This window comes from Gossypium hirsutum, chromosome A10 (genome assembly GCF_007990345.1).
Source record: "Gossypium hirsutum isolate 1008001.06 chromosome A10, Gossypium_hirsutum_v2.1, whole genome shotgun sequence".
NCBI classification, from domain to species: domain Eukaryota; kingdom Viridiplantae; phylum Streptophyta; class Magnoliopsida; order Malvales; family Malvaceae; genus Gossypium; species Gossypium hirsutum.
This window is the reverse complement of record NC_053433.1, coordinates 103,969,891-104,041,979: the sequence shown is the minus strand read 5'-3', so window position 1 is coordinate 104,041,979 and position 72,089 is coordinate 103,969,891. Positions and strand designations below refer to the sequence as shown.

Genomic DNA, 72,089 nt, shown 5'->3' with positions numbered 1-72,089 from the left:
GGAATTAAAGCTTTAATTTTGTTATATGATGATTTTATTAAGTAATTTTGATAGAAATTGATTTTAGGGACTTAATTGTGAAAAAGTTGAGAATTAAGGTTTGGTGTTGCGGTTTTATGTATGAAAGGCTATGTAGTAGTTTAAAATAGTTGGAAAAGGTGTTAATTGAGAAAAATTAGATCAATTGAGGGGTTAATTGAGTAGGGACCAAATTGTAAAAACTGTAAAGTTTGGGGTAAAAGTGTAATTTCGAAAACTTAAGGGCATAAATTGTGAAATGGATTAGAATAGAATTATATGCTGATGAATGAATAAATTTGTATTTTAGATCGAGAACCCGAAGCAAGTCGAGGAAAAGAAAAAGTAGTTGATTAGTCCCTGAACTTTTGCAAATTCTGCAAATCGACCCAGGTAAGTTCATATGGCTGAAATTTAATGATTAAATGTTAATTTCATGAATTATACAATGTATGATGAAATGCATTTATTGTTGAAGTAAGAATAAAATAAAAATGTGAAAATCGAATAAATGATCAAATTAAGTGGAACGCCGGATTTGAGTACTTCTGATCAAGTGACAAAGTGATAAGTGGTAGTTTTAGCTACACTTATCTGATCAAGTGACAAAGTGATAAGTGGTTACACTTATCTGATCAAGAAACAAAGTGATAAGTGGTTACACTTATCTGATCAAGAGACAAAGTGATAAGTGGCTACACTTATCTGATCAAGTGATAAAGTGATAAGTGGTAGCTTTAGCTACACTTATCTGATCAAGTGGCAAAGTGATAAGTGGTAGCCTAGCTACACTTATCTAATCAAGGACAAGTGATAAGAGGTCATATGTCAAAGTGAAAGTGAAGTACTCAATTTTCCGTAACCGTTCCTTAATTTTGATCAAGGATAGTAAGTGATAAATGGGCCCAAAGGAATTATGGTAAAAGAATAAGTAGTAGTGAGTTTATACCAAGGAACTCACCAAAGATTGTGGTTGACAGGTAAATTTAGTAATGGTGTATATTGTATAAGTGTACAAGTGTTTGGTAAGATTTATGTTTTATTCCTATGAACTTACTAAGCTTTTCTATAAGCTTACATGTGTGTGTTTATTGTTTTTGTAGATTAACGTATTTATACATTCGGAGGATCGGATCTACATCAAGAATCACACTATCCAGATATACTCCGGTAGATTATGTTAAGCAACTTTTTGGATTTATATGGCATGTATAGGGAATTGAAGTAAAAAGTAAATTTGAATGTTATGGTTACGTTAGATATCGAAATATATACATGTTTTTAGTTTGAAATGGTTGATTGGTTGAACTTCATTAGTATTTAAATGAAGTAGATGAAATACTGGAATTGGTTGTGATTTGAAAATTGCAAGGAAGGTTAGACAATTATAAAGGGGTTATATTGAATTTTTTTTTAAAAAATTGCAATGGAGCAGTTCTTGGACAGCAGCATTGATGTAAATTTTAAAAATCACCAAAAATAGTGGAAATAGAATTAGAAGTTGAGTGAGATATGAAATTAGAGCTTAAAGAGTCTACTTTCATATGAAAGAAGTGGAGTAAGCAAAAGAATTATATACTTTTAGATATTTGAATTTTAGTGAAACAGGGCAAGAATGTTTCTGAAGTCCCCTGTTCTGAATTTAGAAATTCATTAAAAATTGTACAGAAGGAATTATGAGTTATAATTTATATGTATAGATTCCTTAATGAGTCTATTTTCAGTAGAAATAAGTTTAATCACCATATGAAGTCTGTAATAAGAGATAATTAAATTTTAGTGATGAGTGGTCAGGATAGTCGATTAGTGAAACAGGGGAGACTTAAACTAATAAACTGTACTAATTGGCTAAAGAAAAAATTCTGAAAATTTTATGGTGAATATATATATGAGTCTAGTTTCAGGGAAAATTTACGGATCTAAATTTCGAGTTTCGTAGCTTGAATTATAATTATTTTAGTGACCGCTGTACAGGTGGACAGCTTTCTTATGAATGATGAAATTAAATTTGAAAGTAAATTTTTATGCCCGAACTTTTAAGTTAAGTCAAGTAACGCCTCATGCTCGACTCCGGCAACGGTATTGGGTAAGGGGTGTTACAAGAAGGGATCGTGAGACACTTGATAGTTCGTTATACTCCACAAAAAATGGTGTTGCAGAATGAATGAATAGAACAATCATGGATAAAGTTCGATGTATGTTGTCAAATGCTAACTTACCGAAATCGTTTTGGGCCGAAGTAGTCTCTGCTGATGTTTTTTTATCAACCGATCTCTATCCATTGCCATTGAGAAAAAGACTCCACAAGAGGTATGGTCTAGAAATCATGCTAATTATTCTAATTTAAAGATCTTTGGGTGTCATATGCTTATGTTGATAATGAAAAATTGGAACCGAGATCTATTAAATGTGTTTTTCTTAGTTATAAAGCTGGTCTAAAAGGGTATAAGTTATGGTGTCTTGAAAATAGAAAAGTTGTGATTAGTAGAGATATTTTTTTACGAAACTGCTATGCTAACTAACTTATCTATTAAATACTCTTCAAATAAAGAACATCAAAAGTAGGTAGAGCATCAAATTAATCCAGAATCTATAATAGAGTTGGCTCCTCAAGCCAGAATAGAAATTCAGAATAGAGTTGCTTCTTCACCAAAATACTCTATTGCCAAAAACAGAATTAGAAGAGAGATTAAACCTCCAAAGAAGTATGTCGAGGCTAATCTAGTTGTTTATACTTTAAATGTGGCTGAAGATATAGATGCAAACCAAGAGCTATCTAATTATTCTAATGTGGTTAGCTGTGGAGACTTAGAAAAGTGGATCTTTGCTATAAAAGAGGAGATGAAATCACTTTATAAAAACAGAACATGGGATCTTGTGAAACTTCCTAAAGGTAAAAAAGTTATTCGTTGTAAATAGGTGTTTAAAAAGAAAGAAGGGACTCTAAGAGTTGAAGAACTCAAATATAAAGTAAGGCTTATTGTAAAGGGTCACGTCAAATTCCAGTAGTGTACTTCACAGATGTGTTCTCCCCAGTTGTAAATCATAGTTCGATTAGAGTTTTGCTTAGTATTATGGCCATGCATGATTTGGAGCTTGAGCAGTTAGATGTAAAAACTGTATTTTTGCATAGAGAACTTAAGGATGATATTTATATGAAATAACCACAGGGTTTTACAGTCTCAGAAAAAGAGGACTATGTTTGTTTGCTAAAAAAGTTTTTTTACGATTTGAAACAATCACTAAGACAGTGGTACAAGAGGTTTGATTCCTTTATGACTTCTCATGATTTCAAAAGAAGTAGCTTTGACAATTGTGTTTACTTTAAGAAAAACAGTGATGGTTTTTTGTGTATCTACTCCTTTATGTTGATGACATGTTGATAGCAGCGAAAGATAAATGAGAGATAATAAATGTCAAAGCCCAACTAAGTGAAGAATTTGAGATGAAAGATTTAGGACCAGCAAAGAAGATACTTGGTATGGAGATTCTCAAAGATAGAAAAATAAGTAAGTTGTACCTAAGTTAGAAGGGGTACATTGAGAAAGTTCTTTGCAAGTTCGATATGTAGGTGTTAAACCTGTTAATACTCATTTAACAACCTATTTAAGACTTTCATTGGTTTTGTCTTCACAATTAGACAATGAGATCGAGTACATGTCACATGTTCCATATTATAGTGCAATGGGATCTTTCATGTATGCTATGGTTTGTTTACGTCCAGATTTATCATATGCAGTCAGTGCAGTTAGCAGATACATGGAAAATCTCGGTAAAGAACACTGAAAAATAGTTTTGTGGATTTTAAAAAACTTACGAGGTATTACTGATGTTTGCTTACAGTTTGGAAGAATTAGAGATGGACTCATTGGGTATGTTGATGCTGATTTTACTGGAGACCTTGATAGAAGAAGATCTCTCACAGGTTATGTCTTTACAATCGGAGGTCGTGCAATTAGTTAGAAAGCCACTTTACAAACTACATTGGCTTTGTCTACCACTGAAGCTGAGTACATGGCGATTACTGAGGCTTGTAAAGAAGCCATTTAGTTGAAGGACTCTTCAGTGAACTCAATGAAGACCTTCAAACCAGTACAATATTTTGTGACAGTTAAAGTGCTATCTTCCTTTTAAAAGATCAAATGTTTCATGAGAGAACAAATCACATTGATATTCAGTATCATTTTGTTTATTATATTATTGCTCGTGGTGATATTGTTGTGAGCAAAATTAGTACTCATGAAAATCCTGCAGATATGATGACTAAGTCACTTCCCATAACCAAGTTTGAGCATTGCTTAGACTTAGTTAGTGTTCATTGTTGAAGTTAAACCCTTAAGGGGTTTTATGGAAGAGGTGGAGAACTTGTTCATTGAGAGTTTGCGATGAAGAACTTGTTCATTGAAAATTAGTGACAATGCGGAGATTGTTAGAATTGAGTGACCCGAATCCTTATTAAAATAAAATACAGTGATAAAATAAAATAAAAATAAAATCCATATAGAACTACACTTCTTTTATTTTATTTTAGAATAAAGTTTTTAAATATTATTAAACTTCATCTATTTGATATGGATTAGAATAAGGTGTTTCAATCTTACTACACTCTTTCTATTAGAATATGGTTTTACAAGCCTATAAATAGACATAGTCTACTTCTCTTGTAATTGTTCGAATTCAACATAGTGAGTTATCTTCTCCTCTGCCCGTGGTTTTTTTTCCCGAAAGGGTTTCCATGTAAAAATATGTGTGTTCTTTATTTTTCTTTCTCTTTTCTTTGTGATATATTATCATTATCGACGTTCTATTTTTTCACAAGGGTAAAAGTATCATGGAAGCCTTTGAACTAGGGGTTAGATTACAATTTGCCTATTCTATTTAAAAAATGCGCAAATTAAACCCTATCATTAGATCAAAGAGCAAAATAATTCTTCTGTTAAAAATTTCTTCCATTTTTATTGTTAAAAATTAATTCTTGTATGTCAACATGATGTACACATGGCATACCATGTGTTCTGGTTATTCTATTAGCCACGTCAATTTTTAACATTAGAATTAGATGAAATTTTTAACAGAAAAAACCAATTTGGTCTTTGATCTAACGTACAAGGACTAATTTGCTTATTTTTTAATAAAGAGGCAAAATGCAATCTAACTCCTAGTACAAGAGCCTCCATGATACTTTTACTGAATTCACTGAAATTTAAAAGGTAGAAATGTTCCACGCTCACCGAACCAGCATGCTAAGATAAGGCATATAAGGCCTTGGTTGATGATTTGAGCCTAGCCAAGTGGTACCAAGTATGCTAAGGTAAGGCATATAAAGTTTTGGTTATTGGTTTGATTCCCTGCAAGTACAAATGAATAATTAATATTTCTAACAATATTCGTATCTACGTTAATTGACACACTCCCTAAGGGAAACAAAACCCCTTAAATGGGACAATACCTTTCGTTGAGGGTTCGAGACCCAACTCCCATCAATAGGTTTACTATAATATTTGGTTCTTAAATTTGACACTTTTTTTTCTATTTTGGTACCTTTTTTTTTTGTCCATGGCACCTAAACTTTATACTTTTTACTAATTTTGTATTTAAGCATTTTTTTTGTCCAATTTAATACATAAAATCATCAAATGTTATACAAATTACCTGAAAACACTAATGATGTTAGTTTTTTTACGAGGGGCCAAAAATAGATAATGTATGACCAAAATCTAACAAATGGCATAAAATTTAGTGGAAGAAATGATTACATTTATTTGGAGTTTCCTCTATTTCACTTAACAATATGCTTAAATTTCACTTTTTTTTGAGGGGGCTAAGATTAATTTAATTGTTAATAGAATGAATGATTCAAAAGGGATTGAATGCTTAAAGCATTGACTCATATTTACAAAGCCCTCAATTCCAAAAAAAGAAGAGAAAAAATATTGTTCGTAGCACCAGGGAGAATTTGTGTTAAAAAATTGTGCTTTAAGTTATATTTAATGAAAACTGAATAAGAAAACAAGAGTTTTAAAAAATTAAAATAATGGAAATTCATTATGTTAAAATAAAATAACACAAATAAAGTAAACTAAAAATAGTTGCACATGTAAAATAAAAAAAAAAATTATGCCATCTACTACATGTCAGTTAGACATCAATTTTTTTTACAATTTTAAAAAGTAATATTATTTATATATTAAGATAATTTATATAATATGTGACAAATTTAAGTACCAAATTAGATAAAAAGTAAGTTTAATTACAAAATTAAAAGAAAAAAAAGTCAAATTTTATACCAATTTCAATACAAAACTTAAGTATCATATCAATAAAAATGTTCAACTTAAATACTAAATATTACATTAAACCTAAAAAAACAAAATGTGATGTGATGTGATTAGATATTATTACTGACTAAAGGAAGAGCTTTTTAAGGAGAGCATGATTATTGTATCAAAACTTGGATTTAAATATTACTTTTCACAAGAATAATTAAATATTTAAGTAAAAAAAAACCATTTGAAGTTTATTATTTTATTTAAGCCTAATTTTGAATTTTTAATAAAAAAATTATAAATTTTGATTATATTTTCATATTTTCTTACATTAACAACAATACTTATACTAATTAAATTAAAATTTAATCCACAAGTCTAATCTAAAATTAAATATATATAACTAAACTAATCACTTTTATAACAACGAGGTTAATTTACTCCAAAATTATATTTGTTTAGTTTATATTCCTGACATTTTCTTTTTATAGCTTTAAATTGAATTCTGTAAAAATAAATGATTACTCTTCTGAGAGATACTTCTAGACCTAGTTTTAGTGTTTCAAAAAGACCAACAAATAATACTATTTTAATTTAACACATAAAACAACAGAAAAGAAGTTTCCTAAATCAATGACAACACCAATTGGGATCAACCTGCATTTAATGAGACCCACAGTAACATAAAAATTTAATTATATCTCAATTAAAAAAGCATACACAATTCATGCATTATAAATTATTAATTTATAAAAACATCATGTGATAATCTACAGTTAAAAATATTTATTGTCTCAAATGTGATTTAAGTTTGAGTTACGATAATTATATTTGTTATTTAGAATTTATTATATTATTGTAATTCACAAAGATATTAAATTGTAAAAATTTATTATATTATTGTAATTCACAAAGATATTAAATTGTAAAAAAAAAAAACTTTTTGGGGTGATGACTGTTGAGAAATTAAGGAAAGGCATAAATAAAAGCAAAAGGAGAGGAGTCCCTCTCAAAACAGAGGAGGGTGCAGCAGAAGCAGTGGTGTGTTCACAGTTTTCACTTTAATTGCACACTTTCCTGTACTCATCAATGCCACCTACTTGCTTTTATTGTCTATTGCTTTCCCTTTCCCTTCCCTTCCCTTCCCTTGCCGCCCTTTTCTTTTCATTTTATTTACCTCATTTGCCATCACCCCTTTCTTTAACCACATCTAACAGGATAGTATTAACTAGAGTAAAATTTTGTTTATTTTTAATTTAAAAAATATCTCTATATATCAATATAAGATTTAAATAGTATATAATATGTAACTCTCAATTTATTTTATCTATCATATCAGTTTTTAATAATAAAAATATATAAATGTTTAACAAAAAGATTAATTGACTGATAAAATACAACCAATTGACTCTTACTATAGAAATCTTTATTGTACTTTTATTTAAATTTATGTAAAAATAAATTTATAAAAAATTATATAAAATACAAATGAAATTTTGATTGAAATAAAGAAAATTTGAGAATAATATATATATAAATTAAAAAGATAAAAATATATTTATAATAATATTTGTTGTTGTATGTGTATAGACTTGATCATTGGTCGGGAAAGTGAGAGAGTTTGGGCAAAAATATAAGTTCAAAAAATAGATTTGGACAAAAAAACAAGGCTCGTTTTCTAAATGGGTTGAGCCTTGAATATGTTTTTTTTTTGCTTGGGCTTAGTCTGACCAGAAAGTTGCAAAAATAAAAATATTGCTTTTTGCTGTTGTTTTTGTGTCATTTCACTATTATATTGCTATTATTTTTTTGTTAGTGTTTGGATATTGTATAACTCTTGTTTTATTGTTAATTTTACTATTATTTTAGAGGTATTTGCTTACTAAGTTTCACTTATCTTAGTGTTATATAAGTATAAATAAATTTTAAAATTTATTTTCAATTTGTTGAAAACATTTATTTTAACGTTTTTAGTATAATTGATGTATTATATTTTTAAAATTTATTTTTATAAAAAATAATAATATAAAAAAATTTAATACGACCGGATCAAGTCGGGATTGAGTAAAATTTTAGACTCATTTTTCGAATCAAGTCTGAGTGTAGAAAATAGGCATAAAATTCTATTGAAGTCCACCCAAATTCAATCCGACTTACGATTACCTCTAATTGTGCAAAACATATTAAATTAATAAAAGAAGAAAGAACAATATTATTAATTTGGATTGTATGTGATGTGGTGGCATTCAGATTACCGAAAAAGTTCAACATAAATTTCATAGCTGTGATTTATGTTATTGAATTTGGAATAAACGTTTGATAAAATATTCATATAATGAAAAATGTGCTCAACTCATTTACTACTCCTAATTAATGGAAAGATAAAAAAGAAAAATTAAAATTAAAGATGGTCGTACATTTGCAATTATGCATGTTTGAGTAAAAAATATGTCACGCCAATAGATTGGATTGGAAATCGATTAAGATATCAGTTTTAAAAATAATTTTGAATTAATTATATTATTGATTAAAAATTAATTGAATAAATTTTTTTAATATTTTTTAATCGAATCAATTAGATTAATTGAACTGATAATCTAATCGATTACATTATTACTCCTGTTTGAAAATTATTTTATTTTTTAGTTTAATCAGTAAAAAATTCCATGTTGATTAAATTTGTGAATGTAAATTTTATAGGTAGAGAAAATAGTATTTCGAACATTTTACATTTTATTTTGATATTCTTGAAAAAGGAAAAAGTTTGTTGGCTCATTATTATGTTTCATGTGATATAGCAAAAGTTCATTAATTTTGTACTTATAAATCATAATGTTTTGGTAAAAGAATGAAAGGGCGAAATGGAGTTGCGTGATTATAAATCATAATGTTTGCCTGAAAGTAATACTATTTATCGACAGTGAATTTATTAATTAAATTTCTAGTTTTTTTTTATAATTTAATGACTATATCGTGAAAATTTAAGATGGAACATGTTATGCTACTCGTTATTATCGACCTGTTACCTAGTTATCCGATTGGGTCTTGACCCATACTCTACGTGGTTCACGCTTTGAGTTCGCATGTCAGGTGTTCGCATACTCTATGAGACCGCACTATGTGGGTTCACACCACAATGTAGCCGAACCCACATCTAAAAGCATGTGTTAATCTTAGAGTAGGATACGTGTTGGCATACATGGGAACCTATCTACAACGTCATGTCCATAAACAATAATCATATCATATAAATACATAATTTAACCCTTTTAAAGAGGATGCAAACTTTAAAAACACCTAACAATTTGGTGCGGTGAGTGTGGACAGATTTCCGACCATAAAAAAAACCAGAAAACCAATATGACTCATCCTAATGAGATTTCCCCACTGATTTCCCATTAGGTCAGGAAAGAGGTTCTGGCACTAGCAATCAACCCAATGATGTAAACCTCTTTGTTGGTTGGTTTGCTGATCAACCAAAGAATTTAGGCAACTCAGGCTATGCAGATACCTCCAATTCTTTTGATCTCAATGCTCCCTTTGGTCAGGGATCGTAATTTCCCTTTGATTAGGGACGATTACCACAACAATTGTTCGGTTTGCAGGAACAACTAAGGTTGATGAAGGAATAAATAACTCAACAAAATTCTAGGTTCGAACAACAACAAGTTTTTCAGCAGCTGCTGCTAAGACAGATAATAGAGTTAAGGAGGAAGATGGAACTTGACAACTTTGATATTCAAGATCGTATAACGCCTCTCTAGGATGAGGCTGCGGGAGCACATGCAAAGCCATTACAGAATGGGATGGATTCTTTTCGTAGAGATGTGCGAGCATTACACCTTAATGTGCAAGACATGGATTGGTGCTTTGTTCTAACAACCCATTGTCTCCAGAAGCGGTAGCCGTGAGCCTATCTTAAAGTACCAAAAGAGATATTCAAAGGTAGAAAGGATCATCGGGCACATCTACCTCTACCACAGGGCTCAATTCAAAGCTTATCGTAGTTGGGCCAAATGTTCTTGGGAAGATTTCGAGACCATAGGACAATAATGAGCATTCCTATGGGTTTAATGTCAGTGAAACAGATGGATGGAGAATCTTTGCAGGATTATGTCAAGTGATTCCATGTTGCCATGTTAAACACAAAAAACTTGGAGCAGTAGGCCACTAATGCCTTCATCATGGGAGTTCAAAATAAGCATGTGCAGTATTCATTTACTGATAATACACCATAAAGTTTGACAAACTTGTATGAGAGGGTGCATAAGTTCATTAAGGCAAAAGAAATTAAAAGGGCAACCCACAACACTTTTTAGAGGGATGACAAACAATTTAGGGGTCACGAAGGAGTTCGCAACCACTAAGGTCCTCCTTCTCAGAGTCTGCGTGTACAAGGTGAGGAAAATGGAGGAAATATTCACAGAATGAGTCACCAAAGGCATTTCAGAGACCTCAGGGCGAGCACAAAAGAAGGTACGTTCCTCATGGAACATTTGAAGCTTATACCCCCTTAAATGCTTCACGTACCTACATTCTTAGTCAGGTCAAAAGTTTGGGTATTTTACCAAGCCCTCCACTTATGTGATGCAACCAGTTAAGAGCCAACTTGAGAGACAAATGTAATTTTCACAATGACAGGGGCACAAGATCGAAGATTGTTTCTCTTTGAAAGATGTTATAGAGAAAGCAATTAGAAATAACGAGTAGAAGGATTTTGTGGCTCAAGATGCTTCACCATTGGGTTAGAGTTTGTTGAGAATTGATAAGGGTAAGCAAAAGGTTAAAGGTACAGTACACATGATAATTGGTAGAAATGAAGAGTGGGCAACCTCTAACATGAAGAGAAAAACTCATTTTAGAAGTGTGATGTTGGTCAGTTCACTGAAGAGGCTGTGACAACAAGAGAAGTGGAAGGTAGAGTTTAATTATGAGGATGTGGATACAGTGTGTGATGAGGACGGAAATGATCCAATGGTCTGTCAGCAACTATAACAAGGTTTAAGGTAAAGATAATTTTGGTTGATAGTAGAAGTGCTGTGGAGGTGTTGACTTGGGACGCATATAAGAAGATGAGGCTGAAAGAACAAGCTTTAAAGATGACAAGCCCTTTGTATGGTTTTGTGAACCATCTGATTGAGGTGAAGGGGTGTATTATTCTGCCTGTTACTTTTGGGGATGACGAGCATGGTATTACAAGATATGTTCAATTCTTTGTGATAGATCATCCAATGGCTTACAATGCCATATTTGAGTGTCCTATTATGAGAATGACTAAAATAATAATTGTTACTTTTTGTATGAAGATTAAGTTCCTTACTAGGATAGGAATAGGTTTCATGAAGTCTAACCAGCGAACAACTAGACAATGTCATATATTGCTAGTTTAGCAAACACATGAGTAGGTACCATGGGGTCAGAGTTTACAATAGGCAGAAATACCTAGTCAGGTTTTAGATCTGGATAGTTTGGATGTTAGAAGTGAAGAGAGAATTTGCAAGCCAGAAGCAGAAGAGGTCACAGAAACTTTGCAGTTGTTTTATGATAACATGGAAAAATTGGTAAGGTGTAACACAGTTAACTCGCCTCAGTCGACAAATTAGGGTTACGGAGTATTACAACACATATATATCAAAACAATTACATCATCCAACCATCATTTATAAATTTAAAAGATAACATTAAAATATACATTTCATTCCTAGCATAACCATAATTATGGCCTTAAAATGAGTTTACGGGGCCATAAAAATAGTTTGGGAACAATCATGGACTAATTTGAAATAGATAAAAAAGTTTTAGAAAAATCTGAAAATTTTAAAAACAAGTGTCACATGGTTGTGTGGCCAGACTATGTGACAAAGCCTAGGCGTTTGGCTTAAGGACATGGCCGTTGGCTAAGCCGTGCATAACTTGAACTAGGGTCACACAGCCGTGTCATAGCTCGTGTGCCCACCCCGTTTACAATTCAAAGTAGGGTCACACGGCCGTATCCTAAACTGTGTGGGTATTCAAAATGAGGTCACATAGTCGTGTCGACAGGCCGTGTAACTCTCTGTGACTGTGTAGGATAAACCTGCACCAAAATTTAAGAAGACACACGACCATGTGAGGAAGTCGTGCGACAACCCATGTCCCAGGCTGTGTACACCTTTAAAAGCTTTCAAAACAAGACATCTTTTTAACCAAATCTTAGGTACCAAGATAACCCAAAATCAATCATTTCCATACCTCAAAAATATGTTCAAATAGTCTTAAAACATACCAAAAACAACATCTTAAGTGGCTAACCAATGTGCCCAAATTGGCACTGCATTTTAATAGTTCAAAATAACTCAAAATGGAATTAATCAAACATACTAACCTCGAGCAAATTAAATCATTTAACCATCTCATAAATGATGTTCATACCAACATTACAACTTAGGTACAAGGACTACTAAAGGTAATAAGGTAAACATGATTATAACTTGACTTCTACCAATTCCATACTAACACAACTAACCATATCATGTATGAACAAATTCTAAGCAATTATCAGGCATAAAACCATATATATAACCAACTCATTCATGACAACATTAGTCAATTAACCCAAGGTAAAAAAATTCCAAGCTATCAATAAAGTTTACCAATTCCATCACACATATACTTAATTTCACACCATTAAGAAGCATCAAGATACAAAATAACCATAAATAAAATATCATAACCTAGGTACATGCTATAACCAACAAAAAGAACCATTCACCAACATTTGAGTTCGGGATCGTCGTTGGATGTTGAGTTAGTACTAGAACTACTAAGTGCCTAACTTGCGCACGAGAAAAACAACGTACGCTACGTATAACTTAGTGGTGAATCTATAATCCAAATAATTAAACATGATATAAAACACTCAATTATGTGGCTAAAATAAAATGCAATAAATGTAATGCAAAGAGACATATAATTCTTCATTCATTTTATGTTTGTAATTTCATCACTCAATTCAAACATTAGCATTTCATGACTCATTATACTTCCATATAATACATTCATTGAGAATATATTCAAAAATTCAGAGCCATCTTTATTTTCATCCAATTCACATACCATAAATTCAACTTCCATTTCCATTTTCAGTTTCATCTCTTCCTTTTATTTTTCCCTATTAACATGACTCGGACTCGGACTTGGATACATGGATTCAACCAACACACTAAAGTTTGACACCCAATGTCTAACGGATAAATCCGTAGAAATAAATTGTGCCCTGCGCTGGCCGATAAAACCAACAAATAGATATGCACAGTACTGGTCGGTATAATCGACAAATGGAGTGCCAAACATTCCCCAACACATAGTCGTAAAACCCTGAACTCTTCCTATCATATTGCATACCAATTATACTCGATCTTGCCTGAATAGTTAATAGGGTAACATATTTCTTAGTTCATTTCATAAAACAATTTCCTCAATTTCATAATACAATTTTATCAATCCAAATAATTTACTCATATGTATATATTCACATAGCAACATATGTTATTTCCATAACGTAATCAATTTCACATTTCATTAATACTTGATACAATCCTAGCACAAATAACCAATACAACCATTTTAATATATCATATTGAATCAACTTTGTAGCTTACCTTATAATGAAATGTTCAAATGCAACAATTAAAAATAATTCGAATTATAGAAACGGAAACGTAAATCCCGAGCTATTCGTTCTCGACCTTGTCTTTTCCTTTCTTTCTCGAGAATTTCAAGAAGACGTTAGTTGCAGATCGAAACAAATAAAATAAATTAACAATACACAACCCAATTCACATTCAATTACAAAATTTATACTACTTTTACATAAAATTCAATTTAGTCCCTAAAATCGGGACTAACAAAATTTCCACATTTAACCCTCAATATTAAAGCCAAATATTCCTATAGTCCCTATAGGACTTCCCATTTCTCAATTACAACCCTAATTTCAAATTTTTGCACTAATTAGTCCTTTTTTGCATAAAATTAACAATTGACTTTACAAAATAGTCCCATTTCGCTTCCAACCTTAAAATCTATCAAAATAACATCCAAGAACTTAAATTTCTCTACAATGGCAACTTCTAGTAACTTCAAAAATTCTAAAAATTCCAACATGGGTAAGCTAGCTCATGATCTTAGGTTTCAAAAACATAAAATTTATGTAAAAATGACCAAAATATACTAACTAAATTGAGCTTCAAAGATTCAAATTACTAGCCGAAGCTTCTTCTTCCTTTCTTCTCCAATTCAGCATGCAAAATGATAAAGGAACAAAAATGTTTTTGTTTCTCTTTCTCTCCACTATACTATTTGTTTTGATTTTACTTTTATGTCATTTTTATTTTATTATAACATAATTTGTTAACTTAAATTTTATAAAATGAAACACATATATACATTATATTAAGACCGACCATCTTTATAGCCTTATATATATAGGTTTATTTACTTAATAAGTCCTTTAGCTGTTCAGTTTTAATTGAAATTTCTACCTTTATCACTTACGCGATTTAGTCTCTACACTCAATTTAAACACTAATTCAACGAAGTTACCTAACTGAAATTTATTCCACTTAAATATTCGCGAGTCAAATTTATGAAATCAGGGTTTCAAAACCATATTTTTTGACACTACCGACTTCTGAATCGTTACATAAGGATCTCATCAACGTTAGCAAAATAAGAAAAAGAGGATTTAGTTTAGTGTTTAAGTGGGAATTCAAATATCTTTGCATGATTAGCTGCAAACATGCCTCGTGTGGATCCTTAGGTGATTGTCCATTGGTTAAACATGTCCTCCAAGGTCAAGCTAGTCAAACAGAAAAGAAGAAGGTTTGCTCCACAGGTTGTGTAGACCATTAGGCAAGAGGTAGGAAAACTGCTTTTAATGGGATTTATTAGGAAGTGGCATACCTGGACTGGGTATCAAATGTTATGATAGTGAAGAAGGCCAATGGAAAATGGAGAATGTGCATTGATTTTACTAGTCTTAACAAGGCTTGTTCGAATGATAGTTTTCCTTTGCCCTTGATTGATAGACTGGTAGACGCATCCTTAGGCTATAGGTTCATAAGTTTTATGGATGTATTCTCAAGTTATAACAAAATTTCCATGGCTTCACAAGATTAGGATAAAATGGTCTTATCACAGAAGAGAACTTGTTTTGCTTTTGAGTTATGCCTTTCAGGTTAAAAAAACACAGGTGCAACCTATCAAAGGTTGATTAACAAGATTTTTAGAGAGTTGATTGGTTACAGTGTTGAGGTCTATGTTTATGACATTTTGGTGAAGAGCTCTACATTCAGAATTTACCTGAAGCTTTTGTTATTCTGCGAGCCTATAACATGAGGCTAAATACAGAGAAACGCACTTTTAGTGTGAGAGTAGGGAAATTTTTAGGCTTCCTAGTTTCAGAAAGAGGTATAGAGGCGAACCTTGAGAGGATTTGTGCCATTCTAGATATCCTCCCCTAAAGACTATTAAAGATATTCAACACCTCATGAGAGGGTGGTTGTACTCAACAGGTTTGCCTCCAAAACGATAGATAAATGATTACTTTTCTTTAAGGCCTTAAGAACCTCTTTTAGTTGGACAGAGGAATGTCAAGTTACTTTTGGAAAGCTCAAGTTGTATCTCATGTCTCTACCGTTTCTGATGTCACCTCAAGTAAAGGAGACTCTTTATCTTTATTTGGCAACCTCTGAAGAAACGGTGGCAGCAATTTTGATCAAGGCAGAAGGGCTTCACCAATTTTTAGTGTATTATGTTAGCAAGGTGTTACAGAATGGTGAAAAAAGGTAATCAATGACATAAAATCTCATTTTTTCTTTAATAGTGATAGCTCATCTTGTGATTGTCATGACAAATCAAACCATCAAGGACATTTTGTTTAAAGTGGATACTTTTGGTAGAATGACTAAATTAGGAATTGAATTGGCAAAATATGGAATAGAATATGCCCCGAGAATAGCGATCAAAGCTCAGAATTTTGAATTTGACAAATCACAAAACCCTACTGATAATTTTTAATTTCAAAACTATTACTCACATTAATAATACAATAGCATGTCACATAAATTATTGGAACTTCACTTGACTAATACTCATATTATTTCATGATATTTCAATATAAATATACATTTTGTTTTAAAAATTTTTCTGTTGATTATACAAGATGTAGTAGTTAGATCATCATAGGGACAAACTAACTTAGTTTTGAAACCAAAGTGCTAAACTGCTTATGTGGATGACTCAACAACGAAGGCAAGATCAGGGGCAGACGTTCTCCTTATAGACATTGATGAGAATGAGTGAAAATATGTATTATCTTTCAGCTTCTAAGAATCTAACAATCCAGCAGAGTATGATGCATTAATTTTAGGACTACAATTAACTCTATAGCTGGGGGTGAGGGAATTGGTAATACTTACTGATTCTCAACTAGTAGCAAAACAAATGAATGAAAAGTATGAAGTAAAAGAGCCATGCCTAAAGAAATACCATGCCATATCCACCTAACTACTCACTGTAGCACCCCAAACCCGGCCCAGTCGTTAAGGCCGAATCCGACGTGCCACTTTGAAGTCAAAAACCCTTGTTCCCTTTTTAGTGTTTTAAAAAAAAGTTGACTTTTGTCAAACTAAGCAAGTGAATGGAAGCTGGGCACCAGATAGGTATCCATAACAGAGGAGGTGAGCCATGAAGGCTACTTAAGTACCAAGCTCTCCGATTGGATCCAATCCTAGACATGCCCACATCCATTGCCACACTTGGTTATAACAAGTTGAAATTTCTTTGAGTGATTATCTTTAGTAAACCGAATATTCGTGACGTCGTGTTATTTTAAAAAAAACAAGTATCATTTTGAAATCACACCCTAAGTCTAGCCCATTTGAATTAGCATCCGTCAATTTAAAGTTGTTTTTAATAATATAATCCTAGAAAAATCAAAGAAGAAAATAAAGTTAAAATGGCCTTATTACAACCCAAAAATTAAATAGTAATTAAAAATAACTTAAGAAAACCAGTCTCTTTTTCAAACCCCAAAGTATTCACCATGGCCACTCTGAATCCCCTCCGGCTCCAAGTCACCCACATCAAGGCTCACCTGCAAGGTTAAAGAAGGGGTGAGTTTGGGGAAACTCAGTGTGTAAGGAAAACTCATTCAAAGCCCAAGTCAGCTCAAGCCTATTGGGCCTAAGCCCATTCAGGTAACAGTGGTACTGGGCCAGAGCCCTTTTCAGATTACAATAAACTGGGCCTTAGCCCCTTATTTAGATAACAGTATCGCCCATAGGCCCATTTCAAAATACATGCAACATCAGTAAACTTATGCAAGCCCATTTGGGGAGACTACTCAACCCACCAACCACTACACTCCACCCGTACCTGCCATACACTCCATATGGGGAATAGCTCAACCCGCCCAGCCCAACACTCCACAGTTGCAGCCTTGCTGCTCAGTTAACAGTAAATTGAGGCAAAGCCTCCAGTACGTGGACAAGCCACTTTCAGTACTTCCTCCGTCAATATCCCAATCCCATGCATCAGATAATAACAACATGGCATGCAGTAAATAACAACAATCAAACATGCATTTAGGTCAATTTAACCTTATGGGTATTTCGGTAATTTATCTCTTAGGGTAAAACTGTAAATTTTTCATTTTTAAAGGTATTTCAGTAATTTATCTATTTTAGGGTTTTTCATGCATATTCTTACCTTTCACGTACTAACAGAATCACTACCGAGGGTTCTTACCGAATTGGGCCCGTTGGCCCATCATTCCAATTTTGGCCCATTAAGCCCAAAAATATCGAGGGCACAGAAATCATGCACTTTGCAGTCCAAACATTGCAGCTTATCAAAAACATTAATCGATTTACCTCACGAGCATTCGCACACTCACAAATCTACAAAATACCGATTTTCGGCATTTCGGCTTTTCGACTTTTGCCGATCTAGACTAAGAAAGAGAGTGTTAGTTACACACCTGTTTGCGACGATATGATGACGAGATCCACACACGAACCGCCTACAATTGGATTACTAACACGTTAATCTAACTATTCAAATACAAACTACGTATTAACCCCTTACAATATCCGGCCAACCACACCTACAGATCATAGTAAGCTTATAAGAAATCAATAAGCAACTCATTAACAAATTTTTGTCAATGTTTACCACATAATCATAATTTCACTGCAAGCTGTCTTCCCGAGCAACAGTCACTAAATTATTTATAACTGGAGCTACGAAACTCCAAATCAAGTGTCGTTAATTTTCCCTGAAAATAGACTCATATATCTTGTATCCATAAAATTTTCAGAATTTTTGGTATGGCCAATCAATACCAGATTTTTCTTAAAGTTTCCCATGTTTCACTGTTTGACAAATCTGACCACTCTTCATTACGAATCAAATTTCTCATTGTACAGAATTCAAAATATGTTCTTGTTTATTCCATTTGAAACTAGACTCATTAAGCTTTAATTACATAATTTATGCAGCTTCTAACTCATCTCCCACAATTTATGGTGATTTTCCAAAGTCACGTTACTGATGCTGTCTCAAGCAGATTTATTACCAAATCACTCTTTCACACCTAACTTGCATGCTTGTTATTTAAACATGTATATCACCAATCAATCATCACATATCTATGATTTTACTTAAGTATAATCTCTATTTCATCATTTTAAAGCACAACATGTTAGCTGATTTTTCCCCTTAGCATCTAAGGCACATGCATGCTCATTTGTTTGGCTCAACTTCACCTATCTTCCATTTTTCATCAAAAGAACATGAAACAACAACCATTTCCTTCATTTTAATTCATGACTAAATGCTCACAACACAACTAAAAACCAAAATATGCTTCAGGAGTTAAGGTAAAATCAAGAAGAACTCATGAACATCAAGATAGAAGCAAACTACCATGAACTTACCTTCAATTTTCTTCCCCAAGTGACCAAACATTCAAGAGCTTTCTCTTCTCCTTTCTCTTCTCTAACTTTAGGCTATGATGAACAAAGATGGACAAAACTTTGTTCTTTTCACCCCTTTTTCTTTTAATAAAATTTCATATTTCATCCATTTAATTCTTTAATACAAAAGACATGAAATTCCCACAATGGAACATTTACCTAAACCATTATCATGGAACATTTACCTAACCCATTATCATTGAATATTTACCTAATCCATTATCATGGAACATTTACCTAACCCATTATCAATTTGTATCAATTTGTACCATAAATTATGGATATCAAGTGCACATTTTGTCTACAACAACATGATGGCTGGCCACTTCATGTAAAATGGGAGGTTTGTCATGCTAATCCTCCTATTTTGCACTCCTATTTATTTGGCCACTTCAATTTAGCCTATAGCATTTTCAAACATTTTCACATAGGTCCTATTTCATAATTTCACTCACAAATGACAAAATTAAAGCATGAAATTTTGCCAACATTTATAGAATTCTCGAAAATTGGGGCGTTACACTCACTCAGTTTGGCAAGGCACAAGTTAGACAATTATCTAGGACGGAGAACACCAAAGCTGACATTTTGTATAAGTTATGTCATCTATTACTATTGAGCAAAGAGGAAAAATTCTGTTAGAATTCTCAATTTGAGCCAAGAAGAAACGTGGATGACCCCTATAGTACAAGCTCTACAAGGGGAAATTCACCACCTCAACAAAAAAGAGCTCGCCAAAATACAATATAAGGCTGTAAGGTACGGTGTTATTATTTACAGTTAATATATCTTTGTATCTGCAAGTTACTCAGCTTTCAGATAATTAGAACCATTTAATCTATCACCTTTAGATATATCTTATTAAAGGATGTGCTTTATAAAAAAAGTTACTCCCAACCACTTTTTAGATGTATCACTCCTATGGAAGCTGAGTTTGTTATAAAAGAAATTCATGAAGGAATATGTGACAATCAACTAGGTGAGAGATTGTTAGCACAAAATGTTCTTAGGCAAGGATACTACTGGCCAACTATACAAAAAAATGCACATCATATGGTTCGCACTTGTGATTCTTGCCAAGAATATACTCAAGTGTAACGATCACCAGTTGAGCCTCTGCAAGTAATGTTTAGCCCTTGGACGTTTGCAACTTGAGGAATAGATGTTTTGGGTCCATTTCCAATAACCATAACTTAGAAGAAAGTCATAGTTGTAGCTGCGGACTATTTTATTAGGTGGATAAAAGTTAAAGCTCTGACTACAATCACAGAGATACAAATGAAGTCTTTTCTTTGGAAATCTATTGTTTATAGGTTCAACATTCCATATTTGATTATAACGAACAATGGAACCCAATTCCAGGGAAAATTCAAAAACTTCTGCAAGGGCCTATAGATTGGTTTCGTTCAAAGCTCTGTAAAAACTCTCCAAACAAATGTCAAGTAGAGGCAATGAACAAGAAGATTCTCATAGCTCTAAAGAAAAAGGTTGAGGAGGCTAAGGGTGCTTGGTGAGAAGAGCTACCAGAGATTGTATGGGCCCTGCAAACATCATCCCATACCGCAACTGGAGAGACAACATTTTCACTAGTATATGGGGTAGAAGTAATTCCTACTGAGATAGGCCTGCGATCTCACAGGACATCCCATTTTGATGAAAGTACCAACTAGAAGGCCATCCAACTCATTTAGATCTTATTGATAAAGTTAAAGAGATAACGAAAATCAAAAATATTGCGCGAGCTCAATAAGTCACTCGAAACTATAATTTTAGAGTAAAGAACAAACAATTTCAAGTGGGCGACTTAGTTTTGAGAAACATTAAAACTTTAGTTTTGAGAAACATTAAAGCTAGTTTCCTAGTGTCACAACAAGGAAAAATGACCCATAATTTGGAAGGACCCTATAAAGTTGTCAAAAAATAAGCTATAGAGCTTATAGAATAGCAAAAGTGGATGGCTCTGTTCTACCTCACACATGTAATGCATGCCATTTGAAAAAAAAACATTATGTATGAATGATATGTCCCATTTTTCAATAAAGATGCATTATTTGCAAATGTTGTTTAGTTTATCTATTCTGAACAATTTTTTTGAGTTAGCTAATTTACTATCGCTACTTTAAACAACTCATTGATTTAAGATCGTAGCTTAAGTTCATTTGATTTAATATCATGAACAATTTTTTCTGAGTTAGCTGGTTTACTATCACTAATCTAAACAGCTCATTGATTTAAGATTGCAATTGATATCAATAAGCTCATTGACTTAAGATCACAACCTAAGCTCATTCGATTTAACATCATGAGCAATCTTATCTAAGTTAGGTGATTTAATATCGCTGCTCCAAACTGTTCACTGATTTAAGATCGCGGCCTATGTTCATTCAATTTAACATCATGAACAAACTTATTTAAGTTAACTGATTCAACATTGCTGCTTGAAATGGCTCACTGACTTAAGATTGCAGCATAAGTTCATTTGATTTACTATCATGAAAAATCTTATCTATGTTAGTTGATTTCCTAATCACTAGTTAAATTATATTCATTAAGTAATTTGTGATGGCAACTTGGTTATGTAGTTTGCTTAAATAATTTTACAATCAAGCACCGCACTGTTTCAATGCAGAAAAAAAATCCATTTCAAAATAGAGAGAAACAAGTACAATAAAAATAATGAAATCATGAATTAGTACTAGTATCTTGAGGGTCGAAGCTCTTCATATTCTCCTTCATTTCCATCCCTTTCACGCCCAAAATGGAAGCTACACTAGTCTCAACAGGATTATCAGCAAAGTAAATCCTGCTGGAGTTGTTCCATTCCTCTACAAATTTCTCCCAAGCAGTTCTAGAAGGAAAGTGCACATTGAAGTCCAACTGGGCACCTGTGAGGTCGTTGAGAGCATCGAATTTTACCCTATGAGCATCAAAGGGACCACTAAGTACTTGAGCATGCAGCAAGAAGTTAGGTCTGGTCTTGAAAACTTTGCATAGTACCAGTCTTATACTTTTGCAAAGCATCTACATGACTGTTTGCCAGATTAGTCATCATAAACTTATGCCACTTTTCCATGCTTTTCACGATAGCATCTAAAACAATTTTATCAGCTTGCTCACTTACAATCTCCCAATACAATTTCAATATCATTTTCAGCAAGAGATAGGCTATTCTATAACCTCTTATTTTGCTACATCAATTTCTTATTCTCCTCATCCATCTTATTATATAACTTGTAAGCCCTCTCCAAAGCCCTTATGGTGGATTGGTGAATATTTGTAAATTCCACCTTTCTTACCTTCTCTCATTAATGACTTCAGTGATCCCCACACTTACCATACCAGTTTCGGCCAAAACCACTTGAAGAGATAATATTAGCTCTTTTAACGATGGTTTCTTCACAGAGTTGGATGATGCAGTAGGACAAACATATTCTTTCACTTATTGGGATATGCAATCTCTCCATCGTATGCTTCCCTCAGTAGGACAATAGGGAAATTTTCACATATAGGTGTTCGTACCATAGGAACAACGTTTATGTCTCATCACTAGTAGATATAAATCTCATTGAACCTCTAGGAGGACATGATCAACAATCGAACCAAAAGTATTTCCTATAGGTGGTCTTGGTGAAGGATGAGATTCAGGAGAACTAGAAGGAGAATGAGTCACAGCAGAAACTATAACAATGTTGACCATATCACCAGATGTTGTAGTGCAATCATTCTCTTTCTTTCGATAAAGCTTCCTTACAGGGCTATCCTTATCTTTGCTACTTAGAACAATATTAGCAGCTCCAACAATAGTTTTTTTTCTTTCTACTACTTGCACTTCCTTCCCCAGTAGAAGAACTAGAGGGACCACCTCACACATTTTGCATGAAGGATCGAACGTCCATGTATTCATCGATCTCTCTAGATAAATTTATGGATTCTTCTGAGTTTTCTTCAACAACATGAACTATGTCTGCATTACCAACAAGTGTATTATTAGCACCAGTAGGTACCATAGGGGCTTTGTACCATTTTTTGGATCCCTATAGATTTAGAGGACCACAGAAGAGGATTTAATGTACAAAAGGTATAAAAATAATTCTTAAGCTCTTCTTATTTCCTAAGAGAATAACCTTTAAATCATCTATGGCTCTATGTGGCCATGGAAATTGTGCGGGCAACACAGTCACAATGTTTGCACCATTGTTATCATCAATTGGCTGCCATCCAGTGAGACTTAGATTTAAGAGACAGTGTTGAAATACATTTTTAACAGTTAGCACTTCCTCCAAATCTAGCATTACGAAGCTTATATTACTGACTCCATTTTACTTCAGATATAATCTCTCCTTTTCGTAGGCAAATGTTCTTACTAGGTATCGACCATTTGATTGGAAAATCAAAGCCAGTTCTAAACTTGCACTTAACTCCTATGTATTTGCAGCAGTTTAGGCAAAGGTTTGAATGCCAATTGGAGATAATTGATTCCACCCCTTCACGAGCAGAATAATAAAACAGGCTCATTGAACCTCGATTTACATGCTTTCAGTTCATACAAATTCTGGAAAATAATGATGAATGACATTTCTTCTTATCGACTACATTCGATGAAATAAACCACCGTGACCTAGCATGAGAAACTAGATAACTACTCCGGGCCTATCCTATATTCATTGAGAAGATGGCTAAAGAAGGGGTGGAATGGTAGATGGAAATCTACTTTTAACACATACAAGGGAAGTACAAAACTCCCGTTGGTGGTGTTGCTTAATCGATTCGACCCTTCAACGATTGAGAAGTCATAGGCAAAATTGGGTATTTGAATTCCTCGAGTAACTAATATGTGACTCATTTCTTCCTCTGCAAACATAAGCTTTCGCTTCCAATGGAGCATGTACTTTACAACGTTGTGAAAGGACGCACTAAATAATATGACCATTTTACTTGAACAAACCTAGAAAAACCACATAAGCGATTGGGAAATTTCAAGAAATTACCTTTGGAGCGCGATTATTCTCCTCGACAGCAAATCTTTCTAAAAAATTTCAAATTCAAGCAGTTTGATTTGTAGGGTTCAAGTAACCTCTTTTAAAAATTTTTTTGCACTTTAACGATTCATGTATTCAAGAATGAAGGCATAATCATCTGTATACAACCGTACCACTCCCCAACATATGATGAAGTGTATGTGACACTCTAAAGTAAAAAATAAACGTGATAAGCTTCTCCTTTAGTAATCTCTCGCCTCGCGAAGTGAAGTTCCCCGAAGAGTCACTTTGTTACTTTCCTTTGAAATAGGTGGGGGAAAAATTGTTATGATACTCGCTATTACTGACTCGTTACCCAGTTACCTAATTGAGTATTGACCCGTACTCTATGTGGTTCGCACTTTGAGTTCGTATGTCAAGTGTTCGCATACTCTATGAGACCGCACGATGTAGGTTTGTACCACCATGTAGGCAAACCTACATCTAGAAAACACGTACTAACCCTAGATTAGGGTACGTGTTGGTATGCATTGGGAACTACCTACGAAATCACATCCATGAAATGTAACCATATCATATAAATACATAATTTAACCCTTTTCAAGAAGACACACACTTTAAAACACTCAATAAAACTAATAAATTTTAAATATAATTTTGAAGTGGATGGACTAATTGAAATGCTAATGCATTTCAGGGATCATTTATGATGATATTATCCCTTTTTTATTTGAGCATAAAAATGGAAGTCTGGGTTTAGAGGACCCGACTCCCTAAAAAATTGAATAATATCATACATGATCACTAAAAATTCATCAGCTTTTTAATTTAGTCCATCCTGTTCAAAATTATATTTAAAATTTATTAGTTTCATCTTAAAATTTTTTCCTCAAATTTCACCAAATTTTCGATATGTTCCCTTCAGTTTAGAATTATATCTAAAAAATGTTATTTTTAATTAAAAATATTAAACTATATTTTTATTTAAATTAAAAATTATTGCGACTTTAAACATTAAAGTATTGAAATACAATTATTTATAAAATATGAAAGTTTAAGATTTACTTGTTAAAGAAGTACAATTGTTAAGATGAATGTTATGATTTACTTTTGAACCTACAAATGGGTGAACTATAATGAAATTTTAATGAGCTTGCATGGACTATTTATGAAATTATATAATCTAATAGTAAAAAGAAAAAAATATTATGAGGAAGGTGAAGTTGGCATGTAGTGGTGCTGACTTCCGTATAACCATAATTGGAGTTATATTACGGGGATGTCAACTTTAAAGTTGGATCCTCCAACCCCCGATTTCAACTATTTATAAGTAATTGAATAACACATCTAGTTTAGTAAATAATTTCTTTAACTAATATATATGAAAAAAGAAGAAGTCTAAATTTATTCTAAAAACATAAAATTAAAAAATTAATTAAAAAAATGAGATATATATAAATTTTATTTGTTTTTGTAAAATTAAAAAGCCTAAAAACCATGTGTACAAAAAAAAAACCTATTTAATAATACCTGACATAAATGTTTTGGGTTATATAAATGGTAGGTTAAACACCTAAATTCAATATTATTTTAATACTCAATTTAAAAATAAGTGACAAGAATACAAACTATATAATTTAAAGCTCACTTAAGATGAAAAAAATCGAGTTAATCGAGTTTACAAGTCTTATTTTATCATCCTAATTCAATTTAAAATTTTATTGAATCGAGTCGAGTGAAATAAAATTAAAGTCGAGTTGAAAAATAAAATTAAACCCCTAAATTTTTCAGCGATAAACTGCTCTACGATTTTTTCCAGCGATGGTTACAACGAGGATCGTAGCACAAAGAAAGCCAGATTCAAAGGTGTAGGTGACGAATTAGTAGATAACATGATGGTTTATATGGCTCCGATGAGTGGAATTTCTTGGAAAGACAAATTGTTGACAGGGATAGGAGAGAGAGGCACTGAGTCCTTAGACTCTTCCATGATATCGAATGATTTTATTGATGTGGACTTAGAGCTTGAAGAAGGTGACATTCTAAGATCTAACATCAATGGTATTCCGACCATTGACTTTTCTGAGCAGATTAAAAAATTATTGGTTAAAGATATGGAATCCACGGTTGTTGTAAAAATATTTGGATGCAATATATGGTGCAATATTTGGTTAAACAATGGTTTCGGGACTACAAATCGAACGAGTAAGTTCGTATAATTAGTATTTAAATTATACGAGTCAATAATATTTTTATATTGAATTTTGATTTGATGAATTGAACTAATTAAATTAAAAGTTATTATAAGTGGTTCGATTCAAAAGTCAAGTGGCTATTGAAAACGAAGTATTAGGACCTTGTTTCCGTAAATTAAAGCTGTAAATATTTTTATTAAATATTTACAGAGTCGTATTATCTGTGAATTGAAGTTTGGTTGGGTAATTTTGATGATTTACTGTTAAATTAATGTAAAAGGATAAAATTGTAAAAGAGGTAAAAGTTACCCATTGTAGATTTTAAAATATCAAAGGGATTAATTTGGAATTAAACCATTTCCAAAAGTCCAAGCGGTGGTGGATGGTGATCATGCCACTAACCTTTGGGATATTTATTCATTAAGCCCTAATTTGTTTAAGGTTAAATTGTAATTAAGTTAGGAATTTAATATAAATTAAGGACCAATTGTGTAGTTGGACCTTCCTTAAATGGCCTAATAATAGGAATGATGTGGAATTGTCTATATTGTGGTAAATTTCATTTAGATCTTAATTAATTAAAAAGGACTAAATAGGGGGTGGATATCCATCAAAATTGATCTAGAGAAAGAGTATGATTGTGTGCAGTGGGACTTCATTGACACCTTTTTTACAGGTTACAGGTATCCCTAATTTTTTACATAATGTTATTATGTCTACAATTTCGAATTGTTCTATGTAGGTTTTGTGGAACGATATCCCAACTCAGAAATTTCGGCCTGCAAGAAGTGTTCAATATGTATGTCCGTTATCTCATTATTTGTTTTTTCTCTTTATGGAATGGTTGGTTCATAGTATCCGCTCTGCCATTGACTCCGAAAACTAGTCCCCTATTCGTCTGTCTTGCATTTGTCCACTGCTATCTCTTTTTCGCAAATGATTTGATTTTATTTGGTCATGTTGATGAACATAAAGCTTAGATCATTAAAAGCATTCTTGAAAATTTTTGTGATTTCTCAGGTCACAAGATTAATGTGCAGAAAACAAATTTCTTTTTTTCAAAAGACATAGAAGATAGCTCAAGGACACACATAAGCATATATTTTAATTTAGGAGGTTAATAATCTGGGATCTTATCTTAGGGTGTTGCTCTTTCGTGAAAAGGACACTAATAACACATTGCGATTCATGGTTGACAAGGTGCAAAGTAAATTATCTAGCTAGGATGCCAGACAACTCTCCTTAGTTAGCAGGGTGACTTTGGCCCAACTTGTCCTACTTTCAATTCCTAGCTATTTTATGTAGACAATGATAGTCCCAAAGGATTATGCGATGAGATTGAATGCATGATTAGAAAGTTTATTTGGGGGTTTTATAATTGTGGTTCTAAGATGGCTTTGGTTAGATGGGACTCTGTTTGTCAACCTAAATCGCATGGGGTCTTGGGTTGAAGCATTTTAAAGATCATAACAGGTCTTTCATGATAAAGATTAGATATATCATCGTTTCAAACTCCAATGCACTTTGGGTTTAGGTTTTCCGGTCAAAGTATGTGGTTACAAGTGGTATACCTAAAAACATTTTAAGAGGGTGTTGTTCCTTCTTATAACAATCCTTCTCTAAATTATGGCCCTTTATTCGCGAAAATTTATTATGGTCTGCTGGGGATGGAAACTCTATTAACTGTTGGCTGGACTCTTGGCTTCCAACTTTGGACATCTGCGTAATCATATTTCTATTACTTCTAATCTTAGCATGGATATCTCTATCAAGAATACGACTACTGATGATGGTTTATGGAATTTAGATCTTTTTAGAATTTGTGTTTAAGAAGAGGTTCTTAATCGAATCGTTTATGTTCCTCTACTTCAGCCCTCTTCTAGCCTTGATGGAGTTATTTGGGGGCTTCTTCGACAGGCTCTTTCTATATTAAAAATGCCTATGGTAAAATCTGAGAGGGTACATTGAATCTAAAAGAACTGATTTGGGAGCTACCTTCAAAGTTCAAAGGTCCACATCGGATTCGTTTATTCATTTGGCTTGCTTTTAAACAACAATTTCTTAGAAGATCCGGCTGGAATATCTAATTCTGCTCTAGTTAGAAGAATACATCAAACTGTTTTGATGGTAAATCAATAGAAGATCCAACATATTTCTTAGGAAGAAAATAAAATTGTTGATAGTCTTGTCAAAATGGTTCGAGACAAAAGACCAGTTTAAGATTGTTTGAGGATCTTCCTTTGGGGACCTATGCCAATTACGTTTGTATCCATTTCATTTTCACCAAAAAAAAGTTCACTTAAGATTTAAATATCAATTCTTGGGGTCAATTAAATATCCAGTGGTGTGAAAATAATTGATGTTTAAGTTTTTAGAATAGGATTTATAGTTAAATTAATTAAATCAAATAAATTACTAAAAATTCATAAAAGTACAATATATATAAATATAAAATCCAGTAAAACCAATTCAATTGGTTCATATTGATTCGTGGGTAAACTAAGTAGGTAAAAGCAGGTGGCTTGATGAAAGGTGAGAGGCCTAGATGGCTGGTCCCCTGGTGATCAATCGGATGATGTGAGCTAGAGTGCCATTTTCTATCAACCATCTAAGCATCTCACCTTTCACTGGTCCACCTAGTATCAGGCAAGTCACCTTTAGCGGGAAAGCTCCTATCTCCAATTGTGACCACTAAGGGACCACTAAAGCATAACAACATTATACTACCTCAACAAGGAGAATGTAAAAGTAGTACCATGATTGATGACAACATACATATAACAACCTTACCACCTAGTTGCCCACACGATTACCATGTATCGAATTTTTTAATGACATAACTATAGCACCCCATACCCGGCCTGGTCGCCAAGCCTGAATATCAAGGTGCCACACCATCATCTCATGTAAAATACAACAAGTAAAAGCTTATTCCCAACAAAACGTCTTTCATTTTAACATTCATTTAAGTTTTATGACGAACACATGATGGTTATCAATAGGACATGTTAATTATATTTCAAATGAGCTTATAACATCAAATAATCATGCTTTAGGACTATTTAGCAATATTTACAAATATGTTAAGTATGCATTGATACTATACAGGTGGTATCAATAATTCTCCCATCTAGTATCGATACCACTTGGAAAATCCCTACCAAACTAGCTTACTATTTCTTAATAAAAAACACAACTATCGGAAAATATCGATACCACTGAACAAGTTTTGATAATTTCACCTCCAAGTATCTATACTCGGGCCAAGGTATCAATACCAATTAGCAAGATTGACTTCTTGCACTTTGAAATTTTTAGTGGTATTGTTTTTAACATGTGAATATTGATACCTCTACTTCAGACCATAAAAATACAACATATTTGAGCATTCCAATCGTCCATACTTATACAAAATCAACATGCAATGATTATAACTCCTAAAAATCATCATAACGCTTATATAATTAGTTTTAAATGTCGAATCCTATCTGTATAACCAGACGATTAATCAAGCACCAAGTCTCATAAATCTTAAAAGCATTGACTCTAAAGTTACCACCATAATAACATAGCAAATATCAACATATGTCCACCACATTGCCTTATTCCCCAAAACATAATCAATAATTAAACACTTACTAAAAGAAAAGACTTGCTTGGATCACTCTTCGAAATGCCACATTGCTCATATTGGCACACAACTAATCTGCAAAGTTTAAGAAGGGAGTGGGTGATCTTTACAAGCTCATTGAGTACTCACTGTAACCACAATGTACACACAATATCAAAGGTCAATCAATAGCATACTACAACATATTCACAACCATACTCCATTTGAGTCAGAATTACATGTTCATGCTTCATTAATTCATTTAATAATAATTCGTCAAGACTAAAACAACATATACATGCTTTAAATACTTACAAGTTTAACTTATATATTCAAAGACATTCACAAGTTATATGAAAATAACCCAATCCACAATTACATACGCAACTTACTGTGAGAACATACTAACATTTTCATGTAACTTAAAAAAACTCATTTAACATATTATTGACAATTAAAAGCATCCGTCTTTTATCATATTATCATAACATATAAGAACATATTTAAATGATAAATTGGCATAACAACCACATCCTCATTTAGGTATATATCACATTACACATATAAACATTTTAAGATAATTTGGCTTTTGAGGCTATGAAGCATAAAATGAGTGATACGTGATATTTGTGACAGGTTTTAGAGATTTATGAATGAATCATTCTTAAGACTAACTTATTATCACGATTAAGGCAAGTGTACCTATCGAACAATAGTATAGTTCAGCAAGACCAGATTGTCGAACCTAAAGGAACCATGAGTACTAGTATTTACTTCCTCTTTATTATCTAGCCTAAAATAATTAAGAGGTTTGGTTATCTAAACTAATTACTAAACTAAGAATGCACAGAAAGAAAATTTGGGAAAATAATTTTGAGAGAATTCGATTGATTAAGACAATACCTAAGGAAAAATCCACCTAGACTTCACTTGTTATTTGACTCTGAATCAGACAATTTATTCATTTGACTTGATCCGTAGAAATCCCTAAGTTATATTATTATCTCTCTCGAGACTAATAACGTCTAACCCTAGGTTGAATAATTGAAATCTCTTTCTAATTAACACCCTAGAATTGCATTAACTTGATATATGGATTTCCTTATTAAGTTTCACCCTAATCCGGCAAAATCTTATCACCTTATCTCTAGGCATGCAATCAACTCCGCTTAATTATGAAAAATTTACTCTTAGACAGGGTCTATTCCTCTTCTGAATAAGAGCTTAACTTGAATCAATATCTTGGAATATCAAAACAAGAATTAATAACACATAATTAAGAAGAAGTCAAATATTTATCATACAATTCAGATAATAATAACAAGATCCGTCTTAAGTTTCATTCCCCTTAGGTATTTAGGGGGTTTAGTTCATACTTATGAAAGAAAACATCTCAAAAGCATAAAGATAGCAAAACATAAGAAAACCCAAAACTCCTAAAGGAACTTGAAAGGAGATCTTCAGTCTTGATGATGAATTCGGCTTCTGAGATGGATCAATTGGCTTTCCTTGAGTAATTCCTTGCTTCCTACTCTGCGTTCCCCTCTTAAGTGCCTCGTCAGGTGTTTAAATAGGATTTAGAATGCCTAAGAGCCCTCAAAATTGGCCTTTTCCGAATAAGACTATACTTGGGCTTGGTAGGGACACGCCTGTGTGCAATTACTCTAGCTCGTGGTTGAGGTTGTTGAATAGGCACAGACGTGTAGTCTACCCGTGTAAGTCGTGCTTCAATCCTGCAAAATGGACACGGCCATGTGACACGCCCGTGTGAGGAAGTCCAGGCCGTGTTGATTTCCCACGTGGGTCCATTTTCTCTGTTTTCGGCCCGTTTCTCGGCCTTTCTACTCTCCTATGCTCACCTAAGTATAAAACATGAAATTAAAGGATTAAGATAATCAAATTCACCAAATCTAAGGAGAAACCATTCATAAATGGGCTAAACATGGGATAAAAATATATATAAATTATAGTTTATCAAATACCCCCACACTTAAGCATTTGCTTGTCCTCAAGCAAAATCCTCAGCTCACATTCAACATAAATTCTTCTCAATTTATAATCCCTATCAATAATATCTCAAAATAATCCAGAAGTACTCATACATTGAAAATTCAACTAAATGTCATCAAAGTTCTAATCATTCTAAGTTGAGCATTTTATCATGAAAACATAGATGCCTCCCCTCATCTAAGTGATTTCCTTTGATCAAAATATCGCAGAGTTTAACATCCTCACTAAAGATTCACTCAAATCACTCAAGGTGTTTAAGGACATCAATTAAAGCACTCATTAGTCAATATAAAAAGTTATTACCATAGGCTTGCTTGAAAATCAAATCTCCACCACTATATATTGAGCTGATACATCAATCAAAAAGGTCTTTTAGAGGGTTGTAGTGTGGCTTTGGTTAGGGGGTGTGGTCACAAGCTGAAAGAAAAGGTTAGAATCGAGATTGAATTGAAAAATTACCTAGCTAGAAAAATAACTAGTCATCAGTTGAATACAAGTGAGCTTCTTCTCAGAATATGGAATTAACACTCAAGCTCAAAAATGACGAATTACTACTAATATGTATGTAAGTATTGTTTTTTTATTATCAAGAACAAGTCAAATATTTAGAAGAACAAAACATAACTAAGAATTTTGTTCAAATCAAATCTCGACAAAAATAGGGATCAAATTAGGGGATTTCAACAATAATGGGTTATGGGTCAATATTGAGGGTAAATCAATTAATGGCTTGTTAGGCTCATAAGGGGTTCACTACGGGTTAATTATGGAGGTAGGATTTTATAGAGTGAGTAGGTTAAACCTAAGTGCCTTTATCATCTTGACCTATCAACTCAAATGGTGTGGTCTTAACATGCATAATCAAGCAGGTTCTAGAATAACAAATCAAAACTGACGCACTCATAATGAAAGTGAGCATGAAAGAAATAAAATATGCTCTAAAGGTTCAAGATCTTACAAAAATTATGGCTTTTTGATGTTTAAACTTGTGAATTCCAACTCACGATAATACCTAAACTTAGGGAAACAACCTAAAAGTTTTTAAGTCTTCAAAAATCAACTTATCATGCTTGATTCCCTAACATCTTAAAGTTTAAACAATCAATGCATAAATGTCTATGTTTTAATTCAAGACATATTAGTAAGAATCATAATTAATTAAAATTCATTCTAATAGTGATATGAATGATTCACGTGAGAATAAGAAAAAATTTAGGGATTTCTAATGATGATATGAAAGACCCCTCACACTTAAGATGTACATTACCCTCAATGTACAAAGATAGATATCTTGAAGAGTAGAGATAAATAACCATAAGATAGGGATGGAAGTGAAACTTCCTGAATGATGAATTAACTCCTTGATTTGGAGTTATGGAGAATAATCGACCAAGGCAATGATGGGAGTGGAGGAGGATACTCCGGTCGTGGTAGAGGTTCATTAGTCTATAAGTCCTGCGCCAAAAGAATATTATATCTGGTGGTGGCTATGGTCATGGTCGAGTAGGACATGACAGTCGTGGAGAATCTTTCCCAGTAGAGTTTTTTGTTCCTATGCGATGATGAGCTTTGGAGCTCTTTATAACTGTGATAGAATCAAGAACTTTTTAAGAAATATAAGGAAGCATAATTACTCATAATGAAATAGCCAAAACTATAAATTATTCAATAAAAATTATAAAAACTAAAATTAAAATAATAATAAAGGAAAATGAAATAAAAAGTACTTAATTAAGTAAATAAAGATAAAAGTGAAAATAAAAATAAAAAATAAAAAGTTTTTAAACATCGTCATCGCCGGATGGTTCGTGAGGTGGTGGTTGCGATGAGATGTGGAGAAGTGCTGGCAAATCTGATGTAGAGTCGCATCAATGTGATCAAAGCGCTGAAAATATTGCTGCTCAAATCGTGTAAGGCACTCAGAGATGTCAAAATATGAAGCCGCAGCATGAACTGGACGATGGATAGGTGGTGGCTGAGACGGTGGGTCCTCATGATGTGGAGGACATTATCAGTAATGTCCTCTAGGTCCCCCTTCTCGGTGGACTGGACGAGGCGATACTGAGGAGGGTAGGTGCCACGTCGTTTTTTGATCATCCCCATACCTCATATTTAGCATGCTCGAGATGCCTTGTAGGGACATCTAGCCGATGAGGGTGAGGGAGGATGATTGTGCTGCTGTGTTGAGGAGCCTGAAGTGCAGAGCCAGTCGAGTCACATAGAGCCCAATAGAGATGACCCCTCTCGTATGTCGTTCCATCTGATGGCGGATGGCGAAGGTGATGAAGTAAGTAAGGTCGAGGACGTGCCCATTCGCCATGCTCTATAAGAAATATGCGTCATGGGTGGTGACGACGCCGGTGCTCTCTCGTCTCCCTGTTAGAGTGTGAGCCAAGATGGTAGATACCTCAAGGATGGAGGGAGAGCCGATGCCTTGGAGAGACTAAGATCGTAAGTGGCCGAGGCAGGGACGAGGTCCCTCCAACACTTTGAGGGGGACTATTGGATGTGGCGATGGAGGGTGTTGAGTTCATTGTCTTTCATGAACTCCTCCATTTATAGCCCTAGTGCAATCTCAAAATCGGGTACGCTCAACTGGCTTACTAGGCCACCAAGGCAGAACTGGACCGTTTCAAGATCGTCGAAGTTGGTCATGACGATATGAAGATGGAACGTCGAACAGAGTTCTAATGTGAACCCGAGTTACGTCAGCTTGACATCTCAAAGAAGAGCCCCTACGAGTCAGTCATCAGGAGGGCTCGAACTATGTCAGCCAAATGAATCTGTTCTAGTGCGGCCCAGTCAATGCAGCGGCCCACACTTAGGGGTCGGACCCGTAATATCTGATATAATTCCTCCTTGGGTCCCAAGGGAACCTAAAGGAACGAGTGCTTAATCTCCGTGGTAGGACCTGAGAATGACGCTGCTCATTTTCTCTTCTTCAAAGCGAGGACAGCGGTTTTCTTTCCTCGTGACGATGACATAGGATATAGTATATGCAAAAGGAAGGAGCTTGGGGCATCATAATCGGTGTTGGAGGCGATGCATGGGCGTGGGGGTAGGGCGTGTGAAGTTGCAGCAGTTAGGGTTAGGGATTTTTGGGAGGGAGATGATGAATAGTGAGGGGTTTATATAGATTTTAGGGTATACGGCCGTGGGGCACGCCCGTGTACCCTAATTTTTGCCCGTGAGTTTCGCGATTTTTAAATTTGGGCGCGTCTAAGATTTGGCCCATGCCCGTGTTCCTTGGGTGTGTGGGTGCACACAGCCGTGTCGCACGGCCATGTCTTGCTTCGTTCACTTCTCCCACGCCCGTGTATGATAGCCCACGCTCATGTTCTTTTTTATATTGTCGACCACGGATGAATGACATGGGCATGTCGCACGCCCATGGTAATTTGACAGGGTCGCCCACGGTTTAAGGCACGGGCGTGTCGCACGCCCGTGGCGACTTATTGTTTCCCGTGTTGGGTAAAAAAAATTTTGCCCTGTTTTTACAAGGCCTAATGCACGCCTATGTGCCTGGCCGTGTGGTCATTAAAAAGCCTGCGTTCCATAATTCAGTTAGTATGTTAGATGTTAAAAGCTAAAACTTAAATAAATCATTACTGTTAGTGCTCGGGTTGCCTCCCGAGAAGCGCTTATTTATAGTCTTAAGCTGGTCTTACCTCTCTTCTGTATGGTCAAGGTGGTGCGAGAAGTTTACACTCCTCATCCCTGCTATCAACTTTATCAGCATAAGGTTTAAGACGGGTATTATTTACCTTAAATGTGCCGAATTTGGGATGAATTACCTCGACTGTACCATATGGGAAAATACTGAGTACCATAAGAGGAATTTCTTCATTAGGTTTAGGAGTGGAAATGCGAGGATCTGCTGCATCTTGTAGTACTTTGTCTCCAACCTTAAGTTGATTTGGTGAGGTATTGAACTTGTCCTGGCTCGATTTCAGGTTATCGGGTGTTCTTGATTTCTGTGTCAGCAATTCATCTAACTCTCGATTTGTAGCCTTCGCTCTTCATAGATGGGTTCTTTGTTGTTGTTTGAACACAACTCATATGCGTTCTTTGAAACTGTTTCCTGCATAGAGGGTTTCACCACACGATCAGTACTAGTAGAATAATTTATACAACTACATTCGATTTTTGATGTATTACTCGAATTACGAGCTTGAAGGGTGATTGTTTCGTCTCCCTCACGAAGTGTGAGTTCACCTGTAACAACATCAATAATGGTTCTAGCAGTCGCTAAAAAGGGTCGTCCTAAAATCAAATGTGCGTTACTATCCTCTTCCATGTCTAGAACAATAAAGTCTACTGGGTATATAAATTTATCGATCTTAACAAGAACATCTTCAATGATACTCTTAGGAAATCTAATGATTTTATCAGCCAATTGAATACTCATCCTAGTTTGTTTGGGTTTCCCAAGACCTAGCTGTTTAAATATTTTATAAGGCATAACATTAATGCTTGCCCCTAAGTCAGCCAATGCATTATAAACATCTAAACTACCAGTTAAACAAGAAATCGTAAAATTCCCTGGATCTTTCAATTTGTTGGGTAGCTTATTCTGTAATATGGCTGAGCAAACTGCATTTAACTCCATATGTGACACCTCATCTAACTTTCGTTTGTTTGTTAGAAGCTCTTTTAAAAATTTGACTGTGTTTGGCATTTGCGAGAGAGCTTCGATAAACGGTAAGTTAATATGTAATTTCTTTTATAGTTTAAGGAATTTACCAAATTTTTCATCTGTACGGTCTTTCCTTGTCGTATGGGGTATGGCACCCGTGGTTTGTACTCTTTACTTACCTTTTTCTGGTCATTGTGGTCCACCTCACCCTTACCTTTACTTACCACAGTTTCTTGCCTCTGTTCTGGTTCGAGTGCAACTAACCTTTTATCATCTTAAATGGTAATTGCATTGATTTGCTCCCTTGGATTAGATTCAGTGTTACTTGGCAGGCTACCTTGTGGTCGTTCAGATATCAATTTAGCGAGCTGACCTATCTGAGTTTCGATCCCTTGGATCGACGCTTGTTGATTTTTAAATGTTGTATCGGTATTCTGAAAATGAGTTTTTGACACTAAGACGAATTTTGTTAGCATCTCCTTAAGGTTCGACTTTTTCTCTTGTTGGTAAGGTGGTTGTTGGAAGCCTGGAGGTGGTGGTCTTTGATTCCCTTGGCCTCCCTATGAGAAATTTGGGTGGTTCTTCCAACCTGCATTGTAAGTATTACTATAAGGATTATTTTGAGATCGAGGATTATTACTCATGTAATTTAACTACTCGTTCTCCATGTTGTGACCAGAGGGTGGGTAATCTGAATTGCTTGATCCACCTCCACTTACTTTGCACTGCATTACTGGGTGAACATGTGAAGAACTAAGAAAACCATCAATTTTCTTATTCAAGAGTTCTACCTGATTAGGGAGCATGGTAACCGAATCGACATTATAAATGCCGACTGTTTTTGTTGACTTTATCCTCATGACTTGCCACTGATAATTATTCAATGACATCTCTTCCATAAACTCATAGGCATCTTCAGGTGTCTTATTATTGATGGTTCCGCCAGCGGCTGTATCAACCATTTGTCGAGTCGAAGGATTCAGGCCATTGTGAAACGTTTGAACCTGTAGCCAGAGTGGTAACCCATGGTGAGGGCCTCTTCTCAAGAGGTCCTTGTATCTCTCCCATGTATCGTAGAGTGTTTCTAAATTCATCTGCACAAAAGAAGAGATATTATTACGTAATTTAGCCATTTTAGCTGGCGAAAAATATTTTAATAAAAACTTTTCGGTCATTTGTTCCCAAGTAGTGATTAACCCTCGTGGCAACGAATTCAACCACTGTTTAGCTCTGTTTCTCAATGAAAAAGGGAATAACCGAAGGCGAATGGCTTCATTAGAAATGCCATTAATTTTAAATGTATCACATAGTTCCAAAAAGGTTGCCAAGTGAGCATTGGGATCTTCGTCCTGCAAACCATCAAACTGAACAAATTGCTGTATCATTTGAATTGTGTTAGGTTTCAGTTCAAAAATATTTGCATCTACAGCAGGTCTAACTATGGTCGATTCAGTTCTTGTTAAAGAAGGTTTAGCAGAATCATACATAGTGCGCGGAGCAGGATTCTGATTAACAGCAATCGCAGGAGGTAACAGATTTTCTTGGTTTTCAGCCATCTCCTCGGTTGTGGTTGAAGTATCATCCTCTTGCTCTTCCTTTGTGTATCTTAAGTTTCACCTTATTTCTCTTCGGTTTTTGCGAACTGTGCAGTCGATCTCATCGTAAAAAAGTAATGGTCCTGATGGGTTTCTTCTGGTCATAAACTAGAAAAACCTGCTAGAAGAGAATAAATGAAGAATTAGAAAAGAAAATAAAAATTTAAATTGCAATAAAAGTAAAATGGCTAAAGTAATAAAAATCGAGTGTTCCTAATATCCTAGTTCCCCGGCAACGATGCCAAAAACTTGATATGTGATATTCGTGACATGTTTTAGAGATTTATGAATGAATCATTCTTGAGACTAACTTATTATCACGATTATGGCAAGTGTACCTATCGAACAGTAGTATAGTTCAGCAAGACCGGATTGTCGAACCTAAGGGAACCACGAATACTAGTATTTACTTCCTTTTTATTATCTAGCTTAAAAAAAATTAAGTGGTTTGGTTATTTAAACTAATTACTAAACTAAGAATGGACAGAAAGAAAATTTGAGAAAATACTTTTGGGAGAATTCGATTGAGGCAAGTGTACCTATCGAAACAGTAGTATAGTTCAGCAAGACCGGATTGTCGAACCCAAGGGAACCAGGAGTACTAGTATTTACTTCCTTTTTATTATCTAGCCTAAAAAAAATTAAGTGGTTTGGTTATTTAAACTAATTACTAAACTAAGAATGCACAGAAAGAAAATTTGAGAAAATACTTTTGGGAGAATTCGATTGATTAAGACAATACCTAAGGAAAAATCCACCTAGACTTCACTTATTATTTGACTCTGAATCAGACGATGTATTCATTTGACTTAATCCTTAGAAATCTCTAAGTTATATTATTATCTCTCTCGAGACTAATAACGTCTAACCCTAGGTTGAATAATTGAAATCTCTTTCTAATTAACACCCTAGAATTTCATTAACTAGATCTATGGATTACCTTATTAGGTTTCACCTTAATTTGGCAAAATCTTATCACCCTATCTCTAGGCGTGCAATCAACTCCGCTTAATTATGAGAAATTTACTCTTAGACAGGGTCTGTTCCTCCTCTGAATAAGAGCTTAATTTGAATCAATATCCTGGAATATCAAAACAAGAATTAAGATCACATAATTAAGAACAAGTAAAATAGTTATCATACAATTCAGATAATAAAAACAAGATCCATCTTAGGTTTCATTCCTCTTAGGTATTTAGGGGGTTTAGTTCATACTTATGAAAGAAAACATCTCAAAAGCATAAAGATAACAAAACATAAGAAAACCAAAAACTTCTGAAGGAACTTGAAGGGAAATCTTCAGTCTTGATGATGAATCCGGCTTCTGAGATGGATCAATCGGCTTTTCTTGAGTAATTCCTTGCTTCCTACTCTGCGTCCCCCTCTTAAGTGCCTCCTCAGGTGTTTAAATAAGATTTAGAATGCTTGAGAGCCCTCAAAATTAGCCTTTTCCAAATAGGACTATACTTGGGCTCGGCAGGGACACGCCCGTGTGCGATTACTCCAGCCCGTGGTCAAGGCTGTTGAATAGGCACAGGTGTGTAGTCTACTCGTGTAAGTCGTGCTTCAATCCTGCCAAATGGACAAGGCCGTGTGACACTCCCGTGTGAGGAAGCCCAAGCCGTGTTGATTTCCTACGGGGTCTATTTTCTCCTTTTTCGGCCTGTTTCTCACTCTTTTTACTCTCCTATGCTCACCTAAGTATAAAACATGAAATTAAAGGATTAGGAGCATCAAATTCACCAAATCTAAGGAGAAATCATTCATAAATAGGCTAAGCATGGGATAAAAATATATATAAATTATGGTTTATCAGTGAGCTCTATCATCACTCATCAGATACACAGATCTCCAACACACCAATTGACTCATAGAGTCGAACATATCCCAAAGGTGAAGCATAAAGCTAGCACTATTCAACACACTAAACATGTCCTGTTGAATGGAGCTTAGCTTACGTTCCCATATCTCTCTAACATGTCTCAAGGCCTCAATGCCCAAATTAGAAAACACATATAGATGAGTACTCACAATCCCATGGCATGCCAACCATATCCAACAGTCTCATAAGGTCACAAGGCCAAAATATCCACATCATAATTACACATTGTTAATTTGTAACAGCCCGTTTTTAGGTTAAATCAGAACAGTAGTTTCGGGACCATAAATTTGAAGTGAAAATATTTATTTTATTATTTTAATATAGTTTACAACATGATAGAATAATATTATAAAAATTTCGTTAAGAAATTTTACCATTTAAATGCTTAATTCAGTAAAAAGGATTAAATCGCGTAACGCGTAAACGTTGAGTACTATTGTTTAAAGGTATTAAATTGCTATGGTTTATTAATATGAGGGTCCTTGATTGTCAATTAGACCTTAAATGATATAGTGAAAGTTGTTGGCTTGGTATTTTTGAAATTATTAAAAATTCATTAAGGTTATTTTGGTAAAATGTTAATTATGTTATATTAAATAAAACAAAACCAAAATCATATTATTTCCTTCATCTTCATTGCCGAATTTGAGAAATGAAATAGGGGTTTTGAAGCTTCCTTGGTTTCGGCACATTCTTAGCTAGATTAAGGTACGGTTTTGACTCGGTTTTTAATGATTTCTACATTTTTGAGTTCGTTACAACTTAATCTAGCTGACTCGTACCTTCATTTTTAAAACTGTTAAAGATTTTGAGATATGCCATTGTTGAATATTTAGGTATTTTGAAGTTTCTTGTTAGATTATTGATGCTTATTCATAGATATACAAGTTTTATAAAGTGATTTTTTGACAAAAATGAGAATTAGGGATTAAATTATAAAAGATAGAAATGTTGTGGTTAGAAATGTGAATAAAATAAAAATATGGGCTAGTATGAGGTTGTATGAGATTCGGCTATACAAGGGTCAAGGGTAAATTGCATAAATTTGCCATTTTATGTATAAATGACTAAATTGCAAAGTAGTCAAAGGTATAGGGGCAAATGTATAATTTGGAAAGTATGTGCGAATTGAATTAAATGGTTACTAAAAATTTTGAATTTTTTAATATATAGGTAGTCAAAAGTATAGGGGCAAATGTATAATTTTGAAAGTATGTGCGAATTGAATTAAATGGTTACTAAAAATTTTGAATTTTTAATATATAGACCAAGATAAACCGAGTTCAGGTTTAGATCGAGGAAAGGAAAAGATTAACGAGTAGCCGTTAGTTGATATCCGAGTAACTCGAGGTAAGTTCGTATAATTAGAATCTAACTTTAAATTAATTGTATGTTTTTGAAATGAATGTATATAGATTGAATATATGTGATTGATGGAATAAGAATGCCTAAAATAATGCTTACCATGAAATACGAATCCTGTTTGAACCGTAGATAGTTGTAGGATACAAGTGACATGTCACTAGGGTTACCGTTTGGTGTAGCTCTTGCATTTGTTGCGGACTCACCACAGCTGGTATGAGCTTACTGTTTCAGCTCTTCGGGGCTTACCGTTTTTGTTTTAACTCTACGGAGCTTACCGTTTATCATCTCAGAAGGAGCTTATCGATCATGGCTCGAAAGAGCGGAAATGATGATGAATTGACGGATTACTGATTTATACACTTAATGTGTATCACCCTAGTATCCTTCGATATTCCAGTAGGTTCAATGGGCATAATACCGATATGAAATATGTGGATCATATGATATAAGAGCTATATGATTTACATGAATTATAAGATACATGATTTACATGAATTATATGATTACATGGATATTATGATACATGAGATACTTATATAATTAGTATTTGGTGTTATATGAATGTTACATGACTAACTTATGAATGGTGATGTGAATAGGCATTATAAGCAAATGGGTTGGATTTTAATTTGTTATAATGCTTATTGTCATTTGGTAAGTTTAATTCTATATTATACGTGCTTACTAAGCTTAATGCTTACTCCGTTTATTCTTCCGTGTTTTATAGATTTGGAAGCTTGCTCAATTCGGATAAAGTCGGAGATTACTATCACATTTTCCAGTACTTTTAGAACTTATGGAAAATATGTAAATATGGCATGTATAAGCTAGTTTATAGGTTGTGAAGTATGACCATCTTATGTTAATGTTACTGATGTGAATTTGGTATATGGACAAGCTATGTGACATGGCTTGAACTAGTAGTAAATGTTATTTTGATATGTGATTTATACATGCTTGATTCATGAATGCAAAAATTGGTATATTTGAATGATATCCAATGAGGTATGTGTGCATGAATATGTTGGTAATGACAAGATACAGTGAGTTGATATGTATTGTTTGAAATTGGTTATATTTTGTACATGCAATGGTTATAAAATGATTGCCAATTGGGTTGTGAATTGTGGTCATGAATGCTTGTGATATTAGGGTGGCAGTATGGCTTTGCAAATAGCCTATTTTTGCCCACACGGGTAGGGACACGAGCGTGTGTCTCAGCCGTGTTGTTCGAAGGCCATTTCGAAATGAGCCTGAGCAGGCTACACAATCACACACACTCGTGCATGTGCTAGGCCGTGTGGCCGAGTCAGTTTCGAGCACGGGCTAGACACATGGGCGTGTGACTGGCCGTGTGGCCAAGTCAGTAGCCTCCCTAATTTTCATACGGCCTGGCACACGGACGTGTCTTGTGGCCATGTGGACAAGTCAGTATGTATGCCTTATTTTGCCATGGCTTAGACACATGGGCGTGTCTAATACAGTGTGAAGCACACGGCCTATTCACACAGGCGTGTGATAGTTGAAATGTTGAAAATTTTCTAAGTTTCTGAAATTTGTATTATGTTACGATTTAGTCCCGAATGTATGATTAAAGTTTGATATGTTTGATTTAAGTACATAATGGATGTGAATGAATGTTATGGATTGAATTATGATGTTTCTGGATAAATAATTGTTCTGAATTGAATTACAAGTCTAGTAATACCTCTTAACCTATTTCGGCGACGGTTACGTGTTAGAGGTGTTACATAATTAGTGATTTAATGCACATAATCTCTGTTCATATTTGTCTATTCACATCACAAACTTGTACACAATGCATGCTTATTGAATTCACATTTAATTGCATTTAAAGTGCCACAATAACGCTCATGAGAGATCATATATCAGTCAACATATGAGTGCCTTAAAATCAGTTTATCACATACAAAAACTTGTTACATTAGCATTATGTTCCACAATGCAACATGTACATACTTACAGCTTTTGCATGCTTTCACTGCACATCTTTGAATCTCTAACACAACATCATTATTGTCATTCAACAAATTTAATATACCCACAATACAATACAATTCACAATATTACATCATAATAATCAATCCATAGTTATTCACATATTCGCATAATTTGCCAAAAAAAAAGGAAAATAGAAAGCTTACACTTGGAACTTAGGATAGAGGTTTAGGCTATTCTTAAGCTCTCAATCAACACTAAGAAACATGTCTACAAATAGCAATTCCAAAAACTCACCAATTACGTTTTCTTCAAAAAGCCAAAAGCTTAACCTAGCTTTTCCTAGTCTTTCGCCTTGCTCGTAGAAGGTTCCAACAGTTCCGATGCTTCACACATATTAACCACACAATATACACAATCAAAATTCAGCCAAAGACTCATTTAAACCAACCAAAAGTGCAAGCCTAAGCTATATTCCTCAAGAAACTGAAATTTCGACTAACAAACTTGAAACTCAAATATCTCGGTCTATACTTAATCTTTTTTTCCTAAAACAAATTCTATTAATCTAATTATTCACCTACGACTGATTCTCAACCTTTAAACTACTCAAAACTAAATTTATGGTATCAATTTTTTTTTTTGGCAATTTTCATGAAAATCCATTAAATCCTTAGAAATCCTTAACGAAACTTTAAAGTAAGTTTAGAAACCTTCAAATCATGTTAAAACTAATTGAAAAACATTGAAATCATATTTTTATCTATAAACCCAAAATTCACCATTAAAGACCCGATTTTTTACTTTTATTTAAAACATTCGATTTAAAGGCTAATAATTCATTTTTTAAAGACTAGATAACATTAATAACTCATAAGGAATCAAAACATTATCTTCGATGACAAAAAATAGAGCGTTTGATCGAAAACTCGAAAAACCCACAAGCTTGACAATGGAGGAAACTATGGTGTTTGGGGTGCTTTTCTTGGTTTTTATATAGGTCTGTAACTTAAAGGATGATAGAAATAAAAAACGAATTAGGATTTGAAGTTCAAAATTGATTGAAATAGCAAGAGAAAATAAGGGATGACAAGCACAAATTTTGGGGTTGTTTTTATGTGAAATAACTAGGAGAAAGGAGATTATTTAGCTTAGATTTTAAAATCTAATTAAATTGTTTCAGAAAAACTCTCAATTTTAACTCTTTTACAAATCAACCTTATTTTCAAAATTAAAGCTATTTAAAACTCATTTCCAGAAATTGATTTAATTTTCTAAAAATCATAATCGACAACATTACCGATATGCCATGTAACAAAATTTCGAACACTTGCAAGCTAAAATTTCTAAAATACCCCTAAAACTCCTAGGCCCTATTTTGGGGGGTTACAATAACACTACTAGACAAGAGACCTTTCTCTATATGTACTCCAAGGAACGATGGTAAAGGGTGTAACGCTTCTTATTTGGATTGAATCGATATATCATAAGAAAGGGATGCCACATTTGGACATTATGACTACTTAACTTGAACATCAATTTCAAAACTTTGTTTTAACATTTTTGAGCATATTTAAAGCTATTCAAGTTATTTCTTGGCTACCTTTAAAATTTGATTACAAACGAGGACTAGTAAAGGCTATTTTTGGTAAAAACCAGGGTAAACAGGGTCAATGTTGTGACATTGGAAAATGGGTGTTACGACATTCAAGATAAAATAATCCAATGACATCTAATGTTGCTGCATGGCCCAATGCCGCAAAACTGAAAAGTGGATGTTGTAACATTGGGGACAGATTGCCCAAAGCATGTCTAAAACATCTAAAACCAATTCTAAAATATCTTCAGTCATTTCATAACACTTGTAAACATTATACAACATAAAAATCCATCAAAATATCATGTAATTCAACATATATCTCAATCAAAGCTTAGCTAAGTTCTTAGGGCTAGCAAAATACTCAAGATTCACAAAGTATTTTCACTAGTAATCTTGTACATAAACTTTGATTTAACCTATGTACATGTCATAGCCTATAAACTTTGATTTAACCTATGTACATGTCATAGCCTAATATTAAAGGATTAAAACCATACTCTCTTCCAAGCCTTGAGATGTGATGAGATGTAAGGGGTGAGCATTTGATTGAATCGAATTGAATGAAAAAATTTCAAGTTAATCGAGTTGACGAATCATATTTTATCATCCTAACTCGATTTGAAATTTTCTCAAATCAAGTTGAGTGAGATGGAATTCGAATCAAATCGAATATATTTGTTTGAGTTAAATTAAAAAAACTGACTTTGGGTCCTTGTAACTACTGTCACCCATCGTAATCAAATTTACCTACCGTAATCAATTTGTTATTAACTTTCATCCCCTCATAATTTATTTATTAATCTTTTATATACGGGTTAGCTTATTTGCTTGCTTGGTTGCTTCAATTATCTTTTGATTCTTGTCACTATATATTTTGAAATTAAAAAGATATTAACTGTAAAAAATGTGATATTCTAATAAAAGTTATCTTAAAAATAAAATGTGAAATTGATACCAACATAAAATTTTAACACGAATATTTTATGGCATTATCAATAATTTAATTTTAATAGAAATTTATAAATATTCAATATGATTAAACAATTCAATAATATAAATAGTACAAAATGTGAAATTTAATTTAATAATATAAATAGTAGATATAAATAAAAGTATTACTATCCAGGTTTAGAGATTTTTTTGGATGATTATGGTTTTTGATTTAATGGTAAAGGATGAGAATAAAAGTTTAGAGGGAAAATAAAAAATTTTGAACGTTTGGGGGAGTAAAATTTGGGGGGGGGGAGGAGGGAATATTAAAAAAAAATTTTGGGGCAAAACGGGTTTAAGGTAGATGATGGGTGGGATGGGAGGGGAGTAAAAATTTTGGTGGAAAAATGAGAGAGAGTAAAGTTTTAGAGGGAAAATAAAAGGTTTAGGGGTTTGGGGTAAAAATGTAGAATATTATATTTTGGTATTTGGTTTATTCGAATTTGAAAGCTCAACTCAATTCTAACTCAAAATTCAAAAAAAAATCTCGTTGACTCAAATAACTCGATTCGTTTAACTCGAAAATTGAAATTTTTTTCAATTTTTTTGAGTCAAATCGAGTTTTGATCACTCCTAATGAGATTAGTTGAGATTGAACTTTACTCTTCACTCTAAAGCTTTAAGTCTAGCTTTTACCTACGCGTTGGAAAAGTAACACTTTGTGAAAACTTAGTAAGTACATTAAGAATTAAACTTCCCATTAAAATTAACCATTGTTAACATATAAATACATGATTTACAATAATATAGAATGGAATTAAATAGAGAATAACCATTGAGAAATCTCCAACTAACATCCTATAAGCCACTTACCTATTTCACTATTAAGTTAACTTACCATTTAGATTTTTAGTCCAATTGTACTTGTAGAACACATAGGATATGGTGTAAAGTTAACGGAATGCAAAGAAGTGCCATTGTCACTAGCATCGAAGTGTAATATCACTAGATTGCACCGAAGTGCCACTATCACTAGCACACATAAAAAATTGCTAATGACATACCATCTAAATCCTACTAGAATTTGCATCTTGTCTACATGGGTATTTAATACATTACATTCACTCAATAATTAAAGGCAATTCAAACTTTACATATTTTACAATTTAGTTTATATTATCATGAAATTAATATTTAATTTCAAATCGAGTTAGGATGGGGCATATCGAATCGGAGTCAAAGTAGGAAAAAAATTCACTCCACTCAGTTGCCATCTCTAACCCTAATGCTCTTGCTTAATGGTGTTCCATAAATAACAACTCTAACTACAACCATGATTGTTGTTAATGCTTTTGATGGAACGACTTGGGTTAACAGTCTTCTCAAGGAGCTTGGTGTCATTCTTCCACAATCACATACTATATACTGTGATAACTTAGGTGTTATGTAAAATCCCTATTCTTAACAATTGGATGGAACATCTTTGCATCCGTTTTGGCTAAGCTACCTGTAGTTGTAGACCACGCGCTTCTTGTGACAGTGTTACTTAATGACCACATCTTCCTATTTTTGTTTTTGAATTTTTTAAATTAAGATATGTTTATTGTTTTAAAATTATTGGAATAAATACCTATAATAGGAAGTTAATCATAATTTCGTTCCTATAAATAGCTGACAATGAGTTGAGTAAAGATATGACATTTCCACAAACTTTCTATCTATTATGAATCACATCCCGAGTTTGAGGGTTGTGAAAGAAGCATAGGGGAGGGAGAGAAATTAAATTTTATGTTCCACATTGTGTAACTTTCATCTCTTAAAAAAACATTCTAATGCAAAATTACATGCATTTACTACTATAAAAGTCTAAAAAATGGGTTAAACACAAAAAAAAATAAAAATAAAAATAAAATCATCTAATTTAGAAGACAATTTTTCTCTCAACAAACGCTACTAGAGAGATAACCTTTGTTTCCTAGCATGAGCGACCATCCTGCCTCTTGACCGATCTTCTCACCACCATACTTCTCTCTCAAGTTCTCATCCTCTCTTCGCCTGTTTTCTATTAATCTTACTTCTGTCCTCCTTTGTCGAGATTATGACTTGCTGGATTTCGCTTTCTTCAGTATCGATGAGCCATCCATCGATCTGAAGGAGAGAGGATGAACCCTCCAGCACTCACTATTTTGGTTGGAGCCTAGCTCATGATGAGGTTGCTTCTTTAGCCATTCGACCCTTCATTGATCTTAATGCTCCTCTAATATCGTATAACAGCAATTCGGGTCAAGATGACTCGAGAGCCCTTTTTTACTTGGTCTATGAAGCCACTGTCTTATGCTGCATGTAACTAGTTCCCCCGAGGGGTTTGTGGTTTCTATCTTTTTATTTTGGTGCCAATTAAGGAAGATAAGTTCAACCGAGACGTAAGATTATTTTTAAGACTGTGGGGGCCCTTTAGCTTGTACGATAGTCGCTTTATCCAGTGGGCATTATTCCCCACATCTTTGTCTTCTCAATGTTACAATGCTGGCCTTCATCTCTAATCTCGTTCCAATTTGCTGTATCACGATACAACTTGTTCGTCTTCTTGATCGTTGCTTCTTCGTAAGATTTGCTTGAAATGTGAATGGTTTTACTTGTTTCGACTTTGGTTTTGAGGGCTTGAGTTTTGGTTTATACAACCTTCAGACTTTTTCTTGGGGGTCAAGCTACGGGCTCTTTGATTTTTATCCTCGATATTTTGTAACCTTTTCTTTGTATGAATTTCTTTTTTTTTTCTTTTTTTTATAAAAAAACCATATGTATTAAATAAAATGTGAAGAATAATATAATTAACTTAACTCTAATTAATCTAACCTAGAAATAATACAAGTAAAAATTTATTTTAATCTTAAAACTTTAAATAAAATTGGTAGAATTGTAAAATTCATCCCTAATATTTTTTTTTGGTATTTTTCACTTTTTCCTTTTAACTCATTTTTCCTTCCTTGCTCACAGTGTTACAAAAATTTTCAAATAAGGTTAAAATTAACAGAAACTTTTAATCAACTAATTGTCAATATTTTTGTCCAACATAACATGACACATCTGGTGATGACTCTATTAATGTGACGTGACATGTCATTAATAATATAACATTTTACATTAAATTTATTAAAAATTTAAAATATAAATTATTAAAAAATTTTAAAAGTGAAAATAAGTTATAAAAATATATTTTATGATTTTGAATTAAAAAATATTTTTTGAATTTTTAGTAAATTTAACCCAAAATACCATGTCAAGTCACGTTAGTAGAGTCATTACTTAAGGTGTAATGTCATGGTGGGAAAAAATATTGACCGTTAGTTGACTTACAGTTTTGAGTAGGAGTGAAAATGAGAAAAAAAAAAGTTAAGGGCCTAAGTGAAAAACCCACCAACATTAGGAGTGCATTTTGGAATTCTGCCAATACAATTATAAAAAACAATTATCAATAAAAGAATAAAAAAAAAACAGTAAGTCTAAAAGTTCATTCCTCGGGTTGAGTTTAGTTCAGAACATTGGTCCGTTAAAAATGGCCCATCCGTAATTCCGTAAGGAATGTAGGGTCAATTCCATAACCCACCCAAACCTAATTCAACCCATGACATTACATGCACATCCTCCAAAAGCATAGTGTTTACTGACAACGACCACGTGTCGCCACGTAAGATATCTACGGACCTCTTAAAATGAACCACGTGTCCCGAAGAACATTAAATTGGCCCCACCCACTCCCGGGCCCCACCATCTTCTCTTTCCCGTTATTTTTAATCCATAAAAAATAACTAAAAAAAGTATCCTTTTACATTAATTACAACCCAAGCCATTCCTCTCTATCTCCACTGTTCTTCACTTTCTTCTTTCTTTTTCTCTCTCTTAGAGGAAAACAGAACCACGCCTCCACCTTTCTCACTCTTTTCTCTGTTTCCTTCTTTTTTCCGGCGACTTTCTACCGGAATCGTACCGGCGGTGGTCTTCTAAGAAGTGGGTTTTCCTTGAAATGTTGAAATTTGAATGAAACCCAACATTTTTCATCATTTGAGTTCTCAGATTTAGCCTTGAAAAACTTCAAAAACCGTAGCGTGTTGGAGTGTAATTCTTGTTTCTCTTCCACCTGTGTCCTCTCTTGTGTTTGCTTTGCCAAAAGGATCTCTTTGTTTTAAGCTACATTTTGGCTTCTCTCTTTTTACCTTTTTATCTCTGCAACTCTGCTAAGTAAGAATGGAGGTTGTGAACTACTGAAAAGGAAGAAAGGGGAAGATGAACATGAAAAATCTGTCAAATTTACTGTTATTTTGGGTGGTTCTTTTGCTTGTTCCTTCTTTCCCGGTAAGATCTTTAAGCCCATCTTTGAACGATGATGTTTTGGGACTAATAGTTTTCAAAGCAGACATTCAAGATCCAAGCCAAAAGCTTTCGTCTTGGAATGAAGATGACGACACTCCTTGTAACTGGTTTGGTGTCAAATGTAACCCAAGGTCGAGCCGTGTTACCGAGCTCAACCTTGACGGGTTCACTCTTTCGGGTCGGATCGGTCGTGGTCTTTTGCAGCTCAAGTTCTTGAGGAAGCTTTCTTTAGCGAGAAACAATCTCAGTGGGACTATAAGCCCCAACTTGGCAAAGCTTGAAAGTCTGAGAATCATTGACTTGAGTGAGAATTCTCTTTCGGGTTTTATCCCTGATGACTTTTTCAAACAATGTGGTTCTTTGAGGTCCATTTCTTTAGCTAATAACCGGTTCTCGGGTAAGATTCCTGGGAGTTTAGGCTCTTGCGCTACTCTTGCTGATATTAACTTGTCCTGGAATCAGCTTTCAGGGTCTTTGCCTGCTGGGATTTGGGGTTTGAATGGTTTAAGGTCATTGGATTTGTCTGGTAACTTGTTGGAAGGAGAGATTCCTAAAGGGATTGAGGCTTTGAATAATTTGAGGTCCATTAACTTGAGTAAGAATAGGTTCACTGGGCAGGTTCCTGATGGGATTGGGAGTTGTTTATTGTTGAGGTCAATTGATCTTAGCCTGAATTTACTTTCAGGGTCAGTTCCAAGCACAATACAAAAGCTTAGCCTGTGTAGTTATCTGAATTTGAGTATGAATTCTTTTGTTGGTGAGGTCCCTGAATGGATAGGAGAAATGAAAAATCTTGAGACTTTGGATTTCTCTATGAATAAGTTTTCTGGTCAAGTTCCTGAGTCTATAGGAAGCCTTAAGTTGTTGAAGGTGTTAAATTTCTCTGCTAATGGTTTAAATGGAAGTTTGCCTGCATCTATGGAAAACAATGTGAATCTTTTGGCGTTGGATTTTAGCCAGAATTTGATGAACGGTGATCTTCCTGGATGGATTTTCAAGTCGGGTCTGAATGAAGTCTCTCTTTCAGAGAATAAGCTTGGTGTAAATTTGAGCAATCCCATTTCAGCTTCACCAAGAACCCCACTTCAAAAGATTCAAGTCTTGGATTTATCTCACAATTCGTTTTCTGGGGAATTAACATACGATATTGGGGTTTTAAGCAGCTTGCAGTTCTTGAACCTGTCTAGAAACTCTCTCATTGGGCCTGTTCCAGGAACTGTTGGAGAATTGAAGGCTTTGGATGTTCTTGATTTGAGTCATAATCAGCTTAATGGAAGCATTCCTATGGAAATTGGAGGAGCTTTCTCCTTGAAGGATCTGAGGCTCAATGCTAATTTCCTAGGTGGAAAAATTCCTACATCAATTGAGAACTGCACCTTGCTATCAACTTTGTAAGTTTCTCCTGTTCTTGAGTATTATTTGTTGCTTTTAACTTCTAATTTTAGTTAGCCTATCTGTGTGCTTTTTGGTCTCTCTAATGTATTGTGTTTCTATATTCAAATCATTCCTCGCTATCTTGACCTATAAACATCAAGTTTACCCTAAAGGCTAAGATTAGATTTTGGTAGTAGGTGAACTTTGTTCTAACTGCTCCAAGGTTGCACAAGTCGTGGATTGCGTTTCATTGAGATAAATTACTTCAAATCTAAAACATCTTGATATTCTAATGTTGAAGGCTTTTGCGCAATGATATTGTAGTTTGCCTTGTTGCATGATATCTGCTCTATCCTATTGGCATTTACTTAAAGTTTGTACTGGTGAAAGCTGATGCTGTTTGCTGTTCTAACTTGCTTTTCATTTCTATTTGTTGTTGTTGGTGTAGGATCATATCACAAAACAACCTGAGTGGCCCAATACCTGCTGAAATTGGAAAACTGAACAACCTAGAAAACGTGGACCTGTCTTACAACAACCTTGCTGGAACCCTACCCAAGCAGTTGGCCAATCTACCCCACCTCTTATCCTTCAATATTTCCCACAACAATTTACAGGGAGAACTGCCTGCTGGTGCATTTTTTAACACCATATCGCCCACGGCTGTCTCTGGGAATCCATCACTTTGTGGCTCTGCAGTTAACAAATCTTGCCCTGCTGTTCTTCCTAAACCCATTGTGTTAAATCCTAACTCCTCTTCTGATTCCATTTCCGAGGAATTGCCTACGACTGTCGGTCATAAGAGGATAATTCTCAGTATCTCTGCCGTAATTGCTATTGGTGCAGCTGCTGTAATTGTTGTTGGAGTCATTGCCATCACTGTTCTTAATCTCCGTGTCAGGTCATCAACATCCCGGTCTGCAGCCGCCCTTACTTTTTCTGCTGGGGATGACTTTAGCCATTCCCCTACTACGGACGCCAATTCTGGCAAACTTGTCATGTTTTCTGGCGAGCCTGACTTCAGCACAGGTGCACATGCTCTTTTCACTAAGGACTGTGAACTTGGCCGTGGTGGTTTTGGAGCTGTGTATAGAACAGTTTTGCAAGATGGGCGCTCAGTGGCAATCAAGAAGCTCACGGTATCAAGTCTTGTCAAATCCCAAGAAGAATTTGAAAGGGAAGTGAAAAAACTTGGGAAAATACAGCACTCAAATCTTGTTGCTCTTGAAGGCTATTACTGGACACCGTCACTGCAGCTTCTCATTTATGAATTTGTTTCTGGTGGAAGTCTGTACAAACACCTTCATGAAGGATCGGTTGGAAATTATCTTTCTTGGAATGACAGGTTCGGTATCATTCTAGGGACAGCGAAAAGCTTGGCTCACTTGCACCAATCTAACATTATTCATTACAATCTAAAGTCAAGCAATGTCCTTATTGATGGCTCAGGTGAACCTAAACTTGGAGATTATGGCCTAGCAAGGTTGCTCCCTATGCTAGATCGCTATGTTTTAAGTAGCAAGATTCAGAGTGCACTTGGCTACATGGCCCCTGAATTTGCCTGCCGAACAGTGAAAATAAACGAGAAATGTGATGTGTATGGATTTGGTGTTTTGGTTTTGGAAGTGGTTACCGGGAAGAGGCCTGTTGAGTACATGGAAGATGATGTGGTGGTGCTTTGTGACATGGTCCGAGGAGCATTGGAAGAAGGCAGGGTGGAGGAATGCGTCGATGGAAGGCTGCAAGGAAAATTCCCAGCCGAGGAGGCAATTCCAGTGATGAAACTAGGCTTAATCTGCACGTCACAAGTACCATCGAACCGTCCGGATATGGGAGAGGTAGTTAACATATTGGAATTGATCAGATGCCCCTCAGAAGGCCAGGAAGATTTGGGATGATTTTAATTTGAATACTTTAAGGAAACCGAAAGCTTCATAAGGGGTTATCCGGCGAAGAAGAATCCGGTTTGTTGATTTGATCCAAGAGAAGAAATATTTGTTTGTTGTGGAATCCTTTTATCCCTTGTATTTGTTTCATCTTTTGAATTATCAGCTTTCCTTTTTGTGATTTCTTCTCAATGTTATAGTTAGGCTTGCCGGATTCCTTTTCACCGGGTTCCATTTCCGGGACCCCTTCGGATATTGTTGTTACTCAGTTCACTAATCTGTAGTCTCTTTTGCAATTTTTTGTTCGTTGCCTTTGTTTCCTTGTATGCTTATAACCAACTGATTAATGTGTTTATGGATAAGTGAAGGGCAAAAGTGAATTTTCATTTGGTCGATAAAAAGAAAATAATTGTTTTCACATACCAAAGTCATGTGGATTGAATGATGGGAAAATTTTTTACAAGTCAAAAGCGAGGTAAAGAGGCTAAAAGACTATGAAAGATTCTCATATGGCATTGGCACCCACTTTGAGGCAAGTTTCATCCTTAGTGGTGAATATAATAATGATGCAAAAGCATGAGGCTGGCTGAGGGGGACTGAAAAAGTAGTGGGATTAAATTTAAAGATTATTGAAGGCATGGAAATAGAAAGATTACAACTTGATTGATACTGTCGGGAATATAAAGCACTCTCCTCTTGTAACAATAGAAGGGACTGGTGTCTTGATTTCCATGGATTGCTTTTCCCCATGTTCTTCCTTGGGGGGGTTTTTGATAAATGTGATGTTTATTTTACTGTTTTAACTGAGGGACAATTAAAACATTGGTTGTTTACCCATATGGAATGAAGAGGAATATCTAAAATCGATAATCATGTGCGAGTGCATGGATTACAAAGCAGATGAGTTGCCAAAATGTTCTATTCTTAATCAAAGTTTGTTGGGCCCAAGAAATGCATAACAGATTGGAATTGGTCATAATCAACTAAGCACATGGGGATATCATCTTTTACATTATTTATATAATCTCTCCATTTTCTCTTACACTCCTTCAATGGAATCTGGAAATGACACACACAAAAGACACCTATTTTCTTGCACTAATTAATGCACTTCAATACAATATTAATAGGATTTAATAAATATCTATTGGGTTGAGTTGTAATAAGAAAGATTGTGTTTCCTTAATAACAGTTTTATGAATAAAAAAATAGCTTTTTCAATATAATTACTAAATATTATAATATCTCAAACCTAAAATGAACAAACTATTAATATGCCTCGTTTGGTAGTTTGACTAGAAATGCAAAGAATATCTAAAATGTCCTTTTAAAATGGAATATTATTACTTTTTTTATACAATGTCTAGAACTATCTATAATCCCTCCCAATCCCTAAATAAAAGAATAATACAATTCAGTGCACTCGAATCCACGGCTTCGTGTACTTATAACAATACAGATACCAATTAAGTTAAAACTCAATTAACAAATATAGAGTTACTTAATAACAAGCAAAGTAACATTTTAACACAGTTCAGTTAAGGTCGCTTTAAGTTTATGATGCTTCGGTTCGTCATTGGTATATGGGTGTCTGGGATGTATTAATGTGTCATAAATACATTTTAGTTCTTTATAAATATTTTTCACGTATTTAATTTGCCTTTAATCAATTTTTTTAATAGGCTGAAATTTATTTATACAGTTCTAAAACTTAATTAGTTTTACTCCTTTTCCTAACTTTTTGTATAATTAATATTTTAACCTTTCAACCGTTGAATTTATCAAAATATTTGTACTTACCATGCTCATAAAATTTTAAATTGATCTGATATCTTTATCATATCAATATAAAATATTACATATATTAGTAAATATTTTACGATTAAAAGTTTTTTTACGTAAAACGAATATTTATAAAATTTTAATTTATATCAAACTTGACATGCATAAGCTATTAACTAGAGCATGAAAATATGCATATCTAAAAGTAGGTATAATAATAAATTTAGTTTTTAAAATTTACATCTTTTGTTAAATTGGTCTTTATTATTTTTACAGTTAAATTTGACTCTCAACCTTTTTAAAAGAGTCAAATTTAACCATTAAATTTTTAAAAAGAATTAAATTGACGGGTTTTTAATAAGAAATATTAAGTAAAACATTAAATTTTTAAATATGACAGCTCACATAACAATCCATGCCAGCATGAAATTATTTGTTTATGTGACATATAATATAAATAGTGACATGTCAACATGACATTATTAAAAAAACTAATGTTTTAGTCAATATTTCGGTTAAAAAAAAGCAGTTTGACTTTTTTTTAAAGATTAATTACTAAATTTAGCTAAAAAAAATTAAATTGACAAACAATATAAACGTTAAAAGTTAAATTTATTATTTTTCTTAAAAAAATGGAAGTTTAATTCTCTAAGGTAAGCAATTCATGTATAAGTTCTCCAAATTTAATATGGGTAGTTAGCTTGTTTAAATTGAGTTAGATATTTTTAGCTCTTCTGATTTAAAAACTTTTTAAAAAAATAATTTAAAACTAAAAGAGTTGAATTTACATAAAATAAAATAAAATGTACCTCTCCCAAGTCCCACTCCCAATAGATACCCACTCGATGCAGTCTCATAAGTGGAGACTATGAAACTTGAGAGAATTGGGCCAAAGCAACAGCAATGATTCTGCAAAGAATACTTCAATTTTTAGAGGCTTACTTTGCTCCACAAATCTTGGCTTTTTCCCACTTTTCTATCATCAATTCAAGACGTTAATAATAATAATAATAATAATAATAATAATAACAATAATAACAATAATAGATACACCATTTTAGGATAATTATTGTTCGGAATAATCATTATTCAAGAATAGACATGTTTAGAACAATTATATTTAGAATAGAGCTTTCACTTAAGACAATTACTATTAATATTATTTGTTACTAAAAATTAACTCTATTGAAAATAATTATTATTTGGAACAACTATTATTTAGAATAACTATATTCAAACAATTACCGATCAGAACATTTTATATTTAGAATAGTTGTTCTTCAAGAATAGTAATTGTTTGGAACATACTTTTTCAAGACCATCATATAACAACTTATCATAGAATAAGGTTCCTTGAGAAGACATATTTTCAAGAGATGTTTCCTAGAAAATGTTTCACATTATACTACTTTCATAAAGCAAAAGAAATGAAAAACCTCCAAAATATAACGAGATTCTTAAGTTATCTTTACTCTTAAAATGTTTTGGAGAGATTGACTTGAAAGATTAGATATAAAGGTACTTAAGAGGTCACCTTTTAACATTTCATTGTAATATTGAGTGTTTTTCTCCCTTACCAAAAATAGTTAAGCTTTACTAATAAAAAAGTATTAATTCCATTTGCAATTGAAATTTTTTTCTCATTATTCCTAGTTAATGTCTATCTTTTAACTTCTATAAATGGGATTCTTTCACAACTGTGAAAGTATTTTTGACATTTTTTTTTACTCCTAAACTCTCTTAGAGTTATCTTAGCCTATTTCTTTGTTTAGTCTTATCCTCAATCACACTTAGCATTTCTTTATCTTACAAACAACCACCTACCAGTACATTCAGTGTTACATATCTATTCTAATTTTTATCTTTGTCGTATCCCAATACATTATGTTTCACTTGTTTGCAACACTTTCTCCCTCTACCAAAAAACCTTCTACATGTTGATGACTCCACTAAGAGAGGAGTGATTGTATTATATGAAAATCTTTAACAATTAGCTTACCAAAAAAAGGGACTACTCTATAAAAAAACGAAGTTTCTTGGTTCAGCCTACATTTAAAACACAACAACAATATTGGGGAATCAAAACATTGGCAACTAAAATGACACAAAAAGGAGTGGTTCATAGAATATGCCACTTGTTGGCGTAGGTGGGGGATGTTGGAAAAATCCAATTTAAAAATAATATTTTGTCACAACGAAAAATTAAAATTTTAAAAATTAAGCCGGTTTGTGATATTTATAGTAATAAACTTTTTTGAAAAGTTCTTGTGTTTTGTGCGAGATAGATCATTGACGTTCTTAACTTTCAATCGAATGACCTTCTCTGCTATTCTCATACCATGAATCGCTTTGAGTGTGAACTCGAATAATCACGAATCAAACACAGAACCAGAAACAATTGCTTACTTTCAGTAGGAAAGTAACTCTCTCTCAATAGAAACCAATAAAATTGTAATTCCTAGAAAATGTAATTTATACTTAGAAAATAAATTCTCACCACTTTCGGGCAAAATAATAATATCTCAAAGTTGTGTCTATTTAGCTCTACCAATGCCATCTATTTATAGGGGAAAAGAGAAGATTAATAGTTGAATTAGTAGAATACAAATAATACTTATCCGATAGAAAAACTAGTCTCCTAATTCTATTACAAGAGAGAAGCGCTTTTGAACCTCTCTGTATTGGGTCCAATTATATGTGCTTCTTAAACTTTTAACCCAACACTTTATAATGTAATCCAACCCAATACTTATTTTTATATTTCTTAAAAAAATATTATTTACTAAATTAATTAAATTTTCAATTACATAATTTTCTCAACCCAATTCTAATTTCATTAAAGTCATGATAATTTTACCGTAAAAGAATCTATCAAAAAATATATTTAATTTTTATATTTAACAAATTCACAATGACTAATTAATTTAATTCCATTTTCGAACTTCAATTATTTAATTATAATAGTTTGAAAAACTTAAATTAATTATCAGGTCATTTCCATACTCAATGAGAAACCACATTCATTTCTGAATGTAATACATTTCTCTAACTTTGTCATTTCTATCTATTTCTGTTCATTTTATTCTTTATGCAATTCATTTTTAGTTTCAACAAGCTAGCAGAGGGATCAATTGGACATTTATAATTAAGGTTCAAATGATATATAATTAAGTTCTAGCTTTTCACCTATTAATTATAAACTCATTTAGTCATGAACTTATTCCACTATAGTATTCTGACTGAGCTCTCACTAATTACATACCATTACGAAAACTACTCGATCAATGCTCGTCCAATTAACTTGTTATAAGTGCGCTACCCTAATAGGATATCCTTAATCTCTTTAGGATAAATTTGTTCTCCCAATCTGATCCTATTTTATCTCATGGTAACCGTTACATTTTTCTTCATGAAAAGTCAATTACTATCAAATAGTAATTAAGTCATTTATCAAAAAGACAAACGACCCATGGTCATGTTTACTTTTCATCTATCATGTAATGCCAATAAGAGGATATTATTTACCCATTTCTTGGGCTATGAATTCCATTATTATGACTCCAGAAGTGTATCTAGCACATCAGCTTTCAATTCCTTATCTATTTGAACCAAGGCTTTTACTTACATTAAAATATACAAGCCACACATACATAGTCCATCATCCACTTAGGATTAAAATATGCCACACTATGAAAGTCACAAGTGAATAATTCTATAAACAGATCCAGGATTTATTCTACTTGGGTCCTATCCTCTATCTTCTAGAAGTCATCCACTTCGATGCTTAAGACAGAGCATCTCCCAAATTGGGCTTGATAGACAACATATTAGTCTTTCAATCAGTTTGCTCATTTTCGACTAGACTAAGGATGTAACACCCCACGCCCAACCCATTCACCGGATCCTGGTATGGAGTGTCACAATTAGACCAGGTTCACATATTCTAGATTTTTGCTAACTTGATTGTTATAAAACATATTAATATAAAACTATCTAAAAGTATAAAACCAATAATAGTTTTTTTACAACCAAAGTCTTCAACCACTAAATGTTTAGTCCTTTAGATTTCTAACTTCAATCAGACTATTTGTTTACAATGAGCCCCTTACGGCTTTTAACTTAGTGTTAAGTAACTTAAAATCCAGACTTTAGGGACATCATATGGTTACCCCATAATCGATCTTGGGGTGAAGTCGCCAATGGTACCCCTTTCTATTGTGCATGACTTTAACTGCCTATGATGATTGATCTTGTCCCTGTCTAGCTAGGTCATTCCTCAAAGTCCTCGATCAACCTCACAAGTCCTATGAACAATCAATAAACTCCATAAGTTCGAATGAACTTAGTGAGTTTATATACTGCGCCATAATTTATAACCCCATCACACGAGGGTAACAGATTGAAAATAACTAAACGTAAATTAACTCCCTGTTCATTCAAGGCAGTTGTTATCTATCAGGGTGGTGGATTTTACTCAATCCTCCAAGCTACAATCTCACTATAAGACCTTCCTCTGGTCGAGCTCTCCACTTTGACAGTACTCCAGCCACTTCGCCACACCAGCAAGTCCTATCCTTACTTTTCATCTTTCCTTAGCAGACTCATTGTCATCTCAATATTGTGCTGACCTTCAGCAGGACTCACCACTCTAGCGAACCCATTCTCATTCCATCTTATTGGTAAAAGTGGTGGAATTACTTCCAGTAATCTGCCCTTCACACTAACTTTTACTTATGGACTCTCTTGTCCTATAAGTGAAGATTGGTCTGTCTAATTGAACCAACAGTTATCGTCATTGCGATTATACGAGCTTGCCATTCCACTTGCTTATTCCCCCTACGGGTTATCATTGCGGCGACGTACCTGCACTAGATTTCCCTCTAGGAGGATTAGTCTTGACATACATTTTGTCCCATGGACAAAACCCTTATCTTGGGAAAACACTTCTCCATCCTCCTACGGAGTTCAACTTCATAAAGCCTTTCCTAGTGGCTCTTGATTGCGAATCCTTTCTTGGATCCTCGGATGATCTTCCCTATTACGTTTCCATAATTAGGCTAGCTCTCACACTGCCTATCTTTTAATTCTTATTGGGTCCTCGCCCATGCCTTGTCGGCTTTCACATCTATCTTTTCCGTTTCCACCACTTTGGTGGATTCCTCCAGATCCACTTGCCACCACTTACACTTTCTTTCACCTCTACTTTCACCTGCGTAGTTTTTCATACTTATCGCACAAGCCTATATCCTGCGCTTGAAGTCTTGGCGATTTTTTTGTCTCTGTTTTCTGGTGGACTCTATGTGTTGCTTTAGCCAAGCTATGATCTGATACCCTTCTTACCTCTTTTCTCAATTCCCAAAAGAGTCACCCCATGATTACTGTCCTAACGGACTTACCTTGTATTTTCTGTCTCGGCAGACTTAATTTATGTTTACTGTCTCAACTGATTATCTTTGTTTTTCATTTACTATCCCAGTAGACTATCTTTGTTATGTATTTACTGTCCCAGCAGACTATCTCTGTTCTATGTTTACTGTCCCAACGGACTATCTCTATTCTATGTTTACTGTCGCAGCAGACTATTTCTGTGGATGCCATGGAGACTTTCATCCATGGTCTTATACTGATTCGTCATTTTGACATATTATCATATAATGCATGAAGTCTTACATCTATGGTCTTACTCACTATACCTGGTTGCTATAACATCTTTCATCTATAGTCTTACATCGTATACCTTATATCTTGTACTATGCCTCAATGGTCTCTTTCATCTATGATTTTACACTATATACTGTTTTACCTTGTACCATGATGCCATGGTATCTTTCATCCATGGTCTTACACTATGTATCTCATGCCAAACTGCTATAGCGTCTTTCATCTACGGTCTTACGCCATATACTGTCGTTATGGTGTTGCCCCAAAGGACTAGTCAATACCGCTGTCGTGGTAAATACCATTTCAAGAGTTCATTTCTCGAATCCTCCTCCCATTACCTCCTTTGCACCACCTAAACTTGATGCTCAAACATTGTAGTGTTCCCTACATAAGGTTTGGAGCTTCACTTGAGGTAATAACTAACAGGGTCAATCCTTATTTCCCATCCTAATTCATTTATTCTCATTGAGGTTTTCCCACATTCGTGCAACGCATGCACATATCATCATAATTCATGTTTATGAAAACATGGCCTACTCAAACAACATAGACCATACAGTAGGTTTGGAGTCTAGAACTTACCTAAAGCTTTATCATCTCCACAACTTAGCCTTCTCGAATGCCAGAGCTTCTATTCTCCTAACAACTAAATATTACAACAAAAAACCATAGGTTATACTTAATATACTTAGCTTAAACCCATTTTTTGAAAACATGTAGAACACTTAAAATGGTTTTAAAGTCCATAACTTTATTTCCTTATCTTTTACATACATAGAAGGGCTAAGAACCTTCTTTGGCTATTCCTTCTTCGAGCTATCGAAGAAGAGAAGAGCATAAGAAAATCAAATAGATTTAGGAAGGAAATTATCCTTAGGAACTCATTTCTCAACTATTTATAGTCCTTTCCGCATTATCATCACCCTATGAGAACCATCCATAATTAATTATTATATCTTCCACTAAGAAATCGGTTGGTTCCATTCTAACCGAACCAGAATTGGTTTTCAACCATGTCTAATTTGATTACAAACTTTCCCGTTTCTTCCAATAAAGGCCGCCAACTTGTGATGTCTTTCAATTTAGTCCTCCAATTATTTTAAATTTTTGGGGTTATTAGAATTTCGGGTTTACAAAGGTAATTTTTAGGTTTATATACTAATATAAGTTGTCTTTCCATATTAAAATCTAACCATGTAGTACCTCTTAGTATTAGTTAACCATTAGATAACTAGTGAGCCAATATTTACTTCTATTTTGCTTTGCGTGCAAAAACCGTTGAAGATAACATACAAAAGGTATTCATGTAATTAATAAATATTTTTATTAAATCATTGTTTTGAAAAATGCAAGTGTACATAGTTGAAAATATTACACTTAGGGCTTCAGATCCAATAGGAGAATGAAACATTAGATATTAGAATGAGGGTCTTCAGAAGCGCAAGAGACCAATTGATGATAAAGTAATAATGAAAGATGAGGAAGAAAGGGAAGGGAGTAAAACATTAGTTATAAGATCAATGAGATAATGTTAACAAGAAAAAAGATGATGAAGATTGCATACCGGTAAGATGATTAGAAAGCTTAGGTTATTCTAAAAGAGTGGCTCTTCTAAAGAAAGAATAAATCTATATTAATACCTGTTATAATTTATAATTAATTTACTTATCAGTTTTAATTTTATTAGCTTTTTTTGTTCAAAGGTTAGGCAATAAAGTGGTTCATAGGCTAGCTCAATACTTTTATTAGGTCTTCAACTTAAAAATAACTTTTAGTTTGATTTTGATTATCTAAATGTCATTCATAAGAATGTAATTGTAAATTATTTAGATGTACCTTAATAAAATCTAGGTATTGTTAAAAAAATTTGTATCCTATATGTTGCTAACTATGTTTGCTTGCCCATTTCATGTTTGGGCAGTAATAGAACAAGCTAGTTTGAAGTATTCAAGTTTGTGTGTTGGCATATTTGACATATTTAATTAACATGGCCTATCTCTAAAATATTATTAAGCAACAAATTAAAGGGAATTTTGTGCTACACTATCGAATGGTTAGGGAATTCAAAATCTCTAAATGCAATTTTCATTGGAGTTAACTTGAAACAACTTAAAGTTATCTCTGTATGTGAAATCTACTAAGGAACTAAATGATTTTGCAAAATCATAATAAAAGAAATAATGTCGTCTGCATGTTAAAACTTTAGATTTTGACAACTAGGTTAAAATTTTAGAAATGCAAGCGAATGATTTTATTTATGAATTTTATGCAAGATTATATGAGGTTTCTAATGAGGCTTTCTGTCTTGGTGAATATTTTTCTAAATTTAAATTGGTATGCAAAATGCTGGGGTGTTTTCCAGAATGATTTGCTATAAAAGGCATAGCAATAGAAGAGGGAAAAGATATTACCACCCTCAAGTTGGATGAGTTAATAGGTTCACTTCAAACTTTTGAGTTGAATTTTGAGGAAGCAAAACGTGACAAAATGAAACCTAAAAAGAACATTGTATTCAATTTTCAAAAGATCGTTCGAACAAAGAAATAGATACTGGAGGCTATTGATGAAATTAAAAAAAAATAACTTTGCTCATGAGGGCCATGAAGAAAATCTTTCAAAAGGGAATTAAATCAGATGTTGGAAGCCATAGAAAGAAAGCTTGCATGAAGGAGGATAATTCACAACCAAATAAGAAGATTGTTCAATGCTATGAATGCAAGTGAGTTAGTCCCATTCAATTAGCATGTGCAAATACTAAGAAGAAGGAGAAGTCACTCTCAATCACTTGGAGTGATGAAGAAAGTTCAAATGTAGTTGAAGATCTAAATGTTAGATTTGATTCCCTAAGTGTAGTATATTCGTTTTGTATATTTGTATTTTTCAAAAAATATAGTTTAATAAAAATATTCATTAAATTCATTAATACTCTTTGTATATTGTCTTTGTAACACCCCAAACCCCGCCTAGTTGTTATGGCCAAATCTTAACAGTGTCACATGTTAATGTGTTTGAAAATCGTAACTTGTGTCGGAAAACCGTAACTTTACTTACATTTTCCGTTTAGAATCTTTTCATTATCACTTATTAATTCTATTATTGTGTTAATTAATCATTCAGAAGATTTCAAAATGTTTATTCTATGCGAAAGCTTTTAAAATAGTTTGTGTATTCGTGAGTAATTTGCTAAAATGTTTTACTTTTTTTGAAAACTCGAGTTTTCTTAAAACTAGTAGTTATAATCGATAATTAATGAAAATCCCAAATTTAAGAAAAAAACCATAGAGGTCATATTTACAATAAAATTCCCAAACAAAATTTAAAATCAATAATTAAGTACGAAACAGAGTCAAGTAAAGTTGTGTGGCCATCGCTGAGTCCTCAGTAGCACCGATCTGCCGATGCCTAGGGATTACCTGTATAGATAAATTAGAAGGGCGAGTTTACGAAAACTCAGTGTGTAATCCCCATATAAAATAAGCAAACGAAATGCAGTCACAGTTTGGGCTTAAGCCCTTTCAGTACCAGATTCAATTTCAATTAGGGCCTTAGCCCATTTCAGTATCAGCAATCAGTACAGTAACAGATATACAATTACAAAATCCTACCCTGCCAGCCTCTACACACCATCTTTGTCCAACCCTACACTCCATGTGGGGATATAATCAACCCCCATCCATACACTCCAAAAAGTACCAAATGCAGCACAGTGGTTTACAGCTGAGCTGTGAGTAAATTAGGCCCGAGGCCTTTCAGTATACTTCCTCCAAACAATACCAACCCACAACCCAGTGCAATGTAACATTCAGTAATGACATTGTATATCATGGCAATAGTGCATACAATATTAGTTCATTAAATATCATCATCTCGATAACATGTAAATATATAAATATCAGTCATACTATCATTTCAGTCAATTAGGGGTCTAGGTAAGCTTACCGACCCTACAGTAGGTTCATAGTCGTCTCGGGTGACTCGTGTAACCTTAGCAACAAAATAGTAGAGATGGGCTCACATGCCCATGTTGTCGGCCCGTGTGGACCAACACTCCCCCAAAATGGCATTATCCGTGTGGATCACACTGCCTGACCTGAAAATCTCACACGCCCGTGTGGTCACCCATATGGTCCACATGGCCCAATTCGGTCTGGCCCGTGTACCGTACACGGTATGTCTCATCAATTACATGCTCGTGCTCCATTACACGGCCTACCACACGGGTGGCCACACTCCCGTGTAGCGTTGACAACCCCATTTTTCAGCTCTTTACCGATTATCATTTTTAGCATTGTTGTTACACACACCTAGTTTTCATTTCACAACCAACGCAATCCTAAAAACACCAGCACCTTGTATGATTCGATGCACCCCAACACTTATCACGTCGAAAGACTGAATGCTTAAAAAGATTCACCTATACCAACAAAAGAACTAACAGTCAACCCCATAATTGAGTGGTTACTATCAAATTTAATCAGCCGGAGTAGATAATATGAATAAAAAAAATCAAACTACAATGGTACTTACGAAATTCACGATAGCATATTGATTAAAAAAGAACGATCCATAACGAACTCACATTAAGGTTTAACCCAAAAGTGACTAACCTCTCATCTTCAATCAATGAACAAATTTTCCATACGATATAGAACTCCGATTAGTGACCACAGATGCTTGAAAAACTCCCCCTAACGTCATATATGAAACAGATCAAAAGGGGAGTTATCAAAAAAGAAAAAAATTCCTACTAAGACTTACCGAAACCTTGACAATCGAAAATTGGAAGACTTGATTTCGGCAGAACTTAATGTAATGAACGAAGAAGAAAAATGAACAATGACAGAAAGAGAGGAATTCTTAGTGCAACTCCGACAAACGAAAAGAGAAAAGGTAAACCAAAGGCCAATATCGGCAAGAATGGAGAAGAAAAGAAACTTTGGCAGAGGTTCGCCAGAGTTGGGGAAAGAAACGGCAGAATAATGGAGGAACTTTGGGAATTTGAAAATAACACAATAACCAAAATAAAAATTCAGCCCTATTATCCCCAAATCCCTCAAATTTCTCCTAAAACCATCCAACCACTCCCACTATCCAAATCCCTAAATTTTCTATCCACACTTCCCACTTCACCTCTACCTTTTCGGCATTTCAGTTCAATTCAAAAACTTCACGGCACCACTAGCAAAAATAATACTCAAGAAACAACTTGAACCTAAGACCTCTAGCATATTGATGCTCCACTTATCCACTAGACCTGTAGGCCCATTCTGACATGTTTTTTACAAACAATTAATTAAAATCCTACTGTCTAGAGATAAGGCTTTATTCATATAAAACAAAAAATTTTGCCTCGGTCAAAGCTTGAACCCAAGACTTCTCAGACACTCTTAGAACACATGACCACTGAAGTAGATAGGTATCTGTGTCATTCGATAACAGAAACATATACAAAACATTTTTGGACGTTACAACTCTTCCCCCATAAAAGAAAATTTCGACCTCGAAATTTTATCTGATCAGAATAGATAAGGATACTGTTGACGCATCGCATCTCCAGGCTCCCACGTGGCCTCCTAAGAGCTATGATTATGTCATAGAACCTTAACCAGTAGGATGGATTTCCTCTTCAGAATCTTTACGTCAAGATCTAATATCTGAACTAGCTCCTCCTCGAAGGTCAAATTTGGCCTAACCTCGATCTCTTCTACTGGAACAATATGCGTTGGATCAGAGCGGTAGTGCCTCAACATCGAGACATGGAAAATATCATGAATCCGATCCAACACTAGAGGTAGCTCCAACTGGTACACAACTGGTCTCACTTGTTTCAGTATGCGGTAAGGCCCAATAAATCTAGGGCTCAACTAGCCCTTACGACCAAACCTTAGTACCTTCTTTCATGGTGAGACCTTAAGAAAAACAGAGTCTCCACAGAATACTCAATCTTGTGTCGCCTCAAGTTTACATAAGACTTTTGTCCATTAGATACTGCTTTTAGTTGATCCTGTATCAATCTGACCTTATCCTCAGTATTAAAAACCAGTTCAGGACCCAGAACTCGTCGCTCGCCCAACTCAGTTCAGCATAAAGGAGTGCGACACTTAAGAACATAAAGTGTCTCATAAGGTGCCATATGTATATTAGAATGGTAACTATTATTGTAAGCGTACTCTGCCAATGACAAATACTTCTCCCAACTGCCTCAGAAGTCAATCACACAGGTCCTCAACATATCCTCCAGTATCTAAATCACCCTCTCAAATTGACCATTTGTTTGATGATAGAAAGTAGTACTAAAGTCTAACTTAGAACCCAGTGCCTCATGTAGCCTTTTTCCAGAACCGAGACGTGAACTGAGGATCCCTATTAGAGATGATCGAAACCAGTACCCCATGCAGTCTCACTATCTCAAACACATACAGTTTAGCCAGCTTTTGCAGCGAGTAGTTAGTACGAACCAGTATGAAATGGGCGGACTTGGTCAATCGATCCACGATGACCCATACAGAATCCTTCTTAATGGGTGTAAGGGGTAACCCACTAACGAAGTCCATAGTTACCCGCTCCCACTTCCAAAGTGGAATATTAAGTGGCTGCAAGAAACCCGAAGGTAATTGATACTCAGCCTTCACCTGCTGGAAAGTCAAACATTTACCCACAAAATCGATAACCTTTCGTTTAAGTCTTGGCCACCAGTATAACTCATGAAGGTCTTGGTACATATTATTTTCGCCAGGACGCATATCATAAGGCTACTATGCTCTACTCTTAGTATCGACTGCCTCAATTTAGTGTCTTTTAGTACACAGATTCTCCCATGAAAATAGAGTACCCCTTCGCTATTCAGTCCAAAGTCCTTATTATGCCCACTCTCAACCTGTCAGAAACGAAGACCCAAAGATTCGTCCTCCAACTGCTTACCCTTAATCTGCCAATCCATGTAAGCTTAACCTGAAGTTCAGCTAGCAGACTTCCATCATCATATAAACTGAGTTGAGCAAACATCACCCTCAAATTAGTCATAGCCCTACGGCTTAGTGTGTCAGCGACCACATTGGCCTTACCATGGTTGTATTCAATCGTACAGTCTTAGTCGTTAAACAGTGCAATCCATCTACGCTGCTTAAGATTTAGCTCCTTCCGAGTGAGGACATACTTGAGACTTTTGTGATCTATGTAGATGATTCACTTTTCACCATATAGATAATGCCACCAAATTTTCAATGCAAACACCACTGCAACTAACTCTAGGTCATGTATCAGATAATTCGCCTTATGAGTCTTAAGCTGACGAGACGCATACGCTACCACCTTACCCTCATGTATCAACACACCCCAAACCGACATGTAATGCATCGCTGTAGACAGTAAACTCTTTTTCAGACTCTGGTTGTATCAAAACAGAGGCCTCAGTCAGTATAGTTTTTAGCTTCTCAAAGCTCTCTTGCTGCGCATCAGTCTAATTAAATGGCATACTCTTACGTGGCAGCTTAGTCAAGGGTGCTGCAATCAGTGAAAAATGCTCTACAAATCGTCGATAATACTCTGCCAGTCCTAGAAAACTATGAATCTCAGATATAGTCTTAGGCTGTTTCCAATCCAACATCGCCTCAATCTTTTGAGGATCGACCCTAATCTCCTCAGCAGAACGACATGGCTCAGAAATGTTACTTTTCGTAACCAGAACTCACATTTACTGAACTTGACGTACAATTGTTTCTATCGTAAGATTTGAAAAACCACTCTGAGGAGTTCATCGTGCTCATCCTCAGTTTTCGAGTACACCAGTATGTGTTTCAATAAATACCTCCATGAACCGATTCAGATAGGGCTGAAACACTTGGTTCATTAGATCCATGAAAACTGCTGGTGCATTCGTCAGTCCAAATGGCATCACTAGGAACTTGTAATGTCTGTATCTAGTCTTAAATGCAATCTTATGTACATCAATCTCCTTAACCCTCAACTAATGATATCCTAATCGAAGGTCAATCTTAGAGAAAACTGAAGGCCCTTGGAACTGGTCAAACAGATCATCGATCCTCGGTTAGGGATACTTATTCTTGATTGTCAACTTGTTCAATTGTCGATAGTCAATACACATAAGCATTGATCCATCTTTCTTTTTCACGAATAGAACTGGTGTTCCCCACAGAGACACACTAGGACAGATGAACCCACGACCCAATAACTCTTGAATCTGAGCCTTAAGCTCCATAAGCTCTTTCGGTGCCGTTCTATAGGGAGCGATGGACACCAGAGCTGTACCAGGAAGTAGCTCAATCCTGAACTCTACTTCAAAATTCGGAGGTAACTTAGGTGCTTTTTAGGAAAAACGTCCAGAAAGTCCTTAACCGTCCTGATATCCTTAACCGAAGAATCCTCAAAATCTAAAATACTGATGTAGGCCAAATACGCCTCACATCCCTTACAAAGTAACTTTTTCACCCTCAATGCAGAAATCATATTCGAAAAGTAGTTCTGACATTCCCCAATTACGACTACCTCGCTATCCTCCTCAGTTCTCATTATAACCCATTTTGTGGCACAATCTTGTCTCACTCGGTGTTTAACCAACTAGTCCAGTCCCAGTATCAGATCAAACTCTCCAAAAGGAAGTTCCATCAGATTAGCCAGAAAAATAACCCCTTGAACCTCTAAAGGAACGTCTCTAAAGGAACCTCACTCGTAGTGCTCTTAACCAAGATACCCAAGTTCTCAGACATAGTACAACTATATAGAAATGAGTGGATCCCATATCTATCAGTGTAGTATAAATTGGAGCCGGTTGCGAGCCTCAATATGATTAGCACCTCTGTCCGGTGCTCTCTGACCACGACCCAACCCATTACCACCTCTGGTTTGACCACGACCTCTCGGTGGCTACTGAACTACTCTCGGTGGTGGTACAATACCAGTACTCGGAGCTTGTATTTGATCGGACCTCTATAGACACTCTCTAATACGGTGCTCTAATAAATCGCACCTCAAACAAGCCCCAATTCTTTTCCAACTGATACGTGATATTCATGACAGGTTTTGAAAATTTATAATTAATCGTTCTTGGAACTAACCATTATCACGATGAAGGTAAGTTTACCTATCGAACAGTACTATAGCTTTAGCAAGACCGGATTGTCGAACGCAAAGGAACCAAGAGTACTAGTAATTATTTTCTTTTTATTATCTAACTTAAAAATTAAGGGATTTGTTTATCTAGACTAATTAACTAAACTAAGTGTGCACAGAGAGAAAAGTGGGAAAAAACTTTTAGAAAAACTCGATTGATTAAGACAATACCCAAGGAAAAATCTACCTACACTTCACTTGTTAGTTGACTCTGAATCAGACGATTTATTCATTTGACTTGATTAGTAAAAATCCCTAAGTTGTATTATTATCTCTCTCGAGACTAATAACGTGTAACCCTAGGTTGATTAATTAAAATATCTTTCTAATTAACACTTAGTGTTACATTAACTCGATCTATAGATTCCTTTATTAGGTTTCACCCTAATCCGACAAAATCTTGTCACCCTATCTCTAGGCGTGCAATCAACTCCGCTTAATTATGACATATTTACTCTTTAAACAGGGTCTATTCCTCCTCTGAATAAGAGCATTAAATTTAATCAATATCCTAGAATAGTAAAACAAGAATTAAGAACACATAATTAAGAACAAGTCAAATATTTATCATACAATTTAGATAATAATAACAAGATCCGTCTTAGGTTTCATTCCACTTAGGTATGTAGGGGGTTTAGTTCATAATTATAAAATAAAACATCTTAGAAGAATAATGAATAAAAAACATAAAGAAAACCCAAAACCCCTAAATAGAAATTGAAGGGAGATATTTAGTCTTGACGATGAATCCGGCTTCTGAGATGGACCAATCGGCTTCCCTTGAGTAATTCCTTACCTCCTATTCCGCGTGTCTCTTCTAAGTGCCTCATCCGGTGTTTAAATAGGCTTTAGAATGCCTAAGAGCCTTCAAAAGTGGCCTTTTACAACTAGGACTATACTTGGGCTCGGTAGGGACACGCCAGTGTGCGATTACTCCAACCCGTGTTGAAGGCTGTTGAATAGGCACGGGCGTGTAGTTTACTCGTGTAAGTCGTGCTTGGATCCTGCCACATAGACACGGCCGTGTGACACGCCCGTGTGAGGAAGTCCAGGCCATGTTGATTTTCCATGTAGGACCATTTTCTCCGTTTTCGGCACGTTTCTCGCTCTTTTTACTCTTCTATGCTTACCTAAGTATAAAATATGAATTTAAAGAATTAGGAGCATCAAATTCAGCAAATTTAAGGAGAAACTATCTATAAATGTGTTAAGCATGGGATAAAAATATGTATAAATTATGGTTTATCAAATACCTTCACACTTAAGCGTTTGCTTATCCTCAAGAAAAATCCTCAGCTCACGATCAAAATAAATTCTTCTTAATTTATAATCCCTATCAATAATATCTCAAAATAATCTATAAGTAGTCATACATTGAAATTCAACTAAAAGTATATCAAAGTTTTAAACATTCCAAGTTGAGCATTTTATCATGAAAACATAAGTGTCCCCCCTCATCTAAGTAATCACCTTTGATCAAAATGTCATAGAGTTTAACATCCTCACTAAGGGTTCACTCACATCAAATAAAGTACTCATTAGTCAATATGAAAAGTTATTACCATAGGCTCGCTTGAAAATCAAATATCCACCACTATATATTGAGATGGTACATCAATCAAAAAGGTCTTTAGAGGGTTGTAGTGTGGTTTTGGTTAGGGGGTGTTGTCACAAGCTGAAGGAAAAGGTTAGAATTGAGATTGAATTGAAAAATTACCTAGCTAGAAAAAAAACTAGTCATCAGTTGAATACAAGTGAGCTTTTTCTCAGAATATAGAATTAACACTTAAGCTCAAAAATGACGAATTACTACTAATATGTA

At 34.3% G+C, this 72,089-nt stretch overlaps 1 protein-coding gene and 1 non-coding gene across 2 annotated transcripts; both read left to right on the top strand.

Annotated features, from left to right (window-relative positions):
- Positions 1-37,753: 37,753 nt before the first annotated feature.
- On the top strand, positions 37,754-37,860 carry LOC121208628 (small nucleolar RNA R71). Its single transcript, XR_005903759.1, has one exon. It is a non-coding gene; the product is annotated as a small nucleolar RNA R71 (small nucleolar RNA).
- A 12,027-nt stretch (positions 37,861-49,887) lies between these two features.
- Positions 49,888-53,991, top strand: LOC107896549 (probable LRR receptor-like serine/threonine-protein kinase IRK). Its single transcript, XM_016821744.2, has 2 exons — positions 49,888-51,826; positions 52,258-53,991. Exons 1-2 carry the CDS (start codon positions 50,349-50,351, stop codon positions 53,705-53,707), a joined length of 2,928 nt encoding a protein of 975 aa, XP_016677233.1. The 5' UTR covers positions 49,888-50,348; the 3' UTR covers positions 53,708-53,991.
- Positions 53,992-72,089: the final 18,098 nt, after the last annotated feature.

Coding starts and splice junctions, on each gene's coding strand:
- LOC107896549 (XM_016821744.2), top strand. CDS start 50,349: ATGAACATGAAAAATCTGTCAAATTTACTGTTATTTTGGGTGGTTCTT. Junction 51,827..52,257: donor TGCACCTTGCTATCAACTTT/GTAAGTTTCTCC, acceptor TTGTTGGTGTAG/GATCATATCACAAAACAACC.